Genomic DNA, 72,089 nt, shown 5'->3' on the forward strand with positions numbered 1-72,089 from the left:
CTGTTTTAAAAGCAATTTACGCGCCCTACTTGGAGTCAACATGCGCTCATACGATCTCACGCGTTTCATAAACTTTTTGTTCACATGACTTGACACTTATTATACCCAAAACTGACAATCCATTCACTTACTTGTTGGGTCAGAACCAACTTGTCAACGATGTATCCGCCACCTGTGCGCTTGCATTGAGGAGAAAACTTAATTCTAACAATTTTTAAAATTCATAACTTAATTATGCAATTGTCTCTGCAAGAATGTCTCACTATCTATCGCTGAAGTTACTGTTTTCAACTATTTATTCCTTTCAAAAAAATTTTTTTTTATTACGATAATTTTCTAACAGGATATTTTTCTGACCTAGTTAGGCATGTGGTAGACCTTCAATCATGGTATTTTACCATCCTGGCAGGGTCGCCATCTTCTAACATTCTGCACGGTGTCAGTTTGTTCTACATCGTGTCTCCCTACCAGTTTCGCGCAATGACGCTCTGAGCGTGTTTTTTAGGGAATTGACTAGTTTGAACCTGGGACCTGTTGCTGGTAAGGAGACGCCAGACCACACATGACATGTAGAGTTCAGAAGAGTTCAGTGAGACTAGCGATGATATAACCAAATACTTAATGATTTCAGCGTCAGCTCTACTGCACTCCCTGTAAAATAATCTTAATACTAACTAAATTTAGTGGAAGGGGTTCAAGACTTTCCTATTTTTAGCTAGCTGGTAAAATAACGTCGAAAAAGCAGTTATGTTTACCATTGGAAATTTAATTCTACTCACAAAACATTGTTTATAAATTGCACTATTGATAAAAGGAAATGTTTTAACACAGGATGATAAAAACCAACTGCGTTCAACAAAAATGTGAACGAATATTCCCATCGAAGGATGACCTATGCCATATCACATCTACAATCTAGGTTTAAATTAAGTTTCACAAAAGAGAAAAACAATCAAAATGGTCTACAGTGACCCTGAATTATCTTTAATTACTTATCTAACTTGTCGTAAATTACAGTGGCTGATGTGGCTTATCAATTACTATACAACAGAAAAATCATCGCGTTTCAGATTTTTACTTCAAGTGGCAAATGTGAACACCATGAGCTTTAATTGACGATCGACACTAGTATTACGCAAAAAGGGGGTGTAACAGATGAGACTTCTGCAGTTCTGAGTGAAGCTTTATGCTCTGTTATGTAGCATCGTGTGCGGTCATTACCTTGTCGGTGTTCGTCTGGGGTCGGCGGAAAGCACAGCTCCGCTCACCTCGCCGTCTCGGAAGCAACTCTCTCCTAACTTCTCCTCACCACAATTTACCGAAGTTGGTTTAAAAAACTATCTGGCTGAGTTTCCATCTGTCCAATCAGTGTTTCAGTGTTAACCTTAAGCTCCGCCTACAAAAATTCTGTCCATCCAATGAGAAATGTTATAATTTTCGTGGTGGGGCAATGTTTTTAAAGTTTACAACGTAACAGAGACGCGAAAAAGTCTCACGCTAAAACTTGCAGCTCGTGTGGCCCTTTTAGCATTATCGTAAGATCTATACTGTTCTTCTGGAGGGCTCTATCTTTTAACATGGGCTGGGGGGGGGGGGGGGAGGGTGGTCCTGACGTAACAGAGACGCGAAAAAGTCTCACGCTAAAACTTGCGGCTGGGGTAGCCCTTTTTGTGGTATCGTAAGATCTATACTGTTCTTCTGGAGGGCTCTAGCTTTTAACATTGACCGGGGGGTGGTCCTAGCGGTTAGCTGGCGACGTGGGTGTCCGTTCCTTATCGTAGGGCCTCCTTTCTGGCTTAACACGGTTCCGCTCTCAGTTTCTGTTCTCGTTTCTCCCCTTGGAACTGCGTCTGTTTCACGGTGGGAAGGTATGACATGCATTTAGGCATTCTTGTGTTAGTCTGTGATATTCCATTTGCTCACTCGTTACTCGTATTACTTTGGTTAATTTACTGTCACGAGTTATTCGGAGCTATGTGACATACTACTGGATTTGCTTATCATGTCAGGGTTTTCATGGAAGGTGTTGAATTTGCCTGACACCTTACATATCATCACCCTTCGAACTTAATTTTTGTACTTAAGTTAGGCAGTGATTGAATCGTTGTCTAAGCCAGTCAAAAATTATCTAAATTTTGTTGCCTACTGTTCAGCCACGTTATTCTCTTCTATGCTTGTTTGTATTACTAATTCATATTTTTATATTCTTCCACATTATTATCAAAAATATGTTTATATTGACAAGGGAAGAATATTTTTATTCTATTAAAATTATTATTTTTTAATTATTCTCTTTCTTTATTTAATTGTGAAGTTTGTTTTTTAAGAAGTTTGTTATCGGAAGTGAGAGGTCTTTCTCATCGATTTTCTTAGAAATATTGTTTTTGTAAATGTAGTAATTAAGTAAAATCTATCCCTAACACATTTGCTAAATATCATGTACAAGTAAAATGTTTTTGTTTCTAGACACTCATTTCAACATTGTTACACTAACAAATAAGAATTATTTCCAAGAATTGCTTAGACAAAGAAATATACATACACAAGCATTGAGATATTATCGTAACAAATGGCACAAATGTTAAAAAAAAGGGAAAACAAATAATTTTTTTGTTCTTTGTTTTCATATGGAGAAAATAAGTAAAATATAGTTATTCTTTTATTTTTATGAGGAGAAAATAAGTGGCATACAGTTTTCGTGTTTATTATACCTACTTTTGTTCTTTATATACTGTCCATTTCAGAACTAATGACTTATTTTTATGGATAGTCTATTTTTTACTTAAGTCCATAGGCAATTTGTAGTTTATTAGCTGTCTGGTGTGCTTAAATTATTTAGTTTTTCACAAGTTTCTTTTGCACAGTTCCTACATCACATAATTTGATTTCACACATTCACACAATCCTATGAATGTTTAAGCATGAGGTTGGCGAATGTTTTTTGCTTGAAGGTGATATACTTGAGCGAGATGGATGTGGGCAAGTATATGATGTACAGCTTTGTTCGTCTTTCCTTGTTGGCTTTGCAAGTGTGTGTTGCTGTTGTGGAGGTCCCATAATGGAATGGAGCTCTGAGTGCAGAATCTCGTGGTTTACTGGCTTTGTATGCGTTATGTGTCGCTGAAAGCTGTCGTTTTTCGTTGTAATACTTCGCAGACGACTAGTTTACAATAGGGTAGGGATTTGGGAAGGTATGTCGTCTATTCTTCACCCATCTTCTTTCTTGGTCTCAATCTTGCGAATCTTCAATTTCTGTTCTTCCGGCTTTTTCTCCGCTTCTTACTTGTTTCTTGGTTCTTCTCTGGGCAGGATGTGGAAATATTTATTGATAACTAGTCGCTTTGAAGTTCTCCTCTTATAACAGTTTGATAAATTGTTTGTGCGTGTCATTTTTACTTTGTGGAAGTTTGCTTCAGTTTCGTGCATCAGCGTGCTGTTTAATAGCAGTAGTGTGACTTTTACACAATTTTCTTTTTTTTTTTTTGCCAGTGGTGGCTCGCTGAGTCGGGGCGTTTGGAGACCCTTCTGGCGTTTGGTGTCCTGTCGTGTCTCTGCAGGGTTCTGCCACTGTGTGGTTCCATGTTCCATCCCAGCAGGGTTCCGTTACCCTGTGGTTCAGCTTGGAAGCAGATTTATTTACTGCCCATTTCGGCTACAAGGGCCTTCTGTTGGTCTCTCTGTCCTTTCCCTTCTCTCGACGCTTCTGCCTTGTAGGAATGTGTCTTGCTAATTATGTCCTTTCCTTTCTTGATACTTCTCGCATTGCAACTTGTGGGTCGTTGCATCTCATCCTTGCTGAAGTTTTTACAGTGTTTCTTACAAAAAGTTTTACTTATAATTATCTAACATACGTCTAGTACATACATTGTTTTATGCCTTCTTAAAAGCTTTACAAATTTCGACACCCTTTCCATGTTACAATTCTAAGATATTTTGAGTCTTAACGTCTACAAGAATCCTCAAATTCGTTTTTTATTTTTGTGTAGTGTCATGGTGTATAACGTTTTAGTATTTCATGCTGTTAGACTATCTACGCTTTATCCCTTCACCTTAATCTATGTTACTATTGGTGTTATTTTTGTTTTTGTTTTTATTGAAACTACTTTCTTTTACCCACCTTGATCGCTCTTCATTCTTCTTTCTTCTGATGATCTTATCTGCAACATAATCTTGAAATATTGTGCTGATTATTTACCAGTAATAAAATTAATCTTCAAAATTTTTGATATGGCTCACATGGTGATGTCCTAAGGTTTTGCCGGTTTTTGGGTTCATTAGATCCACAGCATTATCATGAGCAAATCGTCTAATTACGACAGGTCCTTTGTATGCAGGGTAAAATTTATGTATTTTGTGTTTCTATTTGCTGGAGAGATGGTGTGTTTTTACAAATACTTTCTGGCCTGCTGAGAATGTTCTTTTAACTGCTGTTCTATCTCCTCTTTCTTTTCTTTTAATGGCTGCATTTCTGATGTTGGAGGGTGCTGTTGCTATGACTTGTTTGTGGTGTCTATGTGGTGCAATAGGAAATCTAACATTGTCTCTGATTATGTTTGGGGGGTTTAATATTTTTAAGTACAGTAACTGGAGGTAGTAGAGTAGCGCTATGTGGCATTTCATTTATCACTTCTTGAAAATCTTTAAGGTATATATCCCAAGTGTTGTGTCTTTTGCCTGCATATAATCGGCATAAAGTGCCTATGTCCTTCATTGATCGTTCTGCTGCATTTACGCTACGTTTTTACTTAGATATGTAGATGGGTTTTATTTTGTGTTGTTTTAATGTGTTCTGCCATTGCACTCATTTGCATTGTGGGCCATTATCCGAAATTATTCGTTCCACTCGACCTACTTGTCCGAGGAAATTTTGTCTAAATGCTTTACTTACAGTAAGACCTGTTGCCCGTTTTAATGGTGTCAAGGTAACATATTTAGAAGTAAGTTCCAAAACGACAAATATGAAAATACATCAATTTTTTGTGCGTGGGAGGGGCCCCATCAAATCTGTTGCAGCTATTTGTTTTACTTTTCTTAGGGATTATTGGAAACATAGGTGGTCTGGTTTGGAAAGTGACGTGTTTAGCCCTCATACATTTTTTGCATTTGACTAATACTGTTCTAATTCGTCTTTCCATATTAGGAAAATGGCTTGTTTGTTTTATTTTTAAAAAGCATTAGTTTGGTCCAAAGTGGCCATTACTTAAATGTGTATACCATATGTACTTATTAATTAGTTCATCTGGGATATAAATTAACCATTCATTCGTTGCAACTTTTCGTCTAAAAAAATAAAACATCGTTTTTTACGAGATAGTGCTGTCGAATGTCTGGAAAATCCTTACTTCTCCACTTGTGTTTGATTCCTAGTATTTCGGGATCCTTGTCCTGTTCTTTGCCTATGTTTTTCAATGCTGTCGTAATGTAGTTTTCGAAAGGTACTTGTTTCATATAGTCATTGTAAACTGGTCTTCTGCTGCTTCCAAACCTATGTTATTGGATTGCACCCTATGGACATCATGATAAAGCATCTGCTAATACATTCGCTGGTCCTGGTAGGTGTGTAATAGTGAAGTCAAATTCTTGTAGTATTAACATCCATGTGGCTAACCTTCCATGAGTTAGTTTGGCGGATAACAGAAATTCTGATGCTTTGTGGTCAGTGTATACTTTTGTTTTTCCTCCGAATAGGAAGTATCGAAAACGTTGGAAGCCCCATACAATGGCCAATGCTTCCAGCTCCGTGACTGAATAGCTTTTCTCGCTTATTGTGAGTACCCGACTGGCAAATGCAATTGTTCTATATGATCTTAGCCCTGCCTGTTCGTATTCTTGGAACAAAACAACTCCTAAACATGTTTTCGCGCTATCAGTGGCCATACAAAAATTTTGTGTTAGATCAGGATGTGCTAAAATCGGTACTGTTGTTAGTGCGTTTTTCACTTTCAAAAATTCTTCATTGGCTTGTTGATCCCATACCTGTGGCGTGTTTTTTCTAGTCAATGCACATAGGCGTGGTGTTGCGAGAGAGTCGATCCAAATAAATTTTTTATTTTAATCGTACGTGTTTTCAGAACTGGCAATTTCTCATTGGCATTACACTGCATGAATAAATTTTCTGAGATCGCAGTCAGTTCACTTCCGCTATCAATTACAATATTGATTGGGATATGCTTTACTATGGCCTTCACAATTGGTTGAATTTGAAAGGGTTGGTTCTGTTCTTCTTCTTCTTGCACCAACGAATCCTCCACTGAATCATACATGAGTCTTTTTAGGAATTTCCCTTGTGAATTCGAACTTTCTGTAGGATAAGCTTCCACTGCTACTTCTCTCTCTTTTATTTCCTCTTCTCTATTTCTTCCGTCATTTACGCTTTCTTCAACATCCTCTACTTTTTCCTCATCCTCGTCTGTCTTCTCCTTCTTCGTCGCTACTTCCACATAATCGCATCTAAATGCTCCAATTATCGCTTCATAACTTCCTTCATTATATACGTTGGGTTGTGTGACAACTCGTAACTTATTTTCAACTTCTGTCGACTGCACATTATTCTCATTGAATTCGCTTTCCCTGGTTTCCATCTCAAATAGCTCTGCAATACTCATTACTTCGTCCTTTCCTCCTACATTCGTTGTGCATGGCTCTGGTAATTCATCTTCCTAGTCAGTATTCTCCCAATTAATTTCATCCCAACACGATATTGTTATTTTCTTGTCTTCGTTTTCATCTGGTCCCTGCGGATTTGTTTCTTCCTTCTTCTCTTCTCGTGATAAGATTTTTACTTCTCTGTTCAAGGTGCTGCAATTGTCCTGGGTCGGTGCGTCATTCTCTTCGGCATGGGCGCTTAGCTGTCAATTCGAACGTTTATCGGGGTTTGGTGGTCTTACCTCCACCTCTTCTATCTGTATTCTCTTTTCTTGTTCAGCTTGTTGATAGTGGATTCTTTGTTGGTAATTTGTCGGCCTATTGGTTATCCAGTACCCGTTCCGGTTGTCGTTATTCCCTCTGTAATAGTTGTTGCCGTTCCTGGGTTTCTTCGTACTGTGTCTTATGGATTCCACTGCTTTTTACTTTCGCTTTGACGTGCGCTTCGTCATTTTCTTGCGTCATCTTCCGCAAATATGAACTCTAGTTCCCTTAGAATACGTTTAAATGCTTTGACGTCATTGCCTCCGCGACCTACTAATGATTGCTGGTATTTCAATGGTAGCTTCATCACGCAAAATTTAATCAACTCTCCGTCACTGTATGGTACATCTAAGCACTGATTTTTCTTTGCCATTAATTCGAAAAATTTCACGGGACTCTTCTCTCCTGAATTTTCAAAATATGGGTTCTGTAATAATTCGTACTTTACTCTTTTCTGTGCTTCGCTGGGCCAATATCGTGAGAGAAACTTCTCTCTGAAATCTTCGTATGATCGGCATGTCGCTGCAACATTCTGCATGGTTTCTGCGACTGTTCCTGACATGTGTGCACGTATAAAGTATAATTTGTGTGCTAGCGTACAGTGTTCTGGTAATCATACTCGGCATTGATCAATAAAAGTTCGTGGATGTAATGAGTTTCCTTCTCGAAAGTGCTGAAATTTTCTGACTGTGAGGAAATGATCGTTGTCGTACTTTGTCATAGTTCCATATGAAATTCGCGATTCTTCGCCACTTTTGTTTGTGATCATTTCTCCCGTCGTTCTTTCCGGTTGTGGTAGACCCATTGGATATTGTCCACTGTAACTTTCGCCTACCCTTGCGTAGTATCGTTGGAGTGGTACGCAATAATTTTCTTCCATCGGTTGTGAACGTGTAGCTGAATGCATTGCACTGTACTCTTCGCGACCTGGCTTTCCATTGCCAGGTATTGGTTCGGTATCTTGTCTGGCTAACCTTGCTGCTTCATTGCACGATCCAAACTGTCTTGAAACATACATTTGTGGTTCCTCATGTGTTTGTGATGACGTTTGTTCATCAAGAATTTCGAAACGTGTTTGTTGCTGTGCAGGCTGTCTGATTTCACGTATGTTACTTTCCGCCTGTGATTGGAATCGCAAATGCGTAATATTTTCATTAATTGCTTGTTTTTCCGGTGCTGTTACAGATACGGATGTGGTTGCAGACTCTGTGCTTGTTCGATCCTGTTCACTACGCTCTTCAATGGTTTGCAACAACTCTGTTCGCAATTTCAGAAATTGTCGCTTCGTTTGCGCTTCTATTTTGACTATGCGGTTATCATATCTTTTCAGCGCTGCTTTTGTGATACGTTTGTGTAACACACTGTTTTCAACAACTTCACGCGCTGTACCTACTGCTTGTCTAGTAATTTCGTTTATTTGTTTCTCTAGTTTCTTGACTTCTCCCTGGGTGTTGTTACGTAATGTTTTGATCTCGTCCTGAATGTCATTACGCAATGTTTGTGCGTCCTTTTGTACCTTGTCAATGTCTGTTCTCAATTTTTTGTGACCTGTTATTAAGTTTCCTATCACTTCTCGAGATTCTTTTGCCTCGTCTTCGATATTACTTAGGTGTAACTGATTTTTTTTGTTTTGTTCTTTAATCTCATGCATTTGTCTCGTGGTTTCTGCATTCTGAATTTTAATTTGGTTCGCTATGTCTTTATTTTGCGTTGTCATGGTTTGCCTAATGTGTTGTAATAATTCTGCCAGATTGGTGGGTCCTATTGCGTTTTCTTCCGACGTCCTACGCACTGTCCGCAGCTCGTGGTCGTGCGGTAGCGTTCTCGCTTCCCACGCCCGGTTTCCCGGGTTCGATTCCCGGCGGAGTCAGGGATTTTCTCTGCCTCGTGATGACTGGGTGTTGTGTGATGTCCTTAGGTTAGTTAGGTTTAAGTAGTTCTAAGTTCTAGGGGACTGATGACCGTAGGTGTTAAGTCCCATAGTGCTCAGAGCCATTTGAACCATTTGAACCAATCCTACGCACAGTGTTTTCGCCCAAGTGTTGGTTCGCAACCGATTGCATTGAACTGTGCTGTGACACGTTTCTGCTGGTACTCCTTGTACTCTGTGGTGAGGGAGCTCTGATTACTTGTACTATGGGTTCTACGTATTCAAGACGCAAGTTAGAATCCTCGTCGACTGTCTCTCTACTTTCCTGCTCGTCTGTCGTATGCTGACTTACGTTTTCTATGCCTTGACGTACATTATCCTCGTTATGGTGCGTTATAGGTCCTATTTCTCGCGATACTGCATCGTCTGTTGTACTGTCCTCTATTCTCTGTCCATTTTCATGCTGAGTCTCTACCTCAATTCGGTCAAGGTCTCGATTTGACATTGCTAATCTTTCAGAATCCATTATTTTCTGTTTTAAAAGCAATTTACGCACCCTACTTCGAGTCAACATGCGCTCATACGATCTCACGCGTTTCATAAACTTTTAGTTCACACGACTTGACACTTATTATACCCAAGACTGACAATCCATTCACTTACTAGTTGGGTCATAACCAACTTGTCAACGATGTACCCGCCAACTGTGCGCTTGCATTGAGGAGAAATCTTAATTCTAACAATTTTTAAAATTCATAACTTAATTATGCTATTGTCTCTGCAAGAATGTCTCACTATCTATCGCTGCAGGTACTGTTTTCAACTATTTATGCCTTTCAAAAAAAATTTTTTTTATTACGAAAATTTTTAACAGGATATTTTTCTGACCTAGTTAGGCATGTGGTAGACCTTCAATCATGGTATTTTACCATCCTGGCAGGGTCGCCATTTTCTAACATTCTGCATGGTGTCTGTTTGATCTATATCGTGTCTCCCTACCACTTCCGCGCAATGACGCTCTGAGCGTGTTTTTTAAGGAATTGACTAGTTTAAACCTGGGACCTCTTGCTGGTAAGGAGAAGCCAGACCACACATGACATGTAGAGTTCAGAAGAGTTCAGTGAGACTAGCGATGATATAACCAAATACTTAATGATTTCAGCGTCAGCTCCACTGCACTTCCTGTAAAAGAATCTTAATACTAACTAAATTTAGTGGAAGGGGTTCAAGGCTTTCCTATTTTTAGTTAGCTGGTAAAATAACGTCGAAAAAGCAGTTATGTTTACCATTGGAAATTTTATTCTACTCACAAAACATCGTTTAAAATTGCACTGTTGATAAAAGTAAATGTTTTAGTACAGGAAGGTAAAAACCAACTGCGTTCAACAAAAATGTGAACGAATATTCCCGGAGTAGGTTTCCAAGTTCTACAATGGATCGAAGGATGACCTATGCCATATCACATCTACAATCTAGGTTTACATTAAGTTTCACAAAAGAGAAAAGTGTCAAAATGATCTAGTGACCCTGAATTATCTTTAATTACTTATCTAACTTGTCGTAAATTACAGTGGCTGATGTGGCTTCTCAATAACTATACAACAGAAAAATCATCGCCTTTCATATTTTTACTTCAAGTGGCAAATGTGAACACCATGAGCTTTAATTGACGATCGACACTAGCATTACCCAAAAAGGGGGTGTAACAGATGAGACTTCTCCAGTTCTGAGTTAAGCTTTATGTGCTGTTATGCGGCATCATGTGCGTTCATTACTTTGTCGCTGTTCGTCAGGGGGCGGCGGACAGCACAGCTCCGCTCACCTCGCCGTTTCGGAAGCAACTCTCTCCTAACTTCTTCTTACCACAATTTACCGAAGTTGGTTTAAAAAAACTTGCGGCTGGGGTAGCCCTTTTTGTGTTATCGTGAGATCTATACTGTTCTTCTGGAGGGCTCTAGCTTTTAACATTGGCTGGAGGGTGGTCCTAGCGGTTAGCTGGCGACGTGGGTGTCCGTCCCTTATCGTAGGACCTTCTAGCTTAATACGGTTCTGCTCTCAGCTTCTGTTCTCGTTTCTCCCCTCGGAACTGCGTCTGTCTCACGGTGGGAAGGTATGACACGCATTTAGGCATTCTTTTCTTAGTCTGTGGTATTCCATTTGCTCACTCATTACTCGTATTACTTTGGTTAATTTACTGTCACGAGTTATTCGGAGCTATGTGACATACTACTGGATTTGCTTATCATGTCAGGGTTTTCATGGAAGGTGTTGGATTTGCCTGACACCTTACAACTACTTCAATGAAACTCTAAAAATCCTACTTGACCTGCAGTTTCTGAGTGTCCACCAGAATCTATCACCGTCTTCTCATAGGTGAAGTCTTTATCATCTGTATCGGCTGCTATGGGCCAACTCGGCCCCGCTGGCGTCTCGCGGAAGAATCTCCAAACTGCTGGCACTGGCTCTGAATTTCCATCTGAATCTCTGCCTCTAGCTATTCCGCTGCCTGGCTTTTTATTTCGTTTCTCACGTCCTTGTGTGCAAACGCGGTAATTTGTTTCTCATGACCCTTTCATTTCTAAGTGATCGGATTGCACAGGAATGCCTATGGTTCCACACGACACTCTCATTTCGTACTGGTCGGCTTGCGCAAGAATGCCTTCGGTTCCACACGACACTTTCGTTTCTAGCTGCACACAACTTAATTTCGTTCCACGTGAGTCTTTTACGCACGTGACTGACACTCTCTCTTGCTGTATTATCGCCCTGGTGTTTGCATCTTGCAGTGTCCAAGTTTGATTCATGCTCCTTCCTCTGGCAGGAAGTCAAACACTAAGTTATTTGATCAACAAGCCATACTTGGCAGCCTCCGTCACTTATCTTGTCCATATGTCTTGGTGGACTATTTCTTAACGTCGGCTGGCTGATTGCCTATGGAGCCTAGACTCTTATTATGGTCACAAAAGCAAGAATAAAAATTAAAATTTTCTAAGCTCACAACAAGCAAAAGGAAAATGCTGTTCTAGTTACGAGAACATCTTGAGGTGATCAGAAGGCTGCCACAAATGTCCAGTAGCTGCACAAACAAATTGTTAAGTCTTCAATTCTATACGTCCAAACATTTCCACTGAACTGGTAGTTTGTTAAATCTCCATCTTTCTCACTGCTGCAGTATTTAGTACCACGCTATGGCGGTTCGATGTACGAGGTCTGTTCAGAAAATTACGGAACTTCGTTCACAAATTTTTTCTACGCTTACCTTTTACTTATTGTGCATGGTCTCCTTCGAAATAATCTCCTCCACCATTGATACACTGCTCCCAACGCCGTTTCCATTTCCGGAAGCAGTCTTGGCATGCCTCCTGCTGGATCGCGAGAAGCACAGTCTGTGATTTTTTTTTTCGTCTATTGTTGCACATCTTCGGCCCTTAATGGAATTTTCAACTCTGGAAATAAAAAAAATGTCCCCAGGGGCCAGATCTGGACAGTACGAAGGACGAGGTGCCATAGTGATTTAGTTTTATGTGCAATAGTCACGCATAACTCATGAGATGTGGGACGAATTTGGCGGCAGCACAACGCATTCCAAGATGCTGTCTCGGGATTTCACAGCATGACCCATCTGAAATGTTACATTCTTCTGAAATCTCTTGCACAGTCAGTCTTCGATTGGCAATCACCATTTCGTTGACGTCCCTGACATGAGCGCCGTGGGTAGAAGTCGAAGGGTGTCGGCAACACAATGCATTCCAAGATGCTGTCTCAGGATTTAACAGCATGATCCATCTGAAATGTTACATTCTTCTGCAATCTCTCGCACAGTCAGTCTTCGATTGGCAATCACCATTTCGTTGACGTCCCTGACATGAGCGCCGTGGGTAGAAGTCGAAGGGTGTCGGCAACACAATGCATTCCAAGATCCTGTCTCAGGATTTAACAGCAAGATCCATCTGAAATGTTACATTCTTCTGCAATCTCTCGCACAGTCAGTCTTCGACTGGCAAGCACCATTTCGTTGACGTCCCTGACATGAGCGTCGTGGGCAGAAGTCGAATGGTGTCGTGATCGAGCATCATCTTTAATTTCTGTCCAGCAAATTTTTAACCGTGTGAACCATTTATAACACAGAGTACGCATTAAGCACCTTTCGCTGTAGGATTACTGCATCATTTGGAGTGTCTCTGTAAAGGTTTCCTTGAGTTTCACGCAAAATTTAATGCTGATGCGTTGCTCGTATAGTTCTGCCATCTCGGCCATCTCGAAATTCGCTTTGAAGTAGGAAGTCTGAATAAATAGACTGAATCTTACTAAGGGGTTTATGGTCCAACACCTCACATAACTTTATGTGAGAATAAACTTGATAGAAACTAACCAATTGCAGTTCTGTAACCTATTCTCAGGAAACTTATTTAGTTGAAATGAAGGAGATTCTCCCCCTCTCATCTCCGATATAAAGGTTGACAGCAATTTATAACTAACCCATTGTCGTTAACGTCCCGACTGCGCTATGCAGTTCGCACTTACTTCATTCTGGTATAGTGAGGCTGTGTCGGGACGCAACATGCTGCAGTGTAATATAGCAACACATTTTTAGGTTACTGGGTCGAGAAAATGTCCAACGGGGACTACATTAGCCGTGAGAACTGAACAGGAACTCGTGTGCTTCCGAGAAGAATGTCGACTATTCGAGCACCTGGATATTAAGTATTCCTTTCCCTGCCTTCGGGCTATGTATCCCCTGTCACCGCGAGACACCCCTTATCCGGCGCCAACTTTACCCTCGCCCCTCGCTCTTTCAACATTCCCAAATCCACCCCCAGCCACCCGGTTCCCCGTCCCCTCGCCTTCTCGGAGGCTCTCCCCTGCAGCTACCTAGCGAGCATTCCGTAAACTCGGGATTTAATCTCCTCCGATCCGCCGATTCCCGGTCGCCGCCGGTATTTCGCGGCGGCACCGGCTTGCCCCTCCAGCCGCTCCCTTCCACGCCACCCCCTCCCGCTGCTATCCCGGGCTTTAGCGGGGATTTAGGAGTCGGGCCTTCTTTATTCCCTTTGTCTGCCGGCGCGCGTCCGCCTATCTTCAAATTTCCACGCACCGGCACCGACCCACGCTAGAGGCGCCGCGGTCTGCTCCAGCCGGAGGGGCCCGGATGCGGGATTGCCCCAGGGAGAGCTGGCGACGAGCGCTTCTTCGGGCCTTCTGCGGTGGCGCCCTCTGGTAATTTCAAGGGCCGCCGCGCTCTCTGCGGTCTGTCCGGCTAACCACAGCGATCGTCCGTCTGCAGCGCGCCGGCAGCAAGCAGAGTGGTACCATCAGCGGTGTACGGAGGGCGTTGCGACACACGCCCCCGCACAGGACACAAGCACATAGGGGAAGCAAAAACTGACCAGACACAAGAAAAAAAGAAGTGAAAAAGGCTCTAAGCACTAGGGGACTTAACATCTGAGGTCTTCAGTCCCGTAGACTTAGAAATACGTAAACCTAAATAACCTAAGGGGATCACACACATCCATGCCCGAGGCAGGATTCGAACCTGCGACCGTAGCAGCCACGTGGTTCGGGACTGAAGCGCCTGTGATCATTGTCTAATTCTGTGACTGTCAGACGTGATTTATAAATTGGTTTAGTTATAGAGTTGTCATTTTGTTTGTGTATAGTGGAGTTTTGGAATCGAGTTTCTTGGACTTGTTTGTATATTCCAGAATGGTTGACAGGCTGACGGTGGTCTGATCATTTAATATTAAAAGACTACGACCACGGTGTGGACGGGGCCAAGGAATTGACATATCAGACGTGATTTAACACAAAAATAATTGATACATAACACCAACTACGCAAATCCTGCTTCAGTGCTTACAATTGCCCAAAATGGGAGGGTCACCACTTTCGAATTGGAAAGGTTTTAATTTAAGAAATTAAAACGACTAATACACACTCCTGGAAATTGAAATAAGAACACCGTGAATTCATTGTCCCAGGAAGGGGAAACTTTATTGACACATTCCTGGGGTCAGATACATCACATGATCACACTGACAGAACCACAGGCACATAGACACAGGCAACAGAGCATGCACAATGTCGGCACTAGTACAGTGTATATCCACCTTTCGCAGCAATGCAGGCTGCTATTCTCCCATGGAGACGATCGTAGAGATGCTGGATGTAGTCCTGTGGAACGGCTTGCCATGCCATTTCCACCTGGCGCCTCAGTTGGACCAGCGTTCGTGCTGGACGTGCAGACCGCGTGAGACGACGCTTCATCCAGTCCCAAACATGCTCAATGGGGGACAGATCCGGAGATCTTGCTGGCCAGGGTAGTTGACTTACACCTTCTAGAGCACGTTGGGTGGCACGGGATACATGCGGACGTGCATTGTCCTGTTGGAACAGCAAGTTCCCTTGCCGGTCTAGGAATGGTAGAACGATGGGTTCGATGACGGTTTGGATGTACCGTGCACTATTCAGTGTCCCCTCGACGATCACCAGTGGTGTACGGCCAGTGTAGGAGATCGCTCCCCACACCATGATGCCGGGTGTTGGCCCTGTGTGCCTCGGTCGTATGCAGTCCTGATTGTGGCGCTGACCTGCACGGCGCCAAACACGCATACGACCATCATTGGCACCAAGGCAGAAGCGACTCTCATCGGTGAAGACGACACGTCTCCATTCGTCCCTCCATTCACGCCTGTCGCGACACCACTGGAGGCGGGCTGCACGATGTTGGGGCGTGAGCGGAAGACGGCCTAACGGTGTGCGGGACCGTAGCCCAGCTTCATGGAGACGGTTGCGAATGGTCCTCGCCGATACCCCAGGAGCAACAGTGTCCCTAATTTGCTGGGAAGTGGCGGTGCAGTCCCCTACGGCACTGCGTAGGATCCTACGGTCTTGGCGTGCATCCGTGCGTCGCTGCGGTCCGGTCCCTGGTCGACGGGCACGTGCACCTTCCGCCGACCACTGGCGACAACATCGATGTACTGTGGAGACCTCACGCCCCACGTGTTGAGCAATTCGGCGGTACGTCCACCCGGCCTCCCGCATGCCCACTATACGCCCTCGCTCAAAGTCCGTCAACTGCACATACGGTTCACGTCCACGCTGTCGCGGCATGCTACCAGTGTTAAAGACTGCGATGGAGCTCCGTATGCCACGGCAAACTGGCTGACACTGACGGCGGCGGTGCACAAATGCTGCGCAGCTAGCGCCGTTCGACGGCCAACACCGCGATTCCTGGTGTGTCCGCTGTGCCGTGCATGTGATCATTGCTTGTACAGCCCTCTCGCAGCGTCCGGAGCAAGTATGGTGGGTCTGACACACCGGTGTCAATGTGTTCTTTTTTCCATTTTCAGGAGTGTAATTTTTTTAAAAATAATCATAATACAACACATAAGTAAGCGCTAAGTGAACGCACTCTTAAATCTTTGATCATTAATCACAAAGCGTGGTTTTACCACATTTAAGTTGTCATTGCAATATAAAACATAAATACATGAATTCACAACACAGCATGGCTTCAAATTTCTACCTTGACAACCTATGGTCCTAAAATTTTCGTATTACATTCCAGCCAATCACATTAATAACTTATAAACACGGTTGGTAAAATACGAACGTTTACATTATAATGAATTTTAATAATCCACAATCACTCAAAATACGACATCAGAAGTTCGATACGGAGCATGTAAGCCTGTTTATACAATCTTTCGGACCAAAATAGGCACGAGGGCCACCATAACAGAAGTGCGCTAGTTGCTTTTAGGATGGGTGCTCCCATTAGCTTAATCACTGAGCAGATTTTTACTTAAGCGACAGGTGAGATAGTTAATGCAAATAGAAGGTATTTCTAATTTTTTTCCTCCCTTTTAACAAGGGGTTTTTAGTAAGGTGGAAATTACACTCTGAGGAGACGCAATAGCAATCTGGCGGGCACGCCTTCACGAGGACGCCATGCCCCTACACACGCACTAAAGTAGCCGCGTGTCCACTGTTCAAGCAAAACGGACTGGCGCTCGGTCACAGCGGCCGGACAAGAGGGAAAAAATTAACAAAGAAAGTTTAAGAATTAATAGGGGTAGATGTACGACAGTTCTCCTGCACTTCTTGTTGTATCGTCTGCATAAAAGAAGAAGACTTTGCCTTGGTTCACAACTTCAAATCGGACATGTCCGAAAGAACAGACACCACGCATTCATATACACTCCTGGAAATTGAAATAAGAACACCGTGAATTCATTGTCCCAGGAAGGGGAAACTTTATTGACACATTCCTGGGGTCGGATACATGACATGATCACACTGACAGAACCACAGGCGTCGCCTCCTCATGGTACAACATCTGCTGAGATACCAGGGAATAACTGCCATGGTGCTTAGAGACACATGAAGGATAACAACAATAGAAGAAGTCAGAGACTGGGATACACAGAGCAAATAATTGAGGACGTTGGTTGAAAGTGCTTCTCTGAGATGAAGAGGTTCGCACAGGAAAGAGATTCGTGGTGGGCCGCATCAAACCAATCCGATGATTCAAACAAAAAAAAAAAAAAAAAAAAAAAAAAAAAATGCCTGTCGCCTACACATCTCGTGCGTGTTCAACATTTTTCTTGCTGCTTCTGTGTTATAATTAAATTCAGTTCCTAGAAACATATGTTTCTCAGCTCTTAATTATAGAGACCTTTTATTTCTCATTAATAATTTAAGCAGCATTAATAGTTTCTGAGGAGAAAATTAAACATTTCTCTGTTAAACACACCTAATGCACTCCAACTGCTATAAAAAAGAAGATATAGACTTTATTTTACTTCCAAAGTTTCGGAAAGTTTAGGCAATATGCAACTTCTTTACTAGGACGAACAATCTATTTTGTTGTGTGAAACATTTTTATCGACAGTGTTAACCTTCAATAATGCAAATTTTTATTAAACCTACTAACAAAATTATAAAATTTGGTAAATCTATGTAGAAAAAAATGCAGAAAGTTGTTTCACCAGCGGGAAGGATGAGAATGAATGGCTCAGCATGTAGCATGCAAATCAATCCACCAGTTTACAAGTGGTGTTACTTACAGACGCTCCAGTGATCTATATCAAACAGGGACAGAATGTTTATAATGCATGTGGGAGAAGATTGTACACTGTAACTTATTTATCTATGAACAACAAACCACTGAGAATGAAATAATATACGTCCACATGCAAACGGAAGGACAAAAACCAATCCCCCTCATCTTCCTTCCTTTTTTCTGAAAACAAAACACCTGTCCCAGTGTACAGCATAGATACATCCAACATCTGATTACAAAACATATTTTTATCGATAATATAGACCTCACAAACGGCAATCTACAACATAGTACTGTGTTCATGGAGTAAGGAGTGGGGATATGCACATGTTTCATTTATGAGTACAGGTATGAATAAATAGCTTGGTTTTTAAGGGAATCTTATATCATTCTTCTGAAAAATAGTGGCAAGTCCAGGTAACGATGATGGAGGTGGATAGCGGTCATCATAGTAGACTATAGTCGCCAGTAAAGATGCAACAGTTCATCTTCGTGCTCACAAAACCAGTCCTGAACGATACGAGCTGTGTGAGTAGGGGTTCTGTTCTTTCGGAACACAGCATCACCTATGGAGAACAATCACTGTTCCATTGGATGAACTTGATCAGCAAAAACTTTTACACAATTCTTGGCAGTAATGAGACGTTGCAGACTACCCATGGGGCACATGGAATAAACCGATATGAATGCTCGAACCTCCGCCGTGTTTCATTCTTGGGAAGTAAACTCGGCGAGAATTTGGAAATAGTGCGAAAAAACTCATCCAACCAATCTTACATTGCACCATAGCCTAGGTTTTATAGCTTCGGCACTGCGTTCTCCTGTTACGGCCATTTACAGCACTGATGAGTTGTTTGGAATTCCAGCTTGCCCTGCAATTCCCTGGGTATGAAACTTCCTTCGTGTTGTTTTGGTGCTCGTGTAATTCTCGTCTGTGGCACTTAGTTCTGCCGTGACTTTTGTAGTTGTCGCCCTCTTATCTTTCACCACAGTTCTCTTCAAAGGCCGTCTGTAACGATCACTCAACGCGCATTGTGACTTTGCGAACGCTGCTTTTCCGTTTCCCCTGAAGGGGAATATGGGGTAAAGTGGCCATTCTAATGGCAGTTGAATTTTCGACAAACTATGGTTACCGATGGAAGCTTACTACCCACATTTTTTGAATGTGCGTACTACGAGGTATCACACCAGATGTTTATAAGTGAAGTCGAAAATAATATATAGGAGCTGCATGCATTTTTCTGAAGGCTTACGATGTGTCGACCTTTTCCCTACCTATGGGGTGAAGTGGTTAGTTCCATCGCAATAGGGTTCCACTTTTATTGTTCTGATTTTTGGACATACTTTCCAGGTATCTTGATATCCTAGTATCTGAAAGCGTCTTGGCCAGAACGTTTCCAAACGGAGTTTTGTTTTAGGCCACACGTAGTAGAACGGAAACGGTTAAAAATATTGTAAATTACTTCAGGAGACAGAATGAGAGACAATAGCTTTTTGTGTAAAAGGGGTTGCAAGTAAGTCTGACATGGACTATTACGACTGATAGTCGAAAGTAACTAACCCTTACAACGTAAGGGAACAAGTTAACCACTTTTCCCGATCGGACACCATGGTGGCTCACAGATGAAACTATCAAACACAAACGACAAGTAATGACATTTGTAGTCCAAAGGACTTGGTTAAAACATTGATATGGTAAAAAAGATTACAACAAATGTAAATGAGGTAACAAGACTAGTGTAACTTACTTATATTACATCACACGACTGGAAAACCAGAAATATGACGAAACAAACTTCCTGTGTAAAACACACTGACAACAGTGACGGTGTGTATTAGAACTGGTCTGATCACTTCTCGATAGCCAGAAGTAATATTCAGGGCAAAACGTGTACAATGGCCGTTTTTACCATCCTGGTCACTTTAGCCACCTTCCCCTAGGTGGTGTAAACCTTCGGTAGGGTGCCTCTTGAGACATCAAATACTTTGGCTACTTTGGCTACGAAAGTATCCGCCATACGACCAGCAACAATTTGCCCACGTTCGAAGTCACTTATTTCCGACCTAATGCGCTCACAATTACACTGAACACTGTTCTTACCACGACTTACACTTTCACTGTGCTGAGGACATTCCACAGTTCCGTTCGTGGTGAAACACAACAGCTCAGCCTGTAGTCTTGGATAACATCTGCACTTAAATTCAAGTATGCGTTTCTCGTGTTGTTCCCGTATTTTTGTTCAACTCCTGTACACCACAGGTAACATTGGTTACTATACTTAATAATAGTTGCTCTCTATTGATCCACCATGCACAGGGGACATAAACTGGTCCAGTAATTACCAATGAAATTCGCCAACAGCCGTGTAATTGTGATGTTATTTTATTTTACTTTGATTACCAGTTTCGGCATTCCACTATGGCATCTTCAGAACTTCTGCAGAATAGATGACTATGCCTGTAGTGTATATAAGAGTGTACAAAGTAAGCTTTGCAGAAAGTGACAGGTAATCATAAAAGCATTTAAAGCTTCAAAATAAAAGTAGTGGCGTTAAAACAAATCTGTGTACCTATAGCACAAGACAATAGAACATGTGTACATATTTGTTAGTCATTAAACTATTTAACATCACGAATTTACAAGAAAACACGCAAAAACATTAAAAAGATCGGAACTAGACATAATATAATCAGGAGCACCGCCAAACAAAGCTTGCCAATTTTTTGTTTTTGTTTTTCGTGTTTTTAGTATAAAATCATATATAATTGTTATAGTTGAGGAAACCCGTAGTATAACCGAGGATCTATCGTCATTTAAAGCAACATGTCACCCTCTAATCTATGATGTACAGTCGTGGGCAAAACGAGCGAGACCCCTCGCCTTTTCGTTATGCTGATCCGCACAGCTTTAAAGTCTGCTACACAGCATAACAGGCAAGGAGACGAAGTGCTACCAACATACTATGCACAGGAGTGAACTTGAAAAACTATCCGAACTATGTGAGACTGTTTTCAGTCATGTGTAAGACTATATTAATCCTGATTAGTGTGTTAAACACAACACGTAAATATAAGATATAAATGAAAGAAGAAACGCAAATTAGTATGAACTGTACTAATAAAAATGAATTTCAACTTATCGAGATGACATAACCGTTTTAATAATACAAAGTACCTCAGATCGTTACGAATTAGCAAAATAATACGCGCATTCGGCCGCGAAACGGTCTGTGTGAACGTTCAGACCAGTCATACTGGATTACCGTTGCTGACCTACCATGAAAGTGTGCAAATTTAGCAATGTGAGAAGATTCATAACGAAATTCAGTTAAAAATCATTCAGTGCCACACTTAAGTCAATTCATATTGACATCCACAGGGGGCCGGTACAGAATAAAGATAGCAATAAAATTTTAGGGGCCCGATAATTTCTTAAAATTGCTTTACTGATAGTCTATCTGCCTCCATCGAGATTAGAACCGAAAACAAACCAGACCTCCCTTGCAGTAACATACACCTTTCACTACGCTGGTAGACAACCCGGGCAAACAGCCCTCTATTATTACCCCAGACATGAATAAGTCGGCAATTTCGCAATGAAAATGACAAAATGATCTGCGGTTTCTGTTGCATAGAGCTTTCTGGACTCAAAAACATGAATTTTCTACCTTTATATCACCACTTCTGTGACAATCATTCGGGATGTTTATCGAAATAACAAAATACTGTTATCAGCGAGTAAATTTAGTAGGATAATTCTGCACCACCCCAGGAAATAAACGGCTACAAAGCTGCCAAACGTGTTATGCAAGGTTTCGAATTCTCCATTAGACTCGCCACAGCCAGAAAACGTTCATTAGCCGAAGTGTTTCTTAAGCTAGCTAGCAATGGGAATTCTCGCACTTCTAAAACGCGGTGGCATTAATATTGGGATCTGAATTACCACGTGTATAGGCAAATGGATTTTATTTGCATTCCTGTAAACGTGATTTGGATCGAAAGCGTAGCTACGAGTAATATGCTGATGTATCGACTGCAACTACACTCCTGGAAATTGAAATAAGAACACCGAGAATTCATTGTCCCAGGAAGGGGAAACTTGATTGACACATTCCTGGGATCAGATACATCACATGATCACACTGACAGAACCACAGGCACATAGACACAGGCAACAGAGCATGCACAATGTCGGCACTAGTACAGTGTATATCCACCTTTCGCAGCAATGCAGGCTGCTATTCTCCCATGGAGACGATCGTAGAGATGCTGGATGTAGTCCTGTGGAACGGCTTGCCATGCCATTTCCACCTGGCGCCTCAGTTGGACCAGCGTTCGTGCTGGACGTGCAGACCGCGTGAGACGACGCTTCATCCAGTCCCAAATATGCTCAATGGGGCACAGATCCGGAGATCTTGCTGGCCAGGGTAGTTGACTTACACCTTCTAGAGCACGTTGGGTGGCACGGGATACATGCGGACGTGCATTGTCCTGTTGGAACAGCAAGTTCCCTTGCCGGTCTAGGAATGGTAGAACGATGGGTTCGATGACGGTTTGGATGTACCGTGCACTATTCAGTGTCCCCTCGACGATCACCAGTGGTGTACGGCCAGTGTAGGAGATCGCTCCCCACACCATGATGCCGGGTGTTGGCCCTGTGTGCCTCGGTCGTATGCAGTCCTGATTGTGGCGCTCACCTGCACGGCGCCAAACACGCATACGACCATCATTGGCACCAAGGCAGAAGCGACTCTCATCGCTGAAGACGACACGTCTCCATTCGTCCCTCCATTCACGCCTGTCGCGACACCACTGGAGGAGGGCTGCACGATGTTGGGGCGTGAGCGGAAGACGGCCTAACGGTGTGCGGGACCGTAGCCCAGCTTCATGGAGACGGTTGCGAATGGTCCTCGCCGATACTCCAGGAGCAACAGTGTCCCTAATTTGGTGGGTAGTGGCGGTGCGGTCCCCTACGGCACTGCGTAGGATCCTACGGTCTTGGCGTGCATCCGTGCGTCGCTGCGGTCCGGTCCCAGGTCGACGGGCACGTGCACCTTCCGCCGACCACTGGCGACAACATCGATGTACTGTGGAGACCTCACGCCCCGCGTGTTGAGCAATTCGGCGGTACGTCCACCCGGCCTCCCGCATGCCCACTATACGCCCTCGCTCAAAGTCCGTCAACTGCACATACGGTTCACGTCCACGCTGTCGCGGCATGCTACCAGTGTTAAAGACTGCGATGGAGCTCCGTATGCCACGGCAAGCTGGCTGACACTGACGGCGGCGGTGCACAAATGCTGCGCAGCTAGCGCCATTCGACGGCCAACACCGCGGTTCCTGGTGTGTCCGCTGTGCCGTGCGTGTGATCATTGCTTGTACAGCGCTCTCGCAGTGTCCGGAGCAAGTATGGTGGGTCTGACACACCGGTGTCAATGTGTTCTTTTTTCCATTTCCAGGAGTGTAGAACATTTCGAATAAAGAGTAGGGGTAATTATTTATGCGGTCCTCATCTTCAGTAACTGTCGTAGCTATATTCGTAACTTAAATCGGTAAAAATGGAACCCTACTAGTCTCACTTTCTTTGGAACGGGCGTCAAATAATGGCGTAGACAGTGAAACAATTAGTGAACAGGGAAGCATTATCGATCGATCGGTCGGCAATAGCTCGCCTCAGGAATCCGAAATGACAGGACACAATCTCGCAAAGACTGTAGATTCAGGTTTTGGGTCCTCACCGTTTTCTCAAATAAGTCAAGACACATTTTCTGCTTGTCAAAATGTGAATGTTGCCGGTGCAAATTCACTGCCGAAAAGCACTGAGGAACATGTTTCAGACACCAGTGCATTGTTATTACAATTAATGCAACAAATGGGACAAAAGCTTCAAAAGTTAGACACAACGGAACAAAATCAGAGACAAACACAGCAAAAGCTTCAAAAGTTAGACACAATGGAATTAAATCTTCAAAAGTTAGACACAATGGAACAACACCAGAGACAAACATAGCAACAGTTAGACGCAATGGAACAAAATCTTCACACCACGCTTGAACAAACACGTGAAGATTTAACTACTGAGTTACATAACATCGAATCGAAATGCCAAAAAGTCTGTAATGACGTAAAAACACAAATTTGTGAGCATTTTCAACCTACTTTTTCGCGGCATGAAAATGCATTACAGAATCACGAAGCAGCCATAAAAGAACTGCAAATTATTGTTCATGAAAATCATGAGACCTTGCAAGCTAAAATTGACTCAGTTGCATCTACCGATTCGGTTACGCAACTTGCAAAAACTCAGGAAAACTTAAAGGACACAGCAGAAAGAGACATGGAAGAAATTAGTTCATTATCAGAGAAAGTAGCCGAACTTTCAGATCAGTTCACTAACTTATCTACAAGGGTAGATGATGATCTGAATGACACAAGACCTGTAGCCTTCACGGACACTGAAGAGTATGAACAAATTAGAAAATTCAAACAAAATCAAAATCAAATCAATACACAGTACAAAAGAGAAATCCGGAAAGTACAAGATCAGCTGACACAGGTAATACAAGAATTACGTATTTCAGAGGACACTCGCGCTCCGATGCGGGGAGAGGGACGTTTCATCTTGACCGTCTATCTGTCTACCCAACCCTTAAAAACTGTTTACCTCGAGTACGGGTAGACATAATAAGCGGAAATGCATCACAATTCCTGCGGTATATGGTCCCTTGAAGTGAGCTTCTGTGTCAACGCAATCTCGATAAGCTTAAATTCATTTTTATCAGTACAGTTCATACTAATTAGCGTTTCTTCTTTCATTTATATCTTACATTTACGTGTTGTGTTTAACACACTAATCAGGATTAATATAGTCTTACACATGACTGAAAACAGTCTCACATAGTTCGGATAGTTTTTCAAGTTCACTCCTGTGCATAGTATGTTGGTAGCACTTCGTCGCCTTGCCTGTTATGCTATGTAGCAGACTTTAAAGCTGTGCGGATCAGCATAACGAAAAGGCGAGGGGTCTCGCTCGTTTTGTCCACGACTGTACAATAATCTGCAGATTTACGACCTAGGTACTATGACAACTGGTGATATGGTTATCACCACATCACCTAGGCCATAAATATGGACATTTTGTACTTGATAGATTACAGTGTGACATTCTACTTTAAATGAGAATAGGTCCTCATGTATACTAGAGTTTCCTCATCTATAAGAATTATGTGGGGTTTTATGTTAAAAATACAAACAAAAAAAAATTGACATGTTTGTTCGGCGGTGCTCCTGATTGTATACTGTCTAGTTTTGATCTTTTTAATGTTTTCGCCCAATCCCAAAGAAAGCAGGTGTTGACAGATGTGAAAATTACCGAACTATCAGTTTAATAAGTCACAGCTGCAAAATACTAACACGAATTCTTTACAGACGAATGGAAAAACTAGTAGAAGCCAACCTCGGGGAAGATCAGTTTGGATTCCGTAGAAACACTGGAACACATGAGGCAATACTCACCTTACGACTTATCTTAGAGGAAAGATTAAGGAAAGGCAAACCTACGTTTCTAGCATTTGTAGACTTAGAGAAAGCTTTTGCCAATGTTAACTGGAATACTCTCTTTCAAATTCTAAAGGTGGCAAGGGTAAAATACAGGGAGCGAAAGGCCATTTACAATTTGTACAGAAACCAGATGGCAGTTATAAGAGTCGAGGGACATGAAAGGGAAGCAGTGGTTGGGAAGGGAGTAAGACAGGGTTGTAGCCTCTCCCCGATGTTGTTCAATCTGTATATTGAGCAAGCAGTAAAGGAAACAAAAGAAAAATTCGGAGTAGGTATTAAAATTCATGGAGAAGAAATAAAAACTTTGAGGTTCGCCGATGACATTATAATTCTGTCAGAGACAGCAAAGGACTTGGAAGAGCAGTTGAATGGAATGGACAGTGTCTTGAAAAGAGGATATAAGATGAACATCAACAAAAGCAAAACGAGGATAATGGAATGTAGTCTAATTAAGTCGGGTGATGCTGAGGGAATTAGATTAGGAAATGAGACACTTAAAGTAGTAAAGGAGTTTTGCTATTTGGGGAGCAAAATAACTGATGATGGTCGAAGTAGAGAGGATAAAGCATTTCTGAAGAAGAGAAATTTGTTAACATCGAGTATAGATTTAAGTGTCAGGAAGTCATTTCTGAAAGTATTTGTATGGAGTGTAGACATGTATGGAAGTGAAACATGGACGATAAATAGTTTGGACAAGAAGAGAATAGAATCTTTCGAAATGTGGTGCTACAGAAGAATGCTGAAGATTAGATGGGTAGACCACATAACTAATCAGGAAGTATTGAATAGGATTGGGGAGAAGAGAAGTTTGTGGCACAACTTGACCAGAAGAAGGAATCGGTTGGTTGGACATGTTCTGAGGCATCAAGGGATCACCAATTTGGTATTGGAGGGCAGCGTGGAGGGTAAAAATCGTAGAGGGAGACCAAGAGATGAATACACTAAGCAGATTCAGAAGGATGTAGGTTGCAGTAGGTACTGGGAGATGAAAAAGCTTGCACAGGATAGAGTAGCATGGAGAGCTGCATCAAACCAGTCTCAGGACTGAAGACCACAACAACAACAACAATGTTTTCGCATGTTCTCTTGTAAATTCGTGATGTTAACTACTTTCATGACTACAAATATGTGCACATGCTCTATTCTCTTGTGCTGAATGTAGACAGATTTGTTTTAACGCCACTACTTTCATTGAGTAGCTTTAAATGCTTTTATGATTATACACCACTTTCTCCAAAGCTTGCTTAGTACACTCTGATATACACTACAAGTATACTCTTTTCTTATGAAGGGATCTGAAGATGGCGTAGTGGAATGCAGAAACTGGTAATCAAAATAAAATAAAGTAACATCTCAATTACACGGCTGTTGGCGAATTTCTTTGATGATTAATAACAGTTATGTCAACACCTGTGTATTATGTACTGTATCAAATAAAAAGTCTACTATAAAAACTCATTTTTATCATGAGCTACATAAATTACAAAGCTGTAAAAAAAAAAAAAAAAAAGCTGTGAAACCTACAACTGAGCTACAAAATATGAAAGGCACCAAATCGAGCTGAAAAGGGGAAACTGAGAAAAGAAGAAATAAGTGAATGTTACCACAGCTAAACGAGAAGGCTTCTGCGACGTTCATCCAATGCGTAGTAGCAGAAGTTACCTATGACGTAACATGGATAAAATGTACAACTGTGACAAACTATTAAGCACTAACCATACGTCCTATACGAGTAAAACAAAATAATAGATTTGTGAACGGTTAAAACAAACTGGGGGACGAAACATGAGGGAGGACAAAATCTCATTTTCGAGGCTGTGAACCGATAAAAAATGAATTTTATATTGTTAACGCTCGATAAAAAAATAAAAATTAAAACGGAAAAGGTAGCGAAGATGTTGGCCATGTGAGAAATTCAAATCTGACGTACAAGAACAGAACGAGTCGACTATGCAAGTAGTGATACTGAGCAGTAAGACTGAGATCTGACCATCGATACTGTAAGTAGGCTGTTTAGGTTTTCTTATTGGTAACGCCACGTAGCGCTCTGTATGAAAATCACTGGCTGTGCTGTGTGCAGTCTGTGGCTGGTTGGCATTGTTGTAATACTCGCCACTCTAGCGTTGGGCAGTTGGCTGTTAACAGCGCGTAGCGTTGCGCAGTTGGAGGTAAGCCGCCAGCAGTGGTGGATGTGGGGAGAGAGATGGCGGAGTTTTGAAATTGGTAAGACTGGATGTCATGAACTGCTGTATACATTATGACTTTTGAACACTATTGAGGTAAATACGTTGTTTGTTTTCTATCAAAATCTTTCATTTGCTAACTATGCCTATCAGTAGTTAGTGCCTTCCGTAGTTTGAATCTTTTATTTAGCTGGCAGTAGTGGCGCTCGCTGTATTGCAGTAGCTCGAGTAACGAAGATTTTTGTGAGGTAAGTGATTTGTGAAAAGTATAGGTTATTGTTAGTCGGGGCCATTCTTTTGTAGGGATTTTTCAAAGTCAGATTTCGTTGCGCTAAAAATATTGTGTGTCAGTTTAACCACAGTTGGTTGGTTGTTTCGGGGAAGGAGACCAGACAGCGAGGTCATCGGTCTCATCGGATTAGGGAAGGACGGGGAAGGAAGTCGGCCGTGCCCTTTGAAAGGAACCATCCCGGCATTTGCCTGGAGCGATTTAGGGAAATCACGGAAAACCTAAATCAGGATGGCCGGACACGGGATTGAACCGTCGTCCTCCCGAATGCGAGTCCAGTGTCTAACCACTGCGCCACCTCGCTCGGTCTGTAACCACAGTCATGTACAATTTTCCTCAGGGGACGTTTCAATACTTTCTCAGATAACTGATTGCGAGAAGCTTAAACTGTGTTCCAGAACGGAATTAGAATCCAGACGCCTCAATGGGAGTGTTGATCAGATGGCGTATATGTCACCGCACTGCTCGCGAAAGACAGCCATCACGGTTCAAGTGCCTGCCAGGCACGCGATTGTACGTACCGCATTCAATCAACGTAGCGCATGAGCTGCAGGCAGTAAGTGTGTTCTCTCTTTTTCTAGCAACCCGACTGCTTTGATTCGATCCACCAGGTAAAGTGACTGTGACCTATGAAGGTGGGGAAGTCGCGTAGCTAAGTTATTTCAGTTCCGTCGCACCACAACTAAAAAATTTACCTCACTTCAGATCGTAGCTCATTTTCTTCTTGTCCGAAGATATTTATTAATTCTGCTGCTTCTTTCTGATGGCTAATGCGACGGAATATGCGCCCAAGTTCTGTTACCTTCATCCAACTAAAATACACTACTAGCCATTAAAATTGCTACACCACGAAGATGACGTGCTACAGACGCGAAATTTAACCGACAGGAAGAAGATGCTGTGATATCCAAATAATTAGCTTTTCAGAGTATTCACACAACGGTGGCGACACCTGCAACGTGCTGACATGAGGAAATTTTCCAACCGATTTCTCACACACAAACAGCAGTTGACCGGCGTTGCCTGGTGAAACGTTGTTGTGATGCCTCGTGTAAGGAGGAGAGATGCGTACCATCACGTTTCCGACTTAAATAAAGGCCGGATTGTAGCCTACCGCGATTGCGGTTTATTGTATCGCGACATTGCTGCTCACGTTGGTCGAGATCCAATGACTGTTAGCGGAATATGGAATCGGTGGGGTTAGGAGGGTAATACGGAACGCCGTGCTGGATCCCAACGGCCTCGTATCACTAGCAGTCGAGATGACAGGCGTCTTATCCGCATGGATGTAACGGATCGTGCAGCCACGTCTCGATCCCTGAGTCAACAGATGGGGACGTTTACAAGACAGCAACCATCTGCACGAACAGTTCGACGACGTTTGCAGCAGCAGGAACTATCAGCTTGGAGACCCTAGACGTTGCATCACAGACAGGAGCGCCTGCGATGGTGTACTCAACGACGAACCTGGGTGCACGAATGGCAAAAAGTCATTTTTTCGGATGAATCCAGGTTCTGTTTACAGCATAATGATGGTCACATCCGTATACTGCCGTATTACCCGGCGTGATGGTATGGGGTGCCATTGGTTACACGTCTCAGTCACCTCTTGTTCACACTGACGGCACTTTGAACAGTGGACGTTACATTTCAGATGTGTTACGACCCGTGGCTCTACCCTTCATTCGATCCCTGCGAAACCCTACATTTCAGCAAGATAATGCACGACGGCATTTTGCAGGTCCTGTACGGGCCTTTCTGGATACAGAAAATGTTCGACTGCTGCCCTGGCCAGCACATTCTCCAGATATCTCACCAACTGAAAACGTCTGGTCAATGGTGACCGAGCAACTGGCTCGTCACAATACGTCAGTCACTACTCTTGATGAACTGTGGTATCGTGTTGAAGCTATATGGGCAGCTGTACCTGTACACGCCATCCAATCTCTGTTTGACTCAATGCCCAGGCGCATCAAGGCCGTTGTTACGGGCAGAGGTGGTTGTTCTGGGTACTGATTTCTCAGGATCTATGCACCCAAATTGCGTGAAAATGTAATCAGATGTCAGTTCTAGAATAATATATATGTCCAATGAATACCCGCTTATCATCTGCATTTCTTCTTGTTGTAGCAATTTTCATGGCCAGTAGTGTATCAATTAAGATTCTGTATAACGTTAGCGCAGTTTAGGCCATAGTTGCTACAATACTGTCGTACTGCCAGCGTTCGCGTCACAAGTTAGATTAGGTATTCACACGTATTTTTACACTGTAATTTAAAGATTATTTGTCTGTGCACCTACAATAATAATAGGCTTGTACTTTTAAAGTTTAGATCATATTTTACTTCCTTTTTAAGAATATTAAATAATCTGTATTAAACTTACTTCTTCGGTGTACATCAGCAGCAAAGTTCAATGAAGCTTAGCAGTTTGACGTCATATTTGCAATTCGTTTCAGTCCAGTAATATCACTTCACTGAAATATTCTTTCAGTGGACTAGCGTAACTTGACTCCATTTAGCTACTTGAGAATAAGTCATTATACATGCACATTTTATTCATCAAAAAATAACTTCAGCCTGATTTATTCGTGTCGCAGGATATACCACAGACCACGTCAAACGTTAACACACACCACGAAAAACGTTCAGTCCAGTAATAACACATAGTCATATGCCGGCTGGACAAACATGAATACAAACTCGTACAGGCTCAACACAGACTGAAGAATATTTTTGTGACATACAACATTTCATTTATTTCTTTCACATTGTTAAAAGAATGAACTAAGTAATCGAGTAAAACTTCTGGCGTTTTCTCGCGATAGACGGCCGTCGACACAGGGAATATTTCATCCCGTGATGAAGAACTCCTAGCGCAGCGAAGAAAAGTACTTTGGGTGCCCACTCGGTTTCTTCCCGCTCCTGCAACAGAGGAACACACGAAAATTTTTGTTACTTTTCATATTAAATTGATACTACTATAAATTTATTAGAAAACACAAAGTAAATGACAAACGTAACTTACAGTATATCATAAATGCGGCTAGACGACTGAATGGTACATCGATGTACGCTGTATTACAGACACGTCTGAGAGTAATACACCAGAATGATCGACTATTTGTTAGAATGCTCGAATCTCTGTCTTCCTTAATAGTCTTTGTCGCCTACGGTTTCTTGTAGTACAGTGGTTGCCAACCTTTCTGGGACCATTGCAATCAGATATTAGCTAGTACTTTACTTCCCCTACTTCCTCCCTCGCCTCTCCTCCACCCCCCACCCCCCACCCCGCCCATAGTCTCCGCGTCTCCCTTTGCCCCCGCCAGTGTCATCATTAGCGCCTAAGGTTTAGAAAAGGTATCGTATCACGAGTGCTATCTACAGTTCCCGCTCAGAAAAGAAGGCTAGCTATTCACATTTGGGGAAGACACAAAACACGCTTTCTTTGCACTACTCCTCTGCCTAGCGACGTTTGCTTTACCGATACCTGGCACCCCTATCTAAAATCAATCAAGTTAAAATGTGCGCACTATACTCATTGTTCGCACATCATTTGATTGCTTGTTTCCCTACTTATTAAGTGAAGGAAGTTAGAAGACTTCAAACTGCCAATGTTTTTGAGCCGTGCACGGCTCGTGTTCATGACATTTATTGTTTGTCATCCTCTATTACGGTACTGCCGCCTCGTTTTCTTATTCCATTTACTGGCGTCAGTGACTTCCTGCCTTACTTCAAAATGGTTCAAATGGCTCTGAGCACTATGGGACTTATCATCTATGGTCATAAGTCCCCTAGAACTTAGAACTACTTAAACCTAACTAACCTAAGGACAGCACACAACACACAGTCATCACGAGGCAGAGAAAATCCCTGACCCAGCCGGGAATCGAACCCGGGAACCCGGGCGTGGGGAGCGAGAACGCTACCGCACGACCACGAGATGCGGACCCTGCCTTACTTGCCCGCGAGCGGCAGCAGCACCGCGTATCGATAAGTGCACTGTCGTACCATCTGTGGAGCGACCGATAGTATTTCCGGATCGTCGTGTGTCTGGCAATCAGTTTGAAACGGACCAGGAGTGCAGTCGGGGCGCACCAGCAGTGAAGTAGGAGAACGGAGCGTCGGTGAGGCGCCGACAGCCAGTACTCGCCCGACCGCTGGCGACACACATGCAGTCCGACGGAAGGAGATTTGAGTGGGGACGACTGTTGGTTGGTCGTTCGGTCGGTCGCCTCATCGGGCAAAGTGTATTTGGTCTTCTGACAGCTTCTGGGCACCTTCAATTGGTCATCTTGCGGGACTTGGGTCGGTCCTTTCCTGGTGCATGGACGTCGGTTAGCCAGTGGGCGTGTTTCCTCCGCATGATTGGGTCCGAGCCAGTATTTCCGTCGTCGTGTGTCTCGATTTCAGTTGGGAGTCACTTGGAGACAGACCAGCTGGCAGTCGGGACGCAGCAGCAGTGAAGTCTCGGACAGAGCGCCGGTGAAGCGCGGACAGCCAGTACTTGTCCGACCGCTGGCGACGCACATGCATGGTCCGACGGAAGGAGATTTGAGCGAGGAAGACCGTTGGTTAGTCGTTCGGTCGGTCGTCTCATTGGGCGACGTGTAACTGGTTCTCTGACCGCTTCTGCACCCGTTCAGTTGGTCATCTCGACGGACGTGGGTCGGTTCCTTGCCTGTGCAGAGATGTCGGAGTGTTCCCTCTGCATGGTTGGGTCTGCGCCAGTGTCCCAGGTCGCCGTGTGTCCGAGTTGTGGACGAACCAGCAGTGGAGTCAGTTGGACCAGAAGTGAGTGGGAGACGCACCAGCAGTGCAGTCGCGACGGAGCAGCAGTTGCGGACGGATCAGCAGTCCAGTCGGTCGGTTGTAGTGGAGCACCAAGCAGGCCCCCGTCGCTCGAAGTAGGGCTGGAGCCGCTGGCGGCGTGCACGCGCGGCTGGAGTGAGAGGTGCTGCTTGGGAGTGCCACGATGTTCGTCGCCCACCGATCTTGGACATGAGAGTTGAATCCTCACTTAACCTACTATCGAGCCTCAGCTGTTTACATTTCTTCGTTTGATCCTGCTTGTCGCTTTTGGGACATTCCCGCGAGCAACAACGTGTGTGTTTATAAGTCGGCTAAGATTCCAGCCGTTTTCCTGTGGAGTTTAATTTAATTTATTCCCTGTTGACCAGCGATATCTTCTGCGTTGTGGCCGTTGACGTTCCGGTTACCTGACCTGGTCGTTGACGTAATTTTCGGCAGTGTAGTTTCCTCGTCGTGTTGTTGCTGTTCAGTGCGGCGTGTAATTCGACAGCTGAGGTGTTGTTGGTTGTTGTGGGCGCCAATATTCTGTGTGTCGTTGTGGTCGTTTTGCTGGTTGCGTCGAGCAGAACTGATATGCTTGATTGGTCGGTCGGCTGTCTGTCGGTTGGGTTGCTTTCCGATTTAGAGATTGTTGGTCAGGCTGCCTGTCTCACATAAACGGGCGTTAGTGTTCACAATCCCTGGCCGGTTCTTGGAAGCTTCTGAGCGCCGTTCCTTGTGTGTTAACACAGTAATTTCTCTGTTTCGTTTTTAGTTATTTGGTTGATGTGCGGCCTTCAGCCGTTTTAATATCTCTTAAACTAAATCTTTTAAGGCCTTGAGCCGTTAAATTATTGTGTTGATGTGTGGCAGCCAGCCTGGGTGGCCGAGCGGTTCTAAGCGCTACAGTCTGGAACTGCGTGACCGCTGCAGTCGCTGTTTCGAATCCTACCTCGGGTATGGATGTGTGTGATGTCCTTAGGTTAGTTAGGTTTAAGTAGTTCTAAGTTCTAGGGGACTGATAACCTTAGAAGTTAAGTGCCATAGTGCTCAGAGCCATTTGAACCATTTGATGTGTGGCCTTCAGCCGAGTTTTAATATTTCTTAAATGAATGTTCTTGTCTTGCCATTTTTTCATGAAATGTTTTAAGATAAGGCCTTCTGCCTTTTGATTGTAACTCTACTTATCGCTTAATATGCGGGCTACAGCCGATCTAAAGTTAATCAAGGGAAGTCGATTAAAGTTTTAAGTCTTTTGCATCGTTGTAATATTGTGTGATGATAAAGTTTTTATGTTGAGTGCAACTGACAAGAACTCATTTTGGCCCCTTTTCACAACCTAATCCGCTCTGTCCTGCTAGCGCAGGCGTTTCGGTTTTGTATCTGACAATCTGAAACCACCAGTAATAACAATGACAATAAGTGCAGGCCTGCTGCAGTGCAGTAGCCATTAAATAATTACTTTTACGATGCGTTGTCAATTTGTTCGTTTATTGTTTAACAAAATAACAAAATAGTTGTAACTGCAATAATATTTTAAAAATAAGTTAGTTTCGTGACCGAAAAACAGCTGTATCCTTTGGTTTTCATCCTCTGGACATGTTAATTTTACCCCTGAAGGGCAAATGAGCCGCTGGTTGAGAATCACTGGTCTATTTCCACGGAAGCTATTCTCTGTCTTCATACACGTCCTGTCTTTCCACACATTTTTCTACTCAGTGTTTTCCACGCATTCCTATCCTCGTCAATTTGACGGGGGAACCGTCTTATTTCTTATTAGCCTATTTAATTTTTAACATCCATCTGAAACAAAATAATTCAAACGCTTCGATTATCTTCTTTTCCAGTTTTCTTAAATTTACTGCTGCGCTCCAAGCCCTTTTCCAGACACTTTTTCCTCAAATTAAGGCCTATGTTTCATACTAATATGCTTCTTTTAGCGAGGAATGTCCCCTTTGACTGTGATAGCTTCTTCTTCTATACCTCTAACTTTGTCTTTATCCGTCATGTGGTGTTTTTCGTTCAAGGTACAAGAATTCCTTTACATGCTGTACTTGGTGCTCCCCCAGTTTGGTGTTACGTTTATCGCTAATGTCACTTTTGCTTCTCTGAATTACTTGTGACCATCTTTTGTTTACTCTCACTTAACATTCTGTGCTGATTGCACGTTTCACACTATTCACAAGTCTTCTAATGTTAGTATTTGAAAAAAAATTCATTATTGATATAATCAATATAGCTGTCTTACAGAGGATGGTATTTTCATCAACGAATCTTATAACTGATATCCTTTCGCTTTGAATTTTAACCTAATTTCGTCATATCTCTTTTTTTCTGTCTTTGCTTGTTCGGTATAAAGGTTGCAAAGTAAGCGATAAAGATCTGTATTTCATCCTTTTTAATCTAAGCACTTTATTGTTCGTCTTCCGTTTTTAATGTTACCTCTCAGTTCCTTCACATATCTTATTTTAATCATCTTTCAATACTTCTTATACTTATTTTTCTAAGAATGTGAAGTATTTTATCATTTTACATTGCCGAACACTTTTTCTACATCGACGAATCTTCTAAAACTGGGGAAGGACTGCTCTGTTTAGTGGTTGAAGACCTCTCAGTTCCTGCACATATCTTATTTTAATCGTCTTTCCCTACATCTTATACTTATTTTTCTAAGAATGTGAAGTATTTTATCATTTTACATTGTCGAACACTTTTTCTACGTCGACAAATCTTCTGAAAGTGGGGAAGGACTGCTCTGCTTAGTGGTTGAAGAAGGCAGAAAAGCTGTAGCGAAGTGAACGGTGATTACGTGTAAAAGTAAAGTCAAGTTGTAGGAAACTAAAACCGCTAACAAAAACTTTTTCTGGCAAATGCAATTTATTTTATACTCAAAGTCCTCTTTTTTAAAATAGATCTTGTGATTTGTTCCGTGGCGACATGAGTGTTTTATTTCTTATCTCGTGTTTACATGTGTCTAGAAAAACTGGTAAAACTTATTTTTTTATCGAAATGCGTAAATCTCAGTACACGGCAACAGAACTGTGATAATTTCGATCGGAAGTATCTAAAGCACACGCTACACGACGCGAAATCCAGGCTGATCAGTACGTCAAACAATTCGTCTGCGAGAGAGCAATCAATTTTCAATGAAATTGTAGGTTTGCTATTTGTTTGCGAAACAAATGACTCAGGTTAAAATGTTAGTCCTGAATATTAACTTCTTCATTTTTAGGCTTACAAACAATGACTGTATCACAACTGTTAATTTAATTTCGCAGCAAATAAACCTAAAATATAACGCGTCTGACTTTCTGATAAAACTGCTTGAAAACTTACAAGGCAGCACGTTACTGAGATCTTTAACTGATTTGAAACATCTGAAATTATATGTTCTTTTCATAGACACGTTCCAACGATTACTGTACCTTACATTGGACATTAATTTTGATGATAATTATATATGTTGGCCTACCAGTGCGCACGGAACGCTCGTCTGTTCTGCATCCTGTTACTATTAAGATAATGAGGAAACTGTCAAAAATCAAATTTTATTTACCTTGCTTGCGATGTGCAAGGCAAGACGGTATCAGTTTTCATAAAAATGCTTCTGCAGCATACAACTAGACATGTGCAATGCGAGTATACAAAACACATTCATAAAGGTAAATAATGAGAAATGAGGAACTAAACTTAATTACTGATAAACGAGAACAAGACTCCAAGTGACTCTATACCTCATTCAGCCACAACAACGATACATCATTTCTTTAAGTTCTCCCAACTAGACTGTTTAGCAAAATATTTCTTAATAATTTTCCTGTGCACAGTTACTTTCCTTGGCACCTGTTTCAGTTATAAGACAATACCATACACTGCGTTATAAAATTTCTATAACAAACATCAATCATTCCCAACGTTCTAACAATAAGGCACTACCCAATTACAATTATAAAAAAGCTGGATTACATACTTCCTCCATTAACATAATACCACTTACTCACCATACTTCATCAAAACATATTATTGCAAAATTCTTTCCAAATACTGCTGTCTCCTCTGCACCGCATGCCGGATTCCATCCTCTTCAGACCAAGTAAATTGCTACGCTGTCAAATACAGACAAACCGCTACTCTGACAAAAAAATAACCTCTCTGACCAGCATCTGTTTTCTCAGGAGCAGGCTTACAATGAATATGGTTGTATCGATACTACAGAAGTTGAGCACGTTTATCAAGTTCACAACTTACTTTATATTTATGGCCAAAACTTATTGAAAATCGACATGGCAAATAGGACAGTCCCCTTTGACTCTGAAGTATTACCTCCAGTCATTTGTATCTGCCAAGGCAGTCAAGGTCGTTACAGGGAGCCTGACTATTGTTTATGGACTTGCGTAGCGGTTCATGTTTCCACTTCAGTGGTCGGATACAGTTAAGTAATGACACTGGAGAACTTTATCAAAAACGATTGATCGAATACTTTACGACAGTCAGCTGACTAGTGTCCAGTCGCTAATAGTGCCTTTGGGGAAAATGTTGCAATAACCTCTCGAAGCGAAACCATGTCGCTTTCCATGTCCGCCCCCTTAGCTGCGTGGTCAGTGCTTCTAATTGGCACCCACTGGACCCAGGTTCGGTTCCCTGCCTTGTCGGCGATTTTCACCGCTCGGGGACTGAGTGCTGCATTTTCATCATGATCGGCACGCGACCGAGAAGACTTGCAACTCGCCTGCTGAACCTTTCCAGGTGGGGACTCACAGCGATGGATACCATACGAGAGTTTCACTACGTCTTACAAGGGGAGGCCGCCAATTGCGAAATTCAGATTCAATTCATACTGCGCATGATAAAAGCTCATGGCCAGAGGTGTGATGTGGCAAAGCACCAAGATGCACTTCTCAGCCGTTGTCGAGAAAATCGACAGTTAAAATAAACCTTTGCGGTGAAATACTCTCAACGATTAATAATTATCGACAGCGTCGTGGCGCAGCGGTAAGCGCTCGGGTTCGTAATCCCAAGGTCGCCGGAGCGAATCTCGCACCATGAAATTTTTTTTTTTAGTATTTGTTTTTTGTTATTCAAATGTGTCTATATACACACACACACACACACATACATATATATATATATATATATATATATATATATATATATATATATATATATATAATTCCCGGCAATCAGTTGCAACAATTATGCATATAATAAGTTGTTGAAGGTCGTTTGTCGTGGAAAAACTGGCGATTTCGAACATCATTATGTTTTCCGCAAACAAAGTTGTATTTCACAAATGTTATTAATTGTCTTCGTAACGTTAACCACGTATAGTTAACGGAAGACGTAGAAACGATATTCCACAACGAAAACGTATAGCGTAAGTCAAACATTCGAATTTGAATAGAAACCCCACGAGCACAAATTTGCTGCGGCAGGTATGAAATATAAGCTCCGTTACTCGCTCGTTACACTTGAAGGACAGATGTTGAATGGGCCGAAACGAGCCGCCGCATTAAAGCGTAGTTGCCTGCTAACTTCGAAAGAAGGTAGATGCGGTCCCTAGCGCAACTTATAACATCGTCGAAAATCAGTGGGGACGTGAGAGCTTTGGTACACCCTGTTAAACAAACGGAAAAATGGAGGCGGTACAATTGGAGAGCGATCCGCCTTCACCAAAATGCATAAGCAATTCATAAATAGTTTATATATATATATATATATATATATATATATATATGAATTACAAAAAACTAATAATAAAAAAAAAATGTTGCATGGCGCGAGATTCGATCCGGCGACCGACCTTCCGATTACAAACCCGAGCGCTTACCGCTGCGCCACGACGCTGTATAAAACTATTAATCATAGAGAGTATTTCACCGCAACGGTTTCTTTTAACTGTCGATTTTCTCTACAACGGCTGAGAAGTGCATCTTGGTGCTTTGCCACATTACACCTCTGGACATGAGCTTTTATTATGCGCAGTATGAATCGAATCTGAATTTCGCAATTGGCGGCCTCCCCTTGTTAGATGCCTTCCATATCTCGCAACTAGGGAATAAAAGGATCATTACATAGAAGACAAAAATTTCAATATGCTTTAGCTAGTGAGTGACAGAATTCTTATGTCAAAGCTACTGCCGTCTCTGGGATCTATAGTAACGGTTGGCAGGCTTCTTATTGATCTCTTACGTTAGAAATGATTTTGCGAAATGCAGTACTCTGACGACCCTAAACATTAAGCTCTGCTGTTGGCCCACCTTTGGAGCACAGTACTGCAGCGAATCTGCCATTTCACTACTTTCATGGGTCATACCCACTTTACGTGCCGGATCGCATCAAAGCAGTCGGGTTGATAGAAAAAAAAGAGAGAATACACTTACTGCGTGGACACAAGTCCTTGGATCATTTCCGGAGATTTTGGCACCAGATGCACAGGCCACACAATTACCGTGAATTACTGGCGTGTGGTATGCGCATGCTGGGACCACATTTGGTGGTGTAGACGTCAATATAAGTTCACTATTGTGTTTCCCAAACGACTATCGAGCGTGGTGGCTCAGTGTTTAGCACACTGGAGTCGGATTCGGGAAGACGACGGTTCAAATCCACTTCCGACCATCCTGGTTCAAGTTTCCCCAGATTTCCCTAAATCACTTCATGCGAATGTCGGGATGGTTCCCGAGCCGCGTGCTGCTCGTGTTAGTGGCATTTATTGCTTCACATCTTGTCTTTACGGTACTGCCGCCCCGTTTCCTATTCGATTTACTGGCGTCACTAAGTTACTGGCTTGCCTGCCCGTGAGTGGCAGTAGCAGCGATAAAAGCACTGTCGTACTATCTTAGGAGATAATATTTCTGGGTCGTCGTGTGTCGGGAGCTGAGTCGGGACGGTGCAGCAGTGAGGTCCGGACAGCTATGACTTGCCCAACCATTGCTGACACACACATGATTTGAGAGGGGACGACTATGGTTGGTCGTTCGGTCCGACGACGTGTATTTGATCGCCGACGGCTTCTGGGTTCTCTGTGTGTATCGACTTGTGATTCGACCTTATTGTTCCACAGTGACCTTTTTAGTATTGTTCGAGTTGTTTGTAGGGTGTTTTTGTGCAACCATGTGTAGCTTGCGTGGTTTTGCCTGAGACGTTATTTTAATGCTGTCTGCGTGCTGGATGTAGTTGGTTGGTTGGGACAGAGCAGTGAAGAAGTCCCCGCTGTGCGCGGTCAGGCCAGGATCGCTGGCAGGTGGCGCAGTGGTTAGCATACTGAACTCGCATTCGGGAGGACGACGGTTCAATCCCGTTTCCAGCCATCCTGATTTAGGTTTTCCGTGATTTCCCTACATCGTTTCAGGCAAATGCCGGGATGGTCCCTTTGAAAGGGCACGGCCGATTTCCTTCCCAATCCTTCCCTAACCCGAGCTTGCGCTCCGTCTCTAAGGACCTCTTGGCGACGGGACGTTAAACACTAACCACCACCACCACCAGGACCGCTGGCGGCGCACACGCGCGGTCGGATTGTGAGGTGCTAGCTGCGAGAGCTACAAAGTTCATTGTCCATCGAACCTGGACACTGAAGTTGAGTGATCAGTTAACCTGTAATTAACCTCAACTGCTGTGATATCTCTTCGTGCATTGCCAGTTGTTGCTTCCTAGGCCCTCAGTCATATTGTTTTAATTTGATCCTTTTGAGGCAATGTGTCATTAAGTGGTTCTTAGGAAAATAAAAGTTTGTGTGTTTTGTGCAACTAACAGTAACCGATTATGGCCCCCTCCATAACCATAACCTGATCCGCTCTGTCCTGTGGAACCGGATTTCAGTTCCTTGGAAGGGAATAGCCGATTTCTTTCCCCATTCTCCCCAAATCCGAGCTTGTGCTCCATCTCTAATGACCTTGTTGTTGATGGGACGTTAAACACTAATCTCCTCCTCCTCCTCCTCCCAGACGACTGCGGCGTGATTCTGGCCTTGTGGCACAGACAGCTATCCTGCTGGAAGACGGCGCCGCCGTCGGTGAAGACATGAACTTTGAAGAGAAGCAGGTGGTCCAGAATAATGTTCACATAGTCCACAGTGTTACTACCACTGGTCCCGAGGAAGCTAGGGCGCATTTACCCCGTCGCGTAATTGTGCCATGTTTCGAGCAGCAGTTCCCACGGATGAAGGCATATCCGGATACAACCATCGATCTTGTCAAGCAAGAAACGTGATTCAGCCGTCCAGGTGACACATTTCCATTGCTCCACGGTGTGCCGATGAGTTTCACATCTGCGAATTATGCTCTCCTCGACCGGCACTGGTAAGGGCATCGTGAGTCCTAAATAAGAGAAGTGATCAGGCAGTGGAAGTGGAGTGGTGGAGGCCGGTGCAGAAACACGCTACTGTCTCGGTATATGAGAAGTGCTGGCTTTTTAGGGCAATTGCCTGGAGAAAAGCAGTGGACTGGGATTTTGACTATGTCAGTGTTTACCTGGATGGGTGGTTTAACCTGCACGTGGACTAGTCTTATAGTTATGAACGGAGATGGAGGAGATTGAAGATTATTAAGACGCGTATGAATTAGAGACGTTAGCCGCCAGGGGCCACTGGTTTATATAAGCGGGCAAGGTGAAAATTTTGTGCCATACCGGGCTCCGAACCCAGGTTTCCTGCTTACTAGGCAGACGCGCTGACCACTAAGCTACTGAGAAACAATGTTCACCACAGCCACACGGTCTATTGTAGCACGCCTCCTGTCAGGTCAAAATTCTGAACTTATACCACACATTACTGATGTAGTGTTCCTGCTCGTTAGGCCTTATTACTCGCGGCATCTCGCTGTTTCCTGTATGAGTTCGAGCTTGGTGTGCATCTGCACTGAAGGGATCATTGCCCGCCATTGCCTTGATTATATACTTGGTGTTTGTTCTCTTCAATTTTCCCCTCTGGTATAAATCAGTGCCCAGTGGAAGCTAATGTCTTTAATTGTGTTGTATTTGCAAGATCGAAATGGTTCTTTCGGACATGTCCAGTTGAGAAGATTATGGGGGTTCCTTACAGGAGTAGTACGATATTGTATTAGAACCTTGCAAACGATCGATTTGATTCTGTAAATAAATGTCTGACCTATGAGATGTTGGGCAACGGCCTTACCACGGTGGATACACCGGTTCCCGTCAATCACCGAAGTTAAGCGCTGTCAGGCGTAGACACAGCACTTGGATGGGTGACCATCTTGGCCGCCATGCGCTGTTACCATTTTTCGAGGTGCGCTCAGCCTTGTGTTGCCAATTGAGGAGCTACTCCACCGACTAGTAGCGGCTCCGGTCAAAGAAAACCAGCATAACGATGTGCTGAGCACACATCCCTCCTATCTGCATCATCAACTGGGGATGACATGGCGGTCAGAAGGCCTCGATGGGCCACTTGTAATCTGAAGACGGAGTGCTTTATGAGATGTTGGATGGACGTTGGACGTTTTACGCCGCCCCCCTCCCCCACCTCACACACACACACACACACACACACACACACACACACACTTCCGTCCAGTACTGAATTGGTGATTCCTTGATGTCTCAGAATTGTCCAATTAACTCGTCCCGTCTTTTGGTCAAAGTTGCGTCACTAATTTCTTGTCTCTCCAACTCTATTCAAGACTTTCTCATTACTTACATGATCGAACCATCTAATCTCCAGCACTCTTCTGTATTTGTAACATAATTAGAAAATCACATTATTATAATTAAAACAAGAGCCACTGTGCAAAGAGGGTGAGACCACAACGAAAAAGCGTTTCGGCTGAGGACCGAGATTTATAGCTCTTGGGGAGGCCATCCATGGCTCTCACAACTGACAAGATGCAGAATGCAGAAGTGCTCATTCTTGGTGCCAATAGTAAGCGGCACTAATTCTGAAGCACATGCGAACACATTACCAAAGCTCAACAAGCGTTTCCAGCGACTTTGACGCCATAAAAGCCAAGGTGATTGTTTGATTCAACGCTAGATCTCTCTGTCTCGTGCTAGTTTGTGGACTTGGAACACATCCGTGCCGGCCGGTGTGGCCGAGCGGTTCTAGGCGCTTCAGTCTGGAACGGCGCGACCGCTATGGTCGCAGGTTCGAATCCTCCCTCGGGCATGGATGTATGTGATGTCCTAAGGTTAGTTAGGTTTAAGTAGTTCTGATTCTAGGGGACTGATGACCTCAGAAGTTAGGTCCCATAGCGCTCAGAGCCATTTGAACCATTTGAACACATCAGTAAACAGGATTGGACAGTGTTATACCATCCACCCCACAGACCAGATCTAGCTCCCTCAGTCTTGTACTTATTTAGCCATTAAAGAATGCCAGTCACGGAATAAGTGATTCGCACACTGAAAAAATGGCTTCGTGACCGAACAGGGAGTGGTAGCGAGAGGGTATACACGCCCTTGTGTCTCTTTGGAGATAGATCATAGAACTAGAAGAAGATTACTTGGAAAAGCAGGGAGAGTAGAAGTAAGACCATTCTTTCTTGTGTGTACCTTTCATTGTGTTCATTGTGTAATTGCTAAAGGAAGAATAAAACATGGTTCATTACTTTCTGGGCGGCCTCCGTATACGAGTTCAAGACATTTACTACGTAATGGGTGTTTCCAATTCAGTAGTTATACTATTTTAATGTATTATGTATCCTGGTAGGGTCACAACACCTGAATGAGGACTGCATCTTTTACACTTTACAGTTGGACTTCACATTCGTGCTAGTAAGAATTTTTTTGGTTCTGTGAACCCCATATTAGGAAACCCAGCGGAATATAATTGCTTGCAGGCGCGATTACTTTTAATGTCACCTAAGTAGATTTATACACTCCTGGAAATTGAAATAAGAACACCGTGAATTCATTGTCCCAGGAACGGGAAACTTTATTGACACATTCCTGGGGTCAGATACATCACATGATCACACTGACAGAACCACAGGCACATAGACACAGGCAACAGAGCATGCACAATGTCGGCACTAGTACAGTGTATATCCACCTTTCGCAGCAATGCAGGCTGCTATTCTCCCATGGAGACGATCGTAGAGATGCTGGATGTAGTCCTGTGCAACGGCTTGCCATGCCATTTCCACCTGGCGCCTCAGTTGGACCAGCGTTCGTGCTGGACGCGCAGACCGCGTGAGACGACGCTTCATCCAGTCCCAAACATGCTCAATGGGGGACAGATCCGGAGATCTTGCTGGCCAGGGTAGTTGACTTACACCTTCTAGAGCACGTTGGGTGGCACGGGATACATGCGGACGTGCATTGTCCTGTTGGAACAGCAAGTTCCCTTGCCGGTCTAGGAATGGTAGAACGATGGGTTCGATGACGGTTTGGATGTACCGTGCACTATTCAGTGTCCCCTCGACGATCACCAGTGGTGCACGGCCAGTGTAGGAGATCGCTCCCCACACCATGATTCCGGGTGTTGGCCCTGTGTGCCTCGGTCGTATGCAGTCCTGATTGTGGCGCTCACCTGCACGGCGCCAAACACGCATACGACCATCATTGGCACCAAGGCAGAAGCGACTCTCATCGCTGAAGACGACACGTCTCCATTCGTCCCTCCATTCACACCTGTCGCGACACCACTGGAGGCGGGCTGCACGATGTTGGGGCGTGAGCGGAAGACGGCCTAACGGTGTGCGGGACCGTAGCCCAGCTTCATGGGGACGGTTGCGAATGGTCCTCGCCGATACCCCAGGAGCAACAGTGTCCCTAATTTGCTGGGAAGTGGCGGTGCGGTCCCCTACGGCACTGCGTAGAATCCTACGGTCTTGGCGTGCATCCGTGCGTCGCTGCGGTCCGGTCCCAGGTCGACGGGCACGTGCACCTTCCGCCGACCACTGGCGACAACATCGATGTACTGTGGAGACCTCACGCCCCACGTGTTGAGCAATTCGGCGGTACGTCCACCCGTTCTCCCGCATGCCCACTATACGCCCTCGCTCAAAGTCCGTCAACTGCACATACGGTTCACGTCCACGCTGTCGCGGCATGCTACCAGTGTTAAAGACTGCGATGGAGCTCCGTATGCCACGGCAAACTGGCTGACACTGACGGCGGCGGTGCACAAATGCTGCGCAGCTAGCGCCATTCGACGGCCAACACCGCGGTTCCTGGTGTGTCCGCTGTGCCGTGCGTGTGATCATTGCTTGTACAGCCCTCTCGCAGTGTCCGGAGCAAGTATGGTGGGTCTGACACACCGGTGTCAATGTGTTCTTTTTTCCATTTCCAGGAGTGTATTTTTATATATTACTGATTTTTGTTATTTCTTGTTTTACTTTATGCAACTCTTGGCTTATGTTATTGTATTTGCCTCTTTCATAGAGTGCAAGGGGGAGAAATGAGTAGTGAGAGTAGTGATAGAGAACTTGTCAACGCAGGAAAATGATTTGAATTAAATGATCAAGTTTAGCTTTACACTGAAACGAACTACACGCCACAGCATTGAAGGTTAACACTGAGTATGCGAAATACAATTAACTGTAACGTTTATTTAACTCAGGACTTGATTATAATCAATACTTCTATTTAAATGTCCAGGTAGCTCAGCACTGTCTTGGTAGTGAAGAACGGTTTGATGCAACTCTCCATGCTACTCTATCCTGTACAAGCCTCTTCATCTCCGAGTAACTACTTTAACCTACATCCTTCTGAAACTGCTTAGTGTACTCATCTCTTGGTCTGCCTCTAAGATTTTTACCCTCCACGCTTCCCTCCAGTACTAATTTGGTGTTCCCTTGATGCCTCAGAACGTGTCTTACCAACTGATCACTTCTTCTAGTCAGGTTGTGCCACAAATTCCACCTCTTTCCAGTTCTACTCAGTACCTCCTCATTAGTTACGTGACCTGCCACCTAATCTTCAGCATTCGTCTGTAACACCACATTTCAAAATCTTCTATTCTCTTCTTGCCTAGAGCGTTTATCGTCTAGGTTTCGCTTCCATAAGTGGCTGCAATCCACACAAATATTTCCAAAAAAGATTTCCTGCCCCTTAAAACTATACTCGACGTCAACGAACTTCTCTTCTTCAGAAACGCTTTTCTTTTCATTACTAGTCTACATTTTATATCATCTCTACTTCGACCATCATCAGTTGTTTTGCTGCCCAAACAGTAAAACTCATCTACTCTCATTTCTTCAGCTAATTCCCTCAGTATCACCTGATTTAATTCGGCTACATTCCATTGCCTTTGTTTTGCTTTTGTTGATGTTCATCTTATATCTTCCTTTCAAGACGTTGCCCATTCCGTCAAACTACTCTTCCAAGTCCTTTGATGTCTCTGACACAATTACAATGTATCAGCAAACAGTAATTTTTTTATTTCTTCTCCTGAGATTAAATTCCTACTTGAAATTTATCTTTTCTTTCCTTTACTTCTTGCCCAATATACAGATTGAATAACATCGGGGATTGGCTACTACCCTGTCTCACTTCCTTCTCAACCACTGCAACCTTTCGTGCCCCTCGGCTCTTATAACTGCCATGTGATTTCTGTACAAATTGAAAACAGCCTTTCATTACCTCTGTTTTACGTCTGTCACCTCTAGAATTTGAAAGAGAATATTCCAGCCAACACTGTCAAAAGCTTTGCCGAGCGGTTCTAGGCGGCACAGTCTGGAACCGCGCGACCGCTACGGTCGCAGGTTAGAATCCTGCCTCGGGCATGGATGTGTGTGATGTCCTTAGATTAGATAGGTTTAAGTAGTTTTAAGTTATAGGGGACTGATGACCTCAGCAGTTAAGTCCCATAGTGCTCAGAGCCATTTGAACCATTTTGTCAAAAGCTTTCCCTAAGTCTACAAATGCTATCAATGTAGGTTTGCCTTCCCTTAACTTATCTTCTATGGGAAGTTAGTATATCTTCGCGTGACGTATCTTGGGAATCCAAACAGATCTTCAATTGTTCAAATGTGTGTGAAATCTTACGGTACTTAACTGCTAAGATCATCACTCCCTAAGCTTACACACTACTTAACCTAAATCATCCTAAGGACAAACACACACACCCATTCCCGAGGGAGGACTCGAACCTCCGCCGGGACTAGCCGCACAGTCCATGACTGTAGCGCCCTAGACTGCTGGGCTAATCACGCGCGGCACAAACAGATCTTCCCCGAGTTTGGCATCTATAGACTTCCCATTGTACTGCAAAGAATTCGTGTCAGTATTTTTCAGCCGTAACTTAGTAAACTGATAGTTCGGTAATTTTTGCACCGGTCAGCACTTGCTTTCTTTTGAACTGCAATCATTATATTCTTCTTATAGTCTGATGGATATTTCGCCTGTCTCATACATTTTGTTCACCAAGTGGAAGAGCCTTGTCATGGCTGGGTCTCCCAAGCATAGTAGTTCTAAAGGAGTATTACACTCCTAGAAATTGAAATAAGAACACCGTGAATTCATTGTTCCAGGAACGGGAAACTTTATTGACACATTCCTGGGGTCAGATACATCACATGATCACACTGACAGAACCACAGGCACATAGACACAGGCAACAGAGCATGCACAATGTCGGCACTAGTACAGTGTATATCCACCTTTCGCAGCAATGCAGGCTGCTATTCTCCCATGGAGACGATCGTAGAGATGCTGGATGTAGTCCTGTGCAACGGCTTGCCATGCCATTTCCACCTGGCGCCTCAGTTGGACCAGCGTTCGTGCTGGACGTGCAGACCGCGTGAGACGACGCTTCATCCAGTCCCAAACATGCTCAATGGGGGACAGATCCGGAGATCTTGCTGGCCAGGGTAGTTGACTTACACCTTCTAGAGCACGTTGGGTGGCACGGGATACATGCGGACGTGCATTGTCCTGTTGGAACAGCAAGTTCCCTTGCCGGTCTAGGAATGGTAGAACGATGGGTTCGATGACGGTTTGGATGTACCGTGCACTATTCAGTGTCCCCTCGACGATCACCAGTGGTGCACGGCCAGTGTAGGAGATCGCTCCCCACACCATGATTCCGGGTGTTGGCCCTGTGTGCCTCGGTCGTATGCAGTCCTGATTGTGGCGTTCACCTGCACGGCGCCAAACACGCATACGACCATCATTGGCACCAAGGCAGAAGCGACTCTCATCGCTGAAGACGACACGTCTCCATTCGTCCCTCCATTCACACCTGTCGCGACACCACTGGAGGCGGGCTGCACGATGTTGGGGCGTGAGCGGAAGACGGCCTAACGGTGTGTGGGACCGTAGCCCAGCTTCATGGAGACGGTTGCGAATGGTCCTCGCCGATACCCCAGGAGCAACAGTGTCCCTAATTTGCTGGGAAGTGGCGGTGCGGTCCCCTACGGCACTGCGTAGAATCCTACAGTCTTGGCGTGCATCCGTGCGTCGCTGCGGTCCGGTCCCAGGTCGACGGGCACGTGCACCTTCCGCCGACCACTGGCGACAACATCGATGTACTGTGGAGACCTCACGCCCCACGTGTTGAGCAATTCGGCGGTACGTCCACCCGTTCTCCCGCATGCCCACTATACGCCCTCGCTCAAAGTCCGTCAACTGCACATACGGTTCACGTCCACGCTGTCGCGGCATGCTACCAGTGTTAAAGACTGCGATGGAGCTCCGTATGCCACGGCAAACTGGCTGACACTGACGGCGGCGGTGCACAAATGCTGCGCAGCTAGCGCCATTCGACGGCCAACACCGCGGTTCCTGGTGTGTCCGCTGTGCCGTGCGTGTGATCATTGCTTGTACAGCCCTCTTGCAGTGTCCGGAGCAAGTATGGTGGGTCTGACACACCGGTGTCAATGTGTTCTTTTTTCCATTTCCAGGAGTGTATATACTCCCGGTGTCTTGTTTCGACTCGCATCTGTCAGTGCTCTGTCATGTTCTTCACGCAGTTTCATATCTCCCAACTCATCTTCATCTACATCCTCTTCCATTTCTATAATATAGCCCTGACGTACATCGCCTTTGTATAGAATCTCTGTATACTCCTTCCGCCTTTCTGCTTTCCCTTCTTTCAGTAAGACTTGTTTTCCATCTGAGCTCTTGATATTCATACACCTGCATCTCTTATCTCCAAAGGTGTCTTTAATTTTCCTGTAGGCGACATCTACCTTTCCCCTAGTAATTTTTGCTTCAAAATCAGTGGTTCCCAATCTTTCTTAGACCATTACCCCTGAGTAGCATTAGACATCAGCTAGTACTCTCACCCTGCTCCCTTTTCCCTCTCTGTTGCCATCCCCCTCCTCTACATTATCACCAACTTTAGAATATAACTTAACTGTAAAATGAAAGATTTTTTTTGACACTTTTATTTTTAAAATAATGAAATATCAATGATATCTAGTTTGTGTGTGTGTGTGTGTGTGTTTGTATTTTCTTGGGTGGTAGAATGAACGGCGAGGGAATTCGTGGTGCATCGCAGGTGCTGCTCACAACTCCTTGTCAGATAAGAAAGTTAATTATTCACAGTGAGGGTAGACACTTGTTACAAAACATATTTCCCGCGCATTACTCGTCTCAGCTGCGGCACTTGCTTCACCTGCACATTACAACCCCATTCAAAATCAGCCAAGTTAAAATGTAGGTACTATACTTACTGTTCGTAAATCACTTCATTGCTGCACTCATTACTTCTGAACTGGCAGAAATGGGAACACTTCAGGCTGTTAGTGCTTTGTGTATGTCCACAGCCACTAACAATGATAATAATAATAATACTGTTTAGAGCACTGTGGTTACCCTTATGTGGTTAGTGCTGTGTATTATCTGCAGTTTGGAGAAGGTATATTCTTGAGATACTTAGCACTTGTTTTGTGTATTTCTCACTTTCATCATCAGCGATGTATGAGAAAATGCACAACATTTGTGTGTATTGGAACCTGTAACCTCCGGCACATTAATGCTACTAATTTAGAAAACGTTATTAATGATAACTTGTATAATCAGTAAAAGTGTCTTGCAATATTGTGACAACGGTAATGTTTTTTTGAAAATTATTTAGTTTGGTGGCTGTAACGAAGTTGAATCATTTAGTTTTTACCCCTCAGAAAATTTTATTTTAACCCTAAGGGGGTAATTACCCGCAGGTTGGTAAGCTTTGTTCTAAGTCTTTACATTTGTCCTTTAGGTATTCCTATTTAGCGATTTTGCGACTCCTGCCAATCTCAGTTTTTAGACGTTTGTATTCCCTCTCTCCTGCTTCATTTACTGCAGTTTTATATTTTCTTCTTTCCTCGACTAAATTCAGTATTTCTTGTGTTACCCAACAGTTTCTACTAGCCCTTGTCTTTTTACCCGCTGCCTTCACTATTTCATCTCTCAAAGCTACCCATTCTTCTTCTACTGTAATTCCTTTCCCGTGTTCTTGTCAATCGTTCTCTAATGCTCCCTATGAAACATTCTACAACCTCTGGTTCTTTCAATTTTTGCGGGTCCCATCTCCTTAAAATTCCTACCTTTTTGCAGTATCTTTAGTTTTGATCTACAGTACATTACCAATAAATTGTGGTCAGAGGTCCAAACGTGACCCTGGAAATATCTTACAATTTAAAATCTGTTTCCGAAATGTCTGTCTTACCATTATATAATCAATCTGAAACCTTCCAGAACCTCTAGTTTTCTTTCGCGTATACAGCCTTCTATCACGATTCTTAATCCAAGTGTTAGGTCGAATTAAATCCGGTGATGCTGCGGGAATTAGATTAGGAAATGAGACGCTTAAAGTAATAAATAAGTTTTGCTATTTGGGGAGCAAAATAACAGATTATAGTCGAAGTAGAGAGGATATAAAATGTGGATTGGCAATGGCAAGGGAAGCGTTTCTGAAGAAAAGAAATTTGTTAACATCGGGTATAGATTTAAGTGTCAGGAAGTCGTTTCTGAAAGTATTCGTATGGAGTATAGCCACGTATGGAAGTGAGACGTGGACGATAAATAGTTTAGACAAGAAGAGAATAGAAGCTTTCGAAATGTGGTGCTACACAAGAATGCTGAAGATTAGATGGGTAGACCACATAACTAATGAGGGGGTATTGAATATCTCGCGGTTCTAGGCGCGCAGTCCGGAACCGTGCGACTGCTACGGTCGCAGGTTCGAATCCTGCCTCGGGCATGGATGTGTGTGATGTCCTTAGGTTAGTTAGGTTTATGCAGTTCTAAGTTCTAGGGGACTTATGACCACCGCAGTTGAGTCCCATAGTGCTCAGAGCCATTTGAACCATTTTTGGGTATTGAATAGAATTGGAGAGAAGAGAAATTTTCGGCAGAACTTGACTAGAAGAAGGGATCGGTTGGTAGGGAATATTCTGAGCTATCAAGGGATCACCAATTTGATATTGGAGGGCAGCATGGAGGGTAAAAATCGTAGAGGGAGACCAAGAGATGAATACACTAAACAGATTCAGAAGGATGTAGGTTGCAATAGGTACTGGGAGATGAAGAAGCTTGCAGAGGATGGAGTAGCATTGAGAGCTGGCTTGGTTCAAATGGCTCTGAGCACTATGCGACTTAACTTCTGAGGTCATCAGTCGCCTAGAACTTAGAACTAATTAAACTTAACTAACCTAAGGTTCAAATGGCTCTGAGCACTATGGGACTCAACTGCTGTGGTCATAAGTCCCCTAGAACTTAGAACTACTTAAACCTAACTAACCTAAGGACAGCACACAACACCCAGCCATCACGAGGCAGAGAAAATCCCTGACCCCGCCGGGAATCGAACCCGGGAACCCGGGCGTGGGAAGCGAGAACGCTACCGCACGACCACGAGATGCGGGCAACTAACCTAAGGACATCACACACATCCATGCCCGAGGCAGGATTCGAACCTGTGACCGTAGCGGTCGCTCGGTTCCAGACTGTTGCGCCCAGAACAGCACGGCCACCCCGGCCGGCCATGGAGAGCTGCATCAAACCAGTCTCTGGACTGAAGACCACAACAACAACAACAACAACAATCCGAGTGTTAGCTATGATTAAATTATGCTCTGTGCAAAATTCTATCAGGCGGATTCCTCCTCCATTCCTTTCCCCCAGTACACATCTACCTGCTTTTTTCCCATCTCATCCTTGTCTTCCGTTTCATACTATCGGATTCCAGTCCCCCATGACTATTAAATTTTCTTTTATCACCTCATACATTTCTTCAGTTTTTTTACATCTGCGGAGCTAGTTGGCATATGAACTTGTACTGCTGTGGTGGCTGTGAGATTCGTGTCTATGTTGGCTACAACAATGCGTTCATTATGCTGATCATTGTAGCTTAAGCGCGTTCCTTTTTTTTTTTTTTGTTCGTTATTAAACACAATCCTGCATTAGCCCTTTTTGATTTTATGTTTATAATACTGTATTCACCTGACTAGAAGTCTTGTTGCTCCTGCCACCGAACTTCACTAATCCGCACTATATCTAACTTCCTCCTAACCATTTCTCTACATAAATTTTCTAACTTACCTCCCGAATACTTTTTTACGCGTCTGAGTGTTGATCAAATCATGTCTCTATAACTGTATATTGTTTAATGGTGTATTTTTGTTTGTATAGTAAGCAACATATCTGGATGCTGTCTGTTGCGAGCAGAGTCAGTAGTACAGAAGCCAAACTTTAAATGTCATTCATGATGAAGCGCTTTTCCACGCGTCTCATCCCTTACGTTGTCGTATCTCCTGTAGCATGATGGGTAAGTGGGTCTTATCCCTACAGCGATTGTAACCTGACTGTAAGGGATATGAAACTTCCCGGCAGATTAAAACTGTGTGCCCGACCGAGACTCGAACTCTGGACCTTTGCCTTTCGCGGGCAAGTGCTCATTCTGGAAACATCCCCCAGGCTGTGGCTAGGCCATGTCTCCGCTATATCCTTTCTTTCAGGAGTGCTAGTTCTGCAGGTTCGCAGGAGAGCTTCTGTAAAGTTTGGAAGGTAGGAGACGAGATACTGCCAGAAGTAAAGCTGTGGGTACCGGGCGTGAGTCGTGCTTCGGTAGCTCAGTTGGTAGAGCACTTGCCCGCGAAAGGCAAAGGTCCCGAGTTCGAGTCTCGGTCGGGCACACAGTTTTAATCTGCCAAGAAGTTTCATATCAGCGCACACTCCGCTGCAGAGTGAAAATCTCATTCTGGAAACATCCCCCAGGCTGTGGCTAGGCCATGTCTCCGCTATATCCTTTCTTTCAGGAGTGCTAGTTCTGCAGGTTCGCAGGAGAGCTTCTGTAAAGTTTGGAAAGTAGGAGGCGAGATTCTGGCAGAAGTAAAGCTGTGGGTACCGGGCGTGAGTCGTGCTTCGGTAGCTCAGTTGGTAGAGCACTTGCCCGCGAAAGGCAAAGGTCCCGAGTTCGAGTCTCGGTCGGGCACACAGTTTTAATCTGCCAGGAAGTTTCATATCAGCGCACACTCCGCTGCAGAGTGAAAATCTCATTCTGTAAGGGATATGTGTATCAAGTTTGGTTGAAATCGGTAAAGTGGTTTAGGAGGTGATATGCAACGTACACACAGACGTGCATCCGTTTTTGTAATATGTATGGATAAACAGATTCTGGCCAAGCTTCGCTGCTCCCTGTAGTTGGCGGCTACTGTTTACTGCTTTTAACGTCAGACACCGCCACCTTTGTATCTGAGGAGCTCGTAGCTCACACCATTCCCAAGAGATGTCTCTCCAAGAGCCAATTAAATATGAAACAGATAACAATATGTACATCACACACTCAGAATTATTATGAACACTAAATTGTACACACTAACCTCAATTTGTGAGTCAGTCTTAAACCGTATCAAAATTCCTACTGTAGTATCTGAGATTAGCCATGAAATGCCGAAATAACAGATCAGTGGGGTACTTCAATTTATAATATGTTTAGGGACAGGAAATACATAAAAAGTTGTATGCAGTCCCATTTTACAAGCACAGAAAAGTGCTAATTACACGTGAAGCATTGCTCTGTTTTGACGTTTGTTCCCTCTCTGCGTCTCTTTACCATTGTCTCCCTTCTAGCAAGTTTAAACAGATGCGCCTCCGTATAACTGTCGCTCGCTTACGGAGATTACCTACGGGAAATTCAGGAATCCTGACTTCTCGCAAGGAAGGCGAAGTGTGACAGCCGGTGTATTTATATGTTTTCGAGGCGTGCGGAGGAATTTTGCAAAGCATTTACGTTGCGAACGCAGTGGCCTCGGGATATTTTGTCGGTTTCTCTGAAGAGTCTCTTGTGGAGATGTTTGTTTACTCCTGGCAGGAGCGGAGAAGCCCTCCTGTTGCAACATGGGGAGAGAATGGTGAGAGACGCGCGCGTCTTCTTTTCCAACTTCCTGGTGCCTTTTTAACCGGCAGGAAAACAGTAATCATTTTGACAGCTCGCTCCTCCGTCACATAAAAATCGACATTGGTCGCTCACTTGTACTTCCATAATGTCTTGACGACTTGGATGGGTACACATGTGATAAGGGTTTTATGTTCTTTTAACGTACCTTGACAGAAGGCAGTGTAAAAGCTGCGAAGAAACCTTGTTATCATCTCTGATCAAATCCTACAGCTGCAAGTTTCAACGGAGCCACTTCATGCCGTTACTGCTGTTACCTCGCAACTATGTCTATTAAGGGAGGACGTTCATGGAAAACACATACTACTTAAAAGATGCACCAGATGCACAATTTGGAAGATACGACGGTGAAGTTTTTTGTCATGCTTCACATGAAATTAACACATTTATTTTTAAGTCGCCTCTATATTTAGTATTTTTATGGAATTTAAAAATTAAATTTTCAATGAAACAATATATTACCTTTTCCTCAGAAACTATTGCAACAAAATGTTCTCTATTTCATCTCTTTGCATACAGTAAGCTTCTCCCATAAGTTACATCTGTATAGCGTTGTCTACCAATCGCGCCTCTCAGGCCCATGTTGTTTAACTTGACACTATTCTGATTACTTATGCTGTGATCGATTTTTTAGGTATACATACTTCTAAAATAATTTTATTTATTTAAAGTTTACATTCTAAAAAACACAATTTTTATTTTGTTACTGGTGGCTTTTATTCTTACTGCAAATTTGCGCACCGTCTACGGACAACAGCAGAATGTTCCGAGAACACAGGTTTGGTGCTCATATAATATGTAATTTGATTTTTTCTGTCTTTCATATCTACACGATATGCACACCTTCTCTTTTTCTTAGCTGGTGGTTCCATTTCCATTTCTGGTTCCGGCACTACTAATGAATTCATTGACTTCTTTACCACTGCTAGTTGCTTTGTCAAATTGATGATGAAAGTCCGACGTTTCTTTTTTTTATCGGTAACCAGCGTCATTAAAATTATGTACGCAAACACTTACATCGATTGTATTGAAGAAGACTATCAATGGTCAGCGCCTTGTTTTTCTCTTCACACTATAGCATCACGTCTTTTGGTCCAAGGTATTAACGCCCCGGTTTGTGGCTTGTATGTCATTATAGCTTTAGACTTTTTTACTTGTGATGATGACACCGTTGGATGGTCACGAAAACAGCTAAGGAGGGTAGAAATCATTTTTTTAAGGAACGTAATAAGCTAGCTTCACATCTTGTTTGAAAACCAAATAATGTAGAACATATTTGACGTCTTTTAGGTATAATAAAATCGGCAGACAGTTCACTTTTGGTTTTGGGATAGTACGTCAGATCTTTTGACAACAAACAATGAGCTAAATCGAGGGATCTAAAAAAATTGTCTCAGATGATATAGCGTCCACACTTTTCAAGTTCAGTTACCAGTGTTTTCGCACTCTCCCGAAGTCAAGCCGCTCTGGTTTCTTCCTGCTTCCCCGAATACACTTTCATGATGCAGCAGTAGCTTGTTCCATTGTCACCAATTACCCAGGACTTTATTCCGTACCTACCAGGTTTTTATGGGATGTATTGTCGAAATGGACAGCGACCTCGAAATGTCTCCAACTATTCATCCACGATCACGCATTATCCTGAAATGTAGGCATTACTAACGGTAATTTCCACACATCTCAAAAACTTCTCTGACTGGTTCCAATTTGTAACTTGACCTATGTTCACGTCGGGCTGCTGCATCGTCAAAGCGCTAAACCCTCACAATAGCAAGGAAGCGGTTGCGATACATAAATTCATTCAACAGTGGTCGGCCATTCTCAGCTCTCCAGAGCTGACTGATATCTTCATCTCGTGACTTGTAAACTCCAGTCAGGATGAGAACACCAAGAAACGTCTTCATTTCATGCATATCTATAACCACCCCGTCCCCGTAAACGATTCGACCTTTCTTGTTGGTCCACGTACACAATTTGTCATTGAGGGCTATATGAAAGAACAACATAAAACAAGATTCTTCGTTATCACAGTTTCTAATAGAATAACTGGTAGGTTCCACGTTTCTTTCAGTACATTCTTTCCGCTTCGCCTACCAGAAATTACAGCTTGAGGAGGTGTAACCCATTTTTCGTTCCCGTTAAGAGAAAACAGTTAGCCAGCCTCAACACAATTTGCACTAGTTTGCTCTTCTCCATCTTCGTAAACGGTTTCTTCATGATCATCACCTCCGTGTAGTTCCGAGTTTTCATTGATATCAACCTCATTATCATCATCACTAGAAGATTCATATTCACCAGGTGGGTTTCCAGAATCCTTATCTCATAGTCCTCTCCTCCGTAACATTTTCAGTTTGCAGAATAAACAACTGTTATGAAATATGCACCAAAATAATCATGTGCTTATCACAAGAAGCATTGTGGAACACTGAAAGAACAACAGCGCGAGTCAGCAATGGCAAAATACATAACAGAAGCTATGCAGACAGAAATCTGGTTGTTGAAAAATATCTTCTAACGGCACGGGCCTGCGAGGAAACGTACACCACGACTTTAACACGAAGTCACAAGTAAACTTTTAAAATTTTTTCCAAAATTGTGCCAAAATTGACAGTTTAAGAAAAGTCATAAAATTTCATTAATATAAAATGAATAGTTACTAACAGGGAAGATATTAAGCATCACTGATGGGTTTCGGAGACCTGATGGTAGGCAAGGGGTTAATAGTTTTTAATTATAATTTTGTAAGGATAATATAAAAATCAACAAAATTCCAAACTCTTTGCCCCATATCTCAGCTTACACTCAGAATTTCAAAATTTGCTCTTGAGACAACATTTGTTGTGTTTATAGATATAGGTATACAAAATTTCATAATTCTAGCCTTCATAGGTTCTGAGAAAGAGGTACATAGAATTAAAAAACCACGATTATCGGGAAATGCAATTGAAAGCACAAACCACTGGTTTGTTTTCTTATGTCACAAAGCCCCAGCTTTGTACTCAGGATCGTCTTTCATTACAAGGCTTCTCTAGTGGTTTCTTGTTTCCTACCTTCTTTACTTTATGAGGTCTTCAGCTGAGTTTTCAGCTACAGAGAGTCGCTATAAATATATTTTTCTGAAGACGTCTTTAATGAAATTTTGTATCTTAAACCCCATTCTCTGTAATACGAGTATCTTCATCCTCCCCGCAACATCGGAAATACCGACGGTATGCGCCATCCCGTGTGTCTTGTTCGGAAAACAAATTTGTTTCATTCACTCATAGTACTTGCTGTTCACAGCTTTATTGTCCACTTTACTCTTCACATCAAGCCTACATTCAGTACCTCATGATTCTGTCTCTGTCTGTTTCCCCGGCAGCGTTAGTTGTACGTTAACCGTCATACACAGCAGTAGGGATAAGTTTACGGATGAGGATATGGCCGTTATCTGCTTCGTGTATAGATTATGAAACTGCTAGCAAGTCACTTACGAAAATATATTTAATATTTCGGTAACTCGAGTTGGATCAGTGCAATCTTTTCATTCTTCTAACCTCCGATGGTGATTTTATGTCGTACTTTATTCTAACATTTGTATTTTTATTAATTTTTAAGAGACCTTTTTTTTATCTTTTGGCTGATTATTAGTCGTCTTTTTCTTAAACTTTTTCCTCCTCTGCATTGCCATAGCTCTGCAGTTCTTGTTCGCTTGCTCGATGGGTTGTGGAATTTGTTTTGCTTGACAAGTGATATTAGTTGGGGTTTACGTAATAGATTTCTCGTTGCGGACTTCTTATTTGTTGTTATTATTATTTCTTATATGTCTTTGTAATGGTTGGAATGTTGACAATTTTTTGTTACAATCCTAGAGAATTAATTTTTCCATTTATTAGTTATTCAGTTAGTTATTTCAATGTCAAAGTAAATTATAGGTTGTAACTCTTCACTGAGTACTGGATTCGCCCGGTAACACCGAAATAACATCATTGTGACCTCTTTCGTCAACTTGTGAAGCGAGAAGAATAAGTTTATATAATCCATCTTGAAACTGTATTTGACGCGTTAAGGAGTAGAACGACTAGCTGCGCTATTTGTCTATGTAAAAATGACCCGGTCACTTTTTGTGAGTGGTTTAACCAACATATTGTTCTGATAAAAGGGTGACTCACATGACATAAGGTATAGCAGGTTGGTGGGTTAAAGGAATAATGACAGAAGGTGGTTCTTATTGGAACGTGTTGGTTGGCGGTCGAGCAGTTCAGAGTCTGAAGTGTATGGCCTAAACCGTCTACTCTGTCTGAGGGCTGATGTACGCACAGTAGTCTGGGCTCTGTGGCCAGCCGTAATCACGCTACTCCTTCCTCACGCCTCCTCTTAGTCGCCTACAGAATGGGAAGTAAGTTTACTAGGCAGAATACAGAACGCGGTGACGTTGTGTTGATGCCATGAATCTTGCAGTCACTTAGACCACAGTGAAAACTTGCGCAGGCAACTTGGTCGCAGGTTCAACGGTGAAAGGAAATTTGGATTGTCCACAAAGCATAAGGTGTGCCCAAATGGAAAGGAGACTACAGTTGTATATGGTTGTATATAAAGGAATTTTAACAACAATATTATATTTTCAGCTCACGTGGAACACAAAAAGTACAAATGATTGCTTTTGGCATTTATACACTGATCCAAGCATGTTTATCCAGGTTTCCTGCGCTTCCTTGTCACCGTTGAATATCTGATCTTTGAAAGATTGTTTTAAGGAGCTAAAGACATGCGAGTCACATAGGGGAATATCGGGGCTGTAAGATGTTCATGGAGCTACCATCGAGGTTTTTGAAGGAGCTCAAGGGCCTTTATGGCCACATGTAGCATAGCGTTTTCCGGTGGAGCACTAGCACATTCAAGAGCATGCTCCTGCGCTTGTTCTTGATGGTATGTTTGGGCCTCAGCAACGTGTTACATTACTGTTCAGCGTTAACTGTTACACCCCTTGGTAGCCAGACGATGAGCACAGGTCCTTCTTCGTTGTAAAAGAAACTGAGCATCACTTTTTCGTCCTTCGAGGTGGAGTGGGCTGTATTTGTATGAGAGGAGCCGTGACTCCACCACTCCATTTGGAGGCAGGCTCGAAGTGGTGACACCGCGTTTTCCTACATCCCACGAAATCCTCTCCTTGTTTCGAATATCTTAACGGATGGGCCAGGCAAACACTCATTCTCGCCGTCATCTGATTATCTGAAACGTGGTTGCTTACCCACTGTGCGCAAACTTTGCCATAATGAAAATTCTCTTGAATTAAGTGATGGACAATTTCTTTGCTTGTCGACAGCACAACGACCTGGCATGTGTGATAATCCGATGATTCGTCATTATGAGCTCCTCTACAGCCAAAATCATGGCAATGGTCGTGACAACGTGCGCCTGTCTTGAACGTGGCATATCCTTGATGTTTACACATCCTGCCTCATAATGCTCGCTGACACCAACAGAAAATTTTGCAATATGGGAGACACTGCTTTCCGTTCACCTCTTTTACATTGCGGTATATCTGTGAAGCGTGCTCCTCTTCTGCACGAAATAACTGGATAATAGCTCTTTGAGGTGATCCTCAGGAATCCAGTCTGCAAAGAACTGCGGAAACAACTCCCCAGAAATGAGTAATTTTCTGCGAAGACTTTAACTTCGCTTGTGGAACTGGGAATACCAGTGCTCCCTCTCTTGGCAAATACATCCTCCCACTGAGATTACACAGAACGCTGCTACAGCTAAGGTGTACTTCACACTTTGGTATACCTCATATAAGGCTATTCGGAAAGTAAGGTCTGATCGGATGCGACCTGGAAACCATAGTGAAAATTCGATGAAGTTTTGCACGGATGTGTTGGACAGTGTCTCTAGTATGCCTGTCGATCGCGTCACGTACCTCTTTTCAGTCCTGAGCGCACAGTGAGCACGTAAAGATGCCTAGAAAATAGTGTCTCCCGCCAGGTATGATGGCCTGGTAAGAAATTTCGCCTGATATCATACAGCCGACATAACTGTCCTGCGTTTCCTTCTTCATGACAATATTCTCGGCCGCACTCTCCAGGGGCAATGGAGATCCTCCTGCCGTGTTTTTGATCACCCACAATAGAGCCCGTAGCTGGGTGTCCCTGAGTTTCATCTCTGCTCACAGTAACCGTTAGCAGTGAAGACAACATTTTGGCACAGACATCGAGCTGTAGACCAGTGTAGAGAACTGGCGGAAGGCACACGCGGCTGTATTCTATGACGAAGGTATTGGAAAGTTGGTACAATGCTACGACAAATGCCTAAGTCGGAGTGGCGACTGTGTAGAGAAGTAGTTGGAAGGTGTAGTTAGCTGTTGCGAATAAAACATTCTTAATTTTCACAGTGGTTTCCATTTCGCGACCCATTCGACCTTACTTTCAGAATAGTACTGCTATTAACGAAATACTCCAGGTAACACAGACTGGCTAGATGTCCTGCACAATAACCACAACTCCAGACACTATTGCTTGCAAAGCAGTGTATTATGACAGCTCTATTCATCATTAGGCATATGAAATACAGTAATACTACACTGTCTGTAACTACAGTTTACATCAGCTTCGTCGTCTTCTTCATAGCTTTTGTTCTATCTAATAAGGGATTCTGGTTTTTGGGATTTGGTCAATATTATTTCATTGCCCTTCCTGACGCCACAGTTGTCAAGATAACCTGAAAGACTGGTGCCCCATCTGTCTGTGAATAACGTAAACTTTGTGCTGTGGGTTATCGTATTGTAACTGCGTTGTGTATCGTAGTCTCTGAAGCGGAGTTTTGGGGCCAGTTCATCATTTGCCTAAGAGAATGTGGAAAACCGCCTAAGAACCACATCCAGTCTGGCCGGTTTACCAGCCCAGAGTTCCCGATGCTGGTCTGCTCACCTCCCTGTTCGCAAGCTAGCGCGCTGTGCGCTACGCTATACGAGCAGGTATCAGTTTACTCCAGCTAACTGTCCTGCTCGTGTATAACAAAGCATTACTAACGCACAGGTGGTTGAAATCTGCGTGCATGCTGCAGTTCTTCGTAAGGTTACTGCCTTACTTTTTGGTATTCAATAAAAGTGATGTGAGCTCTCTTTTTATTCGACGTGTCATCTCTATACATGAAAGACAAAGTCCTGAGTAACTCATCATCGCCAAGCGTAAGCCACTAAGGAGAGAAACTTAAAATTTGGGGAATGTGTCAATCTTATATTGTGGGCGCCTTTTAAAAAGAGATATTTCGAAATTCCAGCTCTAAGACGGTGGGAGGATGAAGGATTTTTTTTAAATGTGTCGATATTAAGGTAATTTTGACGTTAGACCTACGAAAATTGGTATTTGGTTTCTCGGCCAGAAACAAAGAAATACTTGTTTCAGCATTTTTGGAAATTTAAACATATTGGGGTGAAATAGTATATGAAAGCTTTTTTTGAAAATATATCATTATTAGTTAAGTACTAAAGATTTTTAAAGCTATATCTATGAACGCTAGAACTTGACTTCTTAGTTGCAAATAAAAAAATATGTGCTTTAGTGGTTTGGAAACTGATTTCCTAAGGGGGTGAAATAGTGAAATAAAGCACTCCGTCTTCAGGCAACAAATGGGACCATCGACCGCCGCCTCATTCTCAGCTGAGGATGGAGGCTATGTGCACGCTGAAAAATAGCAACAGCGCATGGCGGCGCGGATGGTCATCCATTCAAATGCCGGCCACGCCCGACAGCGCTTAACTTCGGTGATCTGACGGGAACAGTTGTATCCACTGTGGCAAAGCCGTTGCCGAAGCAGTGTAATAGGTGATGAGATTTTTTATGAAAATGTTTTATTGTGAAAGCATTTTTAAAGATAATCTTTGAAGGTTGGTGTTTGGTTTCTCATTTGGAGATGAAAAATATGTTTTCAATGTTTTTGGAAATTCAGTCCGTAAGGGGGTGAAATATGGTCAAACTGATTCACTGGCTCATCGTCGCCCAGCCCATATCTCTAAGAATAGAAACTTGAAATTTGGACAGGGTGAGCATCTTATACTGCAGGCATTATTTAAGAAGGGATTGTCCGAAATTCCACTCCTAAGGGGTGAAATGGTGGATGGACGAGTTTTAGGAAGTATGTCGTATTAAAGAAATTATGAAAATAGAACTACGAAAATTGGTATTTGGTTTCTCTGTCAGAAAATAAGAAATACGTGTTTCAGCATTTTCGGAAATTCAGCCACTAACGGGATAAAGTAGTGGGTGAAAGGTTTTTTGAAAATAAGTAATTACTAAAGGACTTTTAAGACTATGTCTTTGACAATTGGTATTTGACTTCTCGACCAGAAATTAAAAAAAAAATCGTGTTTCACTGTTTCTGGAAATACAACTCTTAAGCGGGTGCAATTTAATGAAAATTTTCAAGGAAATATTTCACTACATTAAAAAAAAGTAAAGCTAAATTTATGAAAGTTTGTATTTCACATCTCGGCTAGATATAAAGAAATATTTGTAAGAGGAAATATCTCCACAAGAGGGCAAAAAGCATGATGAACAAAAACTTTTGACTCCAGGTACCAGATTCGCTTTTTGCTCAGAGATACACACGGAAAGAGGTGAATACACTAAGCAGATACGTGATTGCAGTAGGTACTTGAAGAAGCTTGCACAGGATAGAGTAGCATGGAGAGCTGAATCAAACCAGTCTCTCGACCGAAGAACACAACAACAATAACAAAAAATGGCTCTGAGCACTATGGGACTTAACAGCTGTGGTCATCAGTTCCCTAGAACTGAGAACTAATTAAACCTAACTAACCTAAGGACATCACACACATCCATGCCCGAGGCAGTATTCGAACCTGCGACCGTAGCAGTCGCGCGGTTCCGGACTGCGCGCCTAGAACCGCGAGACCACCGCTGCTTTGTAAATACGATTTTATAAAGATCGACTTGGGAAGTGTGAATATTTTCGGGCAATGTTGTCGCTGCATTGCTTGCTCGCGCATAAATTATCATGAGTTTGAAAAGATAAATACTTATCAATTTCCTCTTTACTGGTTCAGATCAATTAGTTTGATTGTCAAGAGGAGGTGAATTAAAATTATATGTTAACATAGCTTGCACTGGAAGTTATAGATTCAACAGTTCGTTACGATTCTATTAACTGATTTCATGGAAGAGTAGCGCCACTATGAGGATGCTTCAAATATCTGTTGTAACGGTCGAGAGCGTTGGTTATCTTTAGGGTCAAAAAATGGTTCAAATGGCTCTGAGCACTATGGGACTTAACATCGGAGGTCATCAGTCCCCTAGAACTTAGAACTACTTAAACCTAACTAACCTAAGGACATCACACCCATCCAAGCACGAGGCAGGATTCGAACCTGCGACCGTAGCAGTCGCGCGATTCCGGACTGAAGCGGCTAGAACCGCTCGGCCACCACGGCCGGCTACCTTTAGGATTGGGTGTGGTGAGCTGATTTTGGAAATAATGGCTACCACCAAAGACGCATCACTGTGATGTCTTTCTGTCTCACCCATAGACGTAAAAATAAGGGGAGTTGTCTTGGATTTCAAAAACTGGAAGCAGATGTCGGCCATCTTAGTTGTCGCAAAACATTAACCTCAGATGTTTTGACTGTTTCGAGCCGTGAAAACGTTTTGATAAAAAATGCACGGTTGCGTCATTTATTCTGAACTAATAAAATGATAGTTGACTGCATTATGCTTTATTGGTTGAAATGTCAGGGAGCGGGAGATTTAACTGCTAATCCACACAGATTACTCTCTTAGCTGTGTATTTTCTGGATTCCAAACATTCCGAACGTTTAATCTCGTACAACTTACCTGCTTTCCTCTTGTGTTGTTTATTTTAAGTCGATAGATATTGTTTCAGCTTATTTAAAGTTTTTATCTGAGCTGCATATTTCTCGTTGTTCATCTATAAATCGTATTTAGAACAGTCGGATGTAGATTTGTCACACACTGATCGCATGTCAATTATGGAGTACCCAAAACATACGTCGCAGTTAGTCACAAAAATCAGTCGATATTGTTCGTGTGGCAGGTATAACTTTCGAATATTAAGTTCTCCTGATACATACAGAAGTTTGACAAAATTTATTTTGTTATCTGGTCACCATATGTGCTTTCCCTGTATAGGCAATGCATTTTTAAGGCTAGTAAGTCGCCTGTAGGTGGTGCCATGCAATTCCAAGAATGGTGTCACATACCTCAACATTCTATATCCGTCCATCTCTAGTAATACGCACTTTACAGATACAGAAAAAATCCTTGGCATGCAGCATCGTCTGGACTTTCCTTTAGTCTGCTTTGCATTATAAGATTACACAAATATGCCCAGTGTGGTGAGTTTTCTGTATCACAGCAAGCCATTTCAGTGAATTCGTACATTAAAGATTGGAAAGTCACGGATGGAATAATGACAGTATTATGAAAATGATAGTGGAAACACTGCGTCGCAGGGAAATACACCAAGAAGACTGCTAAACAAATAAGATTTCGGCCATATGGCCTTCTTCTGAATTAGACAACATATGCAAACATTCATACAAACGTAACTCACACACACTCACTCACACACACACACACACACACACACACACACACACACACACACAAATACAAATGCACATAACATTTACTTCATACGAATGAAACAATATCTGTATGGCCAATAAACAACAAAAGCCTCTCACTACCTGGTATAATTAAAAAATTCTGACTTCAAAAAAATTAACTATGTGCTTCTGATTCACTGGCATCTACATAACCAGCCCACTGAAGCCTCGAAGTTGTAACAATAATTAATCAGGATAACAGACAATGTAGAGCTATACGACGAGAAAGAAACACTTTTAAAAATGATGATCCATAAAGTTAATACCTAAGAAATTTGATTAAATCTCGCTACCAAACGACGACAGGTCGTAATTACACACTTTAACACATCTCAAGATTGCATCAAGCACCGCAGAAACTACGTTCTGCGTTGGTACTCCCTAAATTATCACATAACTTAAGAACAAAAAAAAAATGATTATAAAAAGCCTGCAGCTGTGGTAATAATTTGATATATTTAATCAAATATCCGACCACTATTATTCGATCCAGGGAGAGATAAGGAAAATGTCATAACTCAAAATAAATAAAACTGAAAAACATGTGCATGGAGTGTTAACCGTGACAAGCAGCAACAAGTGAATGTTAAGCATCAATTTTGCTGTGAGATCCACACAATTTTAGCATAAAGTATTCACGAAACAATTTTTTTCCTCCGTGAAGTAACCCTTCCATAGTCCTCCAACTCTCTTCCACTCTCGAATAGTGCATGAGAAGAATGATTGTCGGTAAGCCTCTGTATTGGCTCTAATTTCTCGAATTTTCTCCTCGTAGTCAATATGCGACATGTATGCGGGGATGGGGGGTGGGGGGAATGGGGGGAGGAAGTAATGGGAAGTAATATTTTGTCTGACTCCTCCTGAAAAGTGCTGTCCCGAAATTTCAGTAGTAAATCTCTCCGTGAGGCACGTCTCTCTTGTAACGTCTGCCAGTGGAGTTTGTTTAGCATCTCTGTACCGCTCTCTCGCCAGCTCAACGATACCGTGACGAAAACGCGCCGCTGCTCGTTGGATCTTCTCTATCTCCTCTATCAGTCATATCTGATTGGGATCCCAGATTGAGAGCTGACTTCTCAGGATATGGGCCGTAATCAGTTACTCTCGGTTGCACAACAAATACGTAAACTTTATTTAAATAAATTAAAATTTTAAAACAATCTCTTAAAGAAACACAATTGACTGTATGACGGCTGAAGGCCTTATCACAGAAAAAAATTCCACAATTTTAGGGCAGAAGGCCACCAACAATAACCTCAAACAAAAAACGGCTGAAGGCCTGGATTATAAGTCAGAAGAACAATTCCAAATAGCACATATTAAGATAAATACTTCGTTTTCAAACAAACTGCAACACGGCTGAAGGCCTTATTATAAAAGAAGTGAAATTATTATTCGGCTGAAGGCCACAAACAATGTCAAATAACAAACGGCTGAAGGCCTGAATTAGATGTCAGAAGAACAATTCCAAATAGCACACATTTCAACAAATACTTTGATTTTAAAACAAGTTTGCTTTTAAAAAAAAGTTATTGTAACACCCTTGAAGGCCTTATTATGAAAGACGTGAAATTAATGCTCGGCTGAAGGCCACACACAACTTCAAATCACAAACGGTTGAAGGCCTGAATTAGAAGTCAGGAAAACAATTCCAAATAGCACATTTAAAATAAATCCCTTGCCTTTAAAACAAGTTTTCTTAAAAAATGAACTTACAGTAACACGTCTCAAGGCCTTATCACCAAAGAAGTGAAATTATTGCTCGGCTGAAGGCCACATCAACAATAATTAGAAAATTGAAAAATCCTTAAAACAAACATTACAATCTAAGGAATCAGGACGAGCGGTTCTCAGCAAGTGGCAAAGTAACTCAATCATAAGGTAAGTTGAGACAGGCAGCTAACAGTTGTACTCATGTAACAGGATGGTAAATCAAACTAGGGGCAGCTTAAGCGCCGACCGACCGACTAACCAATCCGCCTAACGTCCGATCACCGGCACAACGGTGGAATATTTTTAGGCAAGGGCGAAGAGACAGAGAGCACTACGTCTTCAGAAAACACCCAAGGCCGAAGGAAACACTAGAACCAAGGCAGACCTCCCAAAAGATATGCACAGTACAATACACGAGGCTGTCGAACTACACGCTGTGTCGGACAGCATCAACACGACGAGGAAATGTACACTGCCGGAAAAGTACGCTAACCTATAGGGCAGGTAACTGGGGGCGTTAGCGGTCACAAGGCAGAAAATACCGCTGGTTGAACTTCACTAATAAAATACTAAATTCAGTGATGAATAACAAATAGAGAAAGACGGCTGCAATACGTCACCCCCTCGAAACACTTCACTCGTTGCCGCCAGGCTCAGCGGCCTTGGCACCAACAACCCGCCGACCAAAGGCGAGATCACAGAATAGTCGGGGTTGCCTTAGCAGTTAACTTTCACTGAACTTTAACGTCCAGGGTTCGGTGTGCAACGAAGTCGTCGCTCTCGCAGCTACCTGTCCTCGACTCGGCAGCGGCAGCACGCCGCCAGCGGCCCCAGCTTGCCCCCGCGCTGCACGGACCTGCTCGATGTTGCGACCCAACCGAACTGATGTCCGTTCGCAACTCCTTACCAAATCCAGTACACAGACAGCATTGAAATAACTGCTCATTCAAATCCACAAGATACACACGGATCCGGGAAAACAGTACCAACTGACAATTCTAAAACCAGTCACTCTGAAACAACACGGACGAATTATAAGTCGGCACAAACACAGAGAAGCCAGAAGCGGTCGGAAGACCAAATGCACGTCGTCCGCTGCGACAACCGACCGAACGACCAACCAATGTTCGTCCCAACTGAAGTCAGGATTCCAGTATAAATCGTCGACTGACAACTTATTACCATGAGGACACTTCAATGGGTTGGCACATACATATAGGTGAAAGTTGCAGTATTCTAATATCACGATCCATTCAACTAAATTCGCTGAATCGGCACCTTGACCTGGTCGTGCACTCTCGCAACCACACCCTTCCGTCGGGCAGTGCATGCGTGTCGCCAGCAGTCGGGCGAGTACTGGCTGTCCAGACCTCACTGTTGCCCCGTCCCAACTCAGCTCGCTCGACACATGACGATCCGGAAATACTAGAGGCCGCTCCAAAGATGGTACCACAATACGCGCTATCGATAAGCGCAGCTGCTGCCACTCACGGACAGACAAGGTGAGCAAACGTAGTGGCGCCAGTGAACACATTAAGAAAACGAGACGCCACTCTCGCTATTACAAGATGCCAAGCTATGAACGGCATCAAAGCGAGCCGCACACTGCTCACAGATAGATGAATTATACTCAAGAATCGAGCGAGCAAGCGTCTTACAAGCCACGGGCCTTCCACTCCAACGATGAGGGTACGTGTGGTTCAGGTGCTGGCGGTTATTAACAGCGAAGTGGGCTGGTGCACCGTCGTGTTGAAACCTCACCCCTTCGCGTACAACAAGGAGTACAGTTCCCAAGAACTGTGGGAGCTAATCTCTCAAGGACACCAGGCAACGTGGACTAACCAAACGGGAAGAGAGTAAATAAAGTCTTATTCGGTGACCTTGGACAATGCCAGCCGATACGTTTTGCAGAGAATCGTTGTTGGTGGCCACCGATGTGGTTGGCATGGAGATTGTTCTCACTCCAGACATGGCTGTTGCGGTTGTTGAGAACACCGTCTCGGGTGAATGAGTTCTCATACACGAACAATACACTCGTAAATTGTACAACGTTCGGCACTATAACACTGTGGTGAGCAATCCATTGACGGAAGTGAACAGCGGTCTCAAAAACTGTTGGTCCGAGTGATTGCACACGTTCTTTACGATACGGGTGTAACACCTGTCCCACCAGTATTCTTCACTCTATATCCTTCGAAGTGTGCGTTACACAGTTAATTTGACGGAAGCTTATTGCTCTGTGGTCGGCCATACGATCCAACGCCAATTGCATGAAGTCTGGGATTCGGATGTGTCCTTGGCGGGAATCTTGGTGGGCTCTGTATGGCGTAAACGACTGGGTCTCTCGTGCGCTGGTCTCCACGGGGATAAACCTTTCCAATTATGATAAAGCCTGTAGGGAAAGTGTTGTCTGTACATTCGTGCTTCTGTAGGGTCACTACGTCCTGCCGCGCCGTACATTAAACGCATGTCTACCAACTTCCGTGACGAGTAACGCTCCATCTTTCACTACGTATCATGCACCGTATACAGTGGACAAATCACAAGCTGTCGGAAGCAATGAACAACTAACACCATAGGTAATGGTGTAAGTGCGGCATAGGTTAATGCGTAGATGCGATGAATGCGGTCGTCACATAACACACGTGCAGTGAGGTACGTTGTGTACATCTCTTTGGAGGTCGGGGGTGTACGCGGTTTATCACCCGCTCCCTTTCCAGTGCGGCAGAACTGGATGTGTCGTTCAACACATGCGTTGAATCGTGGTTGTCGCTTTGAACTATTACTCTAAGCTTCGTTGTGGTTATGCGGTGTATGCTGTGTATGTCCATAACACGATAAATATGCGTTTTCGACAGATAGTTCTCTCTCTCAATAAGTCGGTTGTGGACATACTATCACCTGTTTCAGTTTGAGCCGAAAGGTCTGAGGCACTCCGTAGAAACGAGCTCTATTACGTTTCATGGAGGGACAGCAAGAACATTCACAGCTTTGCCATTTGTGTGTCAGTCGTGCTCGACATGATGTCAGTGAGTCGCGTGTGTGTTTCACTGTGGAGGCCGGGGAAGAGGGACAGCGAGGTATAGCGCGACTTTTGACTGCGGAAGAAGTGTCAAGAGGTGAATTTCACCTCATGCTCAAATGTCTGTAGTGTGTGGCGAACACCTGTGCGTGTGTTTCCTTGGAAAAAGTGATCCAAGAAGCTCGATATCATTCAAAAACAGCAGCGGGCCCGGACAGGCTCACCGCGACGTTACCCCTTCTGTCATTGCTACGGCAGATGATGACAGACGGTGCAGGACATTCGGCTCATGTTGGGCATGAGTCACTGTTCGGCTAAAGCCAGCATGACAAAGCATCGGAAGTTCCAGAAGACCTGTGAGCAATGGATTGCCTACAGCTCGACAGGACAGTACAAGATGGACAGAATGTCAACACTGCAGCACTTGGGAAGGTATCACGACGAAAAATACCGTTTATTGTGCCACCGAAAAAAGCCAAGCCCTGCACACCAGCTCCAGGAAAGTCATGACTACTTTTTTTCTTTGATTGTAAAAGACCTTTGCTCCTTGTTTTTTTTTTTTTTTTTTTTTTTTAAACGCGGTGACACAATTAACGCAGAACGGTACGTGGTCACTTTCCAAAAATTGAAGCGCCCCATTTGGTCGAAATGACCAGGAATGTCGGCAGGTGGCATCATTCTGTTGGAACACAATGCCGGCCCAGATACTGCAATCATTGTTCCGAGTGCGCCGCATAAGTTTCTGGGAAGCCCTTGCACTTCCTCTATAGAGTTTCGATCTCTTCCCACATGATTTTCATATTCCTGAGACCTGTAGAAAACCGTTCGTGGCCGTCGATTCGCTTCGAACGAAGAGGTGTACGCCTAGGCACAGTCATGGTTCCGCAGACAACCGCAAACATTTTTCCATGAAACCATTGGCCATCTTGTCTCATAGAGGAATAAGTGAAGTAACACTTATAGCGAATACTTTTGAAATTATTAACAGTTTATCTACTAATTAATGTTCCGTTCCCCAGTCGGTAAAGGACAGTCAGCGCGCACGCGCGCGCGCGCACGTGTGTGTGTGTGTGTGTGTGTGTGTGTGTGTGTGTGTGTGTGTGTGTGTGACTGTCTGTCCAATTGTTCTAAATCAATTTTCTCACGAACGTGTAGCCATTTTTCAATTTTTCAGGTTGCAATTTATTTCACGTCTAAGGGGCTACAGTCTCTTAGCATTGAAAAAAGTACAGCTTCTATGTCAATCTAGTCAAATGTTACGGCCATTTACGCCACAAATTTTGGTACTCGCAAACATACTCATCAAGACCTAAAGAGTACTTCCCGTTGACCTAGAATCGCGAAATTTACCAAGAAGCACAATTTCACAGTACAACCAAAGGAAACACACCGAAAATTGTTAATTTGTAATAATATCATACGAAAAAAAATTTTGTCCTTTGTTATCTCACTGTTTGTCTGTACGTTACTCTGTTAAGCCCCATTTTTCTCAGGAATGGGTTGACGTATCAAGTTAAAATTCATGTCACGTACTAAGATTTATAATCACTTGGCGGTGTAATAAACGAAGGCTTCTACGTCAAAGCAAGCGGAAAACACGGTCATTTATGTCACATATTTTGATAATAGCAAATTCACCCATTAAAACTTAAATGTTACTTCCTCTTGACTTAGAATCATGAAATTTCACAAGTATGTAGTTTTCAAGTAAAGGAAGAAACCAGAAAATTGTCAATTTGTAATTATATCACAGAAAAAAATCTTTATTCATTTGTTAGCCGACTTCAGATTTCAAATGAAGACCTTCTTTAATGAATTGCAGTTCCTGTGAGTGATATCCCATCCCTCTCGCCAGTTTTTTTGAATCGTCAGTCATATGACCGGTTTGATGCCGCCATCCACGAATTCCTCTCCTGTGCTAACCTCTCTTAGAGTAGCGCTTGTAACCTGCTTTCTCAATTATTTCAATTATTTGTTTCCCCTCTACGGCTCCCTATAGTACCATGTAAGACAATACCTGGTTTCTTAACAGATGTCCTATCATCCTTAGAACGTGCTGTTTGCGTCCAATAATACGACAGGAAGCATCAAGGCCAAGTATACACAGCTTGTATTAAACAATGTTTATTAACTTGTACAATTTAAATACAATAAAATCAATCAATTTAACAAATACAAATTTTTTTTTTCTCAAACCCCTGTTGAAATCTGTCTAACAAATGCATGAAACATTAAGAAAATTTCTGTTGATGTAAATACTTCATACAATCAAAACTTGCCAAACTCAGAACCCGCAAGGCTATCCTGCACAATGACTTCTCTTTTGCAGTATAAATTCATTCCAAGGTATAACATTGAGGCCTAACATAAGGCACACAAGTAGCAATAAGACAACTTCCAAGACTTGAACGCTCGGCAATGGAGACACGGGGCACGCGAGCTTCTGGCTAAGGGATAATCCGATTGATGTCAGTACAGATGGGCACTAATGAAATAAGAAACAATGAATACGAACAGCGCCTCGGCATCTAAACATTCCCTGAGAACATACGCACATGAAACCCTCCTTTATAAGAGTTAAACTTCACAATCAGCATATAAGGTACAAATATGATAAAAATGGCTGAGTAGAGAATACAGAATTAATAAGGTGGAGCCTCCAGCAGTCTGATCGGGCACTAATTACAGAGTGACCCAATGTTACAAGTTTAAATTCATATTTCGTGCGAAAGGTGCATCCGACAAGGCGGTGGAGGAACGAGTTACAAAGCTTAACGACGTGACAGAGCCA

Source organism: Schistocerca serialis, chromosome 2, assembly GCF_023864345.2.
Source record: "Schistocerca serialis cubense isolate TAMUIC-IGC-003099 chromosome 2, iqSchSeri2.2, whole genome shotgun sequence".
Taxonomy (NCBI): domain Eukaryota; kingdom Metazoa; phylum Arthropoda; class Insecta; order Orthoptera; family Acrididae; genus Schistocerca; species Schistocerca serialis.